This window comes from Gopherus flavomarginatus, chromosome 2 (assembly GCF_025201925.1).
Source record: "Gopherus flavomarginatus isolate rGopFla2 chromosome 2, rGopFla2.mat.asm, whole genome shotgun sequence".
Classification (NCBI taxonomy): domain Eukaryota; kingdom Metazoa; phylum Chordata; order Testudines; family Testudinidae; genus Gopherus; species Gopherus flavomarginatus.
Window position 1 is genome coordinate 92,214,629 of NC_066618.1, and position 72,089 is coordinate 92,286,717.

The following is a 72,089-nucleotide window of genomic DNA, read 5'->3' on the forward strand; positions in this document are numbered from 1 at the left end:
ACCAAAAGTGTATTTGAATTACTTCATGCAAATGGTGCAGTGGATTTCTTGCTGTTCTTCTCATTTAAATTCTTGGACAAAAACCTTTATTAATGTAGTGTTCAGGTTGCCTGGTAGTGCCTCACATCCTTCCAGAATGCTGAGTTCACCTACACTCAAGCCTCTGAAAACTAGAAAATGAAAAGTTTATGTACACACCATCCCTTGCTGCAACCTTAACACTGCCCTCTTACATGATGCCCTACCATTCCAACATGACACATATCAGCACTCTGTCTGTGCAGCTGCTCCAGAACACTTGGGGAACAGAGCTGAACACTGTACAACTAACACCTTCTCTTTTGTAAAGCAAAACTGGTATAAGTGAGGTGTAGCAAACAGCATCAACCTACCTACACCTGGCCTACACTCAAAAACTGACTCTACACAAAGCACCCCAGACTTGCTAAATGTTCACCTTCATCTTTGCCCTGAGGATTCCTGCTGAGTCATTTTCTTCATTGACTCCTTACTAAGCCCTGGAGATTACTGCCATATATGTCATGAGAGTCCTGACAATCCCCATGGTAAGAAGATCCCTGTGCACAGCTATGGACAAAACCTATATAACTCAGTGCTAAAATGAGTCAGTGTGTGCATGCACATGTGCTGGATCCCTCATAGCACATGTGCATGCACACACCCCTCCTCTTATCACAGTAATAGTTCTGCCAGGCTGCTCCAACTAATCCTACCACCGTTCAATAGAGTTACACTGAACGGAGAACATGGCTGAAGTCCATGCAGGTAAGTGCTGGGATCCAAATCTGTGGAGTACAACACAAACAATGGCCTGTTCTCTTAGCTGCTGTTCATGTACTTATGCCACCTCTTTTACTGAACTATTCCCAGGACTATTGTCAGCTCCAGGGGGCAGAGGTAAGGTTGCATTGTGGGAGTGTCTCTTAACTTTATATTGTCTGGTTTCCAGAAGTTTACATTTGTGTTACTATAACTCTTCATTTCCTGGTTTTTAGAGAGGAGTGTAGCTGAACTCAATGTTCTAGAAGGACATGAGGCATGATTTGGTAATCTGAACTCTAATGATTTTCCCCCCCATAAATATGGCCTTATAGACTCATAGACTTTAAGGTCAGAAAGGACCATTATGATCATTTAGTCTGACCTCCTGCACAATGCAGGCCACAGAATCTCACCCACCCACTCCTGAACAGTGATATATATTGGAACCTTGAGAAAAGAACTGTGCTACTCAAGCCAAATTTTAAAAAAAATGATGTTACACATATGGATTAGGCAATAATAAAGTAATTAAAGACCCTTCCAAAGGCTACTCAAGCCAAATGTCTCCCCCTAAAAAAAATTTAAAATCCCTTTCCTGCAGATGGAGAGTAGCACCATGCCTGGTAGTGACTCTGAGCTATTTGCTCATGGATGGAATTGAATTCACAGACAATGAAGAGAGCTGTGATTCAGTGACTACAGCGTGTTGCCCTTACCTACTCTATGACTGACATTACATATGCTTCTACATGCTTTTCTCCATCCCAACTAACCATAACTGACTCTTTGATGCATCAGTTTAGCTCATTTTTAATCTAATGCCTGGGGGAAAGCCAACATATGCAAAGGAGCACATGGTTAAGATGGAGATGCCCCTTAGGGATGAATGTATTTATTAAAGGGGGAATGCTACACCCTAATAAAGAGGATGGGGAAAAAAATTGGTAAAATACAGGTAGGAGCTAGTGAGAAAAAGTTAAACCAAACAGAGTCCTATTTAAATATAACCTGTGAAGGCAAGCAACTGAATATTGTCAAAATGTACAAGTAACAAGTGCTTATGTTACACATGCCAAAAGTTTAACTACTAAGATGGGCAAACTAGAGTGCCTGGCATTAAATGAGGATATTGGTTAATATGCATCATGGAAACTTGGTAGAATGAGGATAATCAATGGGGCATGGTAATACCAGGGTTTAAAACATATAGGGGTGACAACGTAGGTTGTGCTGGTGGCATTATATGTTGAAGAAAGCACAGAGTCAAATAAGGTAAAAATCTTACATGAAAGAAGCTATCATTGAATCTTTATGAAATTCCATGCTTGAATAAAAAAGAATATAGCAGTAGGAATATACTATCAACCTCCTGACCAGGATGGTGATGGGTCAGGGAGATTAGAGAGGCTATAAAAGCAGAAAACACAATTATAATGGGTGATTTCAACTATCCTCATATAGACTGGGTAAATGTCGCCTCAGGGTGTAATGCGGAGAGGAAATTTCTAGGCACCACAAATGACTGCCTCTGGGAGCACCTTGTCCTGGAACCCACAAAGGGAAAGGCAATTCTTGATCTAGCTCTAAGTGGAGCACAGGACCTGGTCCAAGAGGTGAATATAGCTGAACTGCTCAGTAATAGCAACCATTACATCCTTGTAGAGGGGATAATGCCCAACACCCCCCCGCCCCGTGGGAACATGTAACTTTAAAAGTGGGAACTGCTTGAGAATGAATGTGCTTGTTATGCGCATGGGGTCTATTTCAAAATACCATAATAAAGGCTCAGACTAAATGTATACCCCAAATCAGAAAAGACAGTGAGAGGACCAAAAAAATGCCACCATGACTAAACCGTAGAGTAACAGAGACCATTAGAGGCAAAAAAAAAGGTATGTTTTAAAATTTGGAAGTTAAATCCTAGAGAGGATAATAGAAAGGCACACACACTCAGGAAGTTTAAGTGGAAGGCAGGCCAAGAAATAATTGTAGGAGCAACTTGTTAAAGATAAAAAAAAAAAAAAAAAAAAAGGTTACTGTTAGCATTTGTAAGTATACCAGAAGCAGGGAACCTGTCAAACAGGAAACAATAGACAACCAAGGAGTTAAAGGAGCACTCAAGCCAGAGAAGGCCATTGCAAAGAAGTTAAATGAATTCTGTGCATTGGTCTTCAGTGCAGAAGACGTGGTGGAGATACCCAAAAAGAATAGTTCTGATGTGGGTGACAAATCTGAAGTACTGTCCCACACTGATGTGTCAATAGAAGAAGTTTTAGAACAAAGTGAAAATTAAACAGTAATAAGTCACCAGGACCAGATGGTATTCACCCAAGAGTTCCAAATGAATTTCAATATGAAATTGCAGAACTACTAACAGTAATATGTAACCTATTGCTGAAACAAGCCTCTGCACTAATCTGTAATGTTGATTTTTAAAAACAGCTCCAGAGGTGATCCTGGCAATTACAGGCAGGTGAGCCTAACTTCAGTACTGGGAGCATTAGTTGAAACTATAGTAAAGAATAGAATTATCCGACACATAGATGAACATGATTTGTTGCAGAACAGTCAACACAGTTTTTGCCAAGGGAAATCATGCCTCACCAATCTATTAGAATTCTTTGAGGAAGTGAACAAGCATATGGATAAGGGTGATCCACTTGAGATAGTGTACTTGGATTTTCAGAAATCTTTTGACAAGATCCCCCAAAGGCTTTTAAATCATGGGATAAGAGGGAAGATTCTTTTATGGATTAGGAACTGGTTAAAAATAGGAAACAAAGGGTATGAATAAGTGGTCTTTCACAGTGGACAGTGGTAAACAGCAGGCTCCCCCCAAGGATCTGTCCTGGGACCTGTGCTGTTCAACATATTCATAAATGATCTGGATAAGAGGAGCGAACAGTGAAGTGGCAAAGTTTGCAGATATCTTCCTTTTTGTACAGCTTCACAGTTAACTAGTTCCACTGATACAGTCACCACTGTCACAAAGTTGCAAAAAATCTTTTACAAAGTATGTCATGTCAGGTATCAATGGAAACGTTACTGTTAAGTATCATCATCCTGTTTATATGCATGTACCATTTTTGTATCTCAAGTTATGAATATTGGTTATGTATTTGTGTCTAAAACATGTGTTGTGTTCCTCCGTGACACATCCCCCCTGCCCAGATCTGCAACAACCCTAGCCAGCCTGCTTGATGGCCCATTAAGAACAGTCAAGTATTCTAGGGAGCCTCCTGAAAACTCCTCAAGAAGCATGTACTCAGTGAATGCCTCATGACTCAACAAGATGTGATAAGGAAATATGATCCTAGACTCCATCTTTTACTAGTGACTTTCCATGCTCGTGTGACCCTGGATCCCATATTGGCCAGTAACTTTCCATTGCACTTAGGCTCAGCTATAAATTGCAAGCTATGACATCACTGCTTTGTCTTCATTCCTGCTTTTTCATCTCTGGACTGTGATTTTCTAAGAAAGCTTTGAACAAAGGACTGAATGACCCCCAATCTGCTTGGGTGATTTATTACAAGCTAGCAGATTTAACATCACTGTTATTATCCTGACCTGCAAACTCTGAAATCAAGTGTAATGTATATGACTTTTAACCATTTAATAACTTTTCTTTTTATATTAATAAACCTTTTGTTTTTAGTTACTAAAGGAATTGGCAACAGTGTGATATTTGGTAAGATCTAAAATATACATATTGACCTGGGGGAGTGGTTGGTCCTTTGGGATTAGAAGAACTTTATGTATGATTAATCTGGTTTTCAGTAACTTATCATAAAGACCAGATGTCTGGGTGGTGATAGGGGATGCATTGCTTAAGGAGACTGTATTTTTAGCTTCTTTTTAATCAGTGTAGTGATACAGGAGCTCACTTGTTACTGGCTTGGTGAATTCACCAATTCTGGGGTGTACCTACCCTGGTTTTTATCAGTTTGTCCTGAATTTGGCATTCTCAACTGTGACCCACACTAGGAATGGTCTACAATAACTATCTTGAATATTTTTGTAAATCTAAAGCTGACTACAGAGAGTTACAGGGGCATCTCACCAAACTTGGAGACTGGGCAACAAAATGGCAGATGAAAATCAACTTTGATAGTGCAAAGTGATGCATATTGGAAAAAATAATCCCAGCTACACATATATAATGATGGATTCTTAATTAGTGTTACCACTCAAGAAAGATTTTGGAGTCTCTGTGGATAATTCTCTAAAAACTTCAGTTCAATGCATAGCAGCAGTCAAAAAGGCAAACATAAGGTTAGGAACTATTAGGAAAAAGGATAGAAAATATCATAATATTACATAAATCCATGGTGTGTCCACACCTTGAATACTGCATGCTGTTCCTGTTGCTCCATCTCAAAAAGGATATAGTGGAACTAGAAAAGTTTTAGAGAAGGGCAACCAAGATGATCAAGGATATAGAATGGCTTCCATATGAGGAGGGACTAAAAAGATTAGGATTGTTCCATTTAAAACAGATGACTAAGGGGGATACGATAAAGGTCTGTAAAATCATGAATGGTGTGGGGGAAAGTGTTATTTACCCTTTCCTCACAATACAAAAACAAGGGGTCACCCAATTAAATTAGTAGGCAGCAGATTTAATACAAGAGGAAATATTTTTTCATACAACACACAATTAAACTGTGGCACTCATTGTCATGTGATGATGGCCAAAAGTGAAACCAGGTTCAAAAATGAACTAGGTAAGTTCATGGCAGATAGGTCCAGCAATGGCTATTAGCAAAGATGGTCAGGGTTGCAAACCCATGTTTGAGGCAATCTTACACCTCTGACTGCCAGATGGGGAAGACTGGAGTGGATCACTAACTGTCCTGTTCTGCACACTCCTCCTGAAGCTCTGCTAGTAGCCACTGTCAGAGACAGGATACTAGGCTAGATAGAGTACCCGTCTGACCCAACGTGGCACTTCTTTGCCAACCTGGAATAGTCAGCTTGATCCTCAATAACTTTTCCAGTGTTGCTTCCCCCAAGGGCCAACAGGTGGTGTGCACTAGCTGAGAAATCCCAAGTGGCTGATATCAGTTTGGGGAGGATCAGAACCATAGTCTGAGCCACAGGTGTGTGCACAAAGACATTAGAAAGATTAGATGATTGTCACAAGGCTTTCAAAGGGGGTTTTAATCTAGGGAACCCCTTGCTCAAACAATCCCAAATATCAGCTAACCTGCCCTATCCTGGGCCCTTATGAGGCACAGCAATTTTCGAGACAGTCTAAGTAAGCAGGTGGATTTCAGACACTAACGACTTTTCTATTAAACAGTAGTCACGTCTCAACTACACTTAACTAAAGCAGCGTTACCACTCTCCTATGATGATTGTGGCTTCAATATGAAATTAGGCTACCTTTCACGCACCAGCAGTCATGCCTGAATTTTGCATGCCATCACAAAAGTGCATCAGTGATTAACTGGAGACCACCAGAAGGAGGAAGCTTTGTATAAATAAGGATTATATCAAAACACCCAATATTTTAATGAAAGAAAATGGATATCCACACATTTGCACTTATGTACAATTTTGTGATATATATATATATATAATTTTAAGCTGTTTACAAACAACATTTAATGCTTCAAATATTACATAATGTTGATATTATATTTCTAGCAGAAATAAATATATTGCACTTAAAAAGAAACTTTTCATTAGATGTTGCTTCATAGTTTGTTATGTTCATAACTTTTTTCCATAAAAAGATTTCCCCTCCATCACCCCCTCCCCACCCTCTCTCCCCAAACACACACTTTCATTACATGGTGAATGTGCTCACTCAAGGCATTATAAACAAATTAAACACAGCAAACAGCAGGTCTGTGGTACATTCTGTTAAAGAGGCTACACATCCAGTTTTTACCTTCCCTGTTTTTAAGAAGAAATCTTTACCCATTTCTGAAGGTACAATAAGAAAATAAGAGACTATTTAAAATGTGCCAGAAGTAAAATACAGCAAATTGTATTTCTTGTCCATATACTAAGTTAAACACTCTGAAGTCATTTCTTATTTGGATCACTGCTCCATTTATTTCAAAAGGGAAAATAATGCAATAAAAATGTGTACGTAGTGTTGTTATAGCCATGTCTCTAATATCCTGGGACTGACAAGGTGAGTGAGGTAATATCTTTGACTGGAGCAACTTCTGTTGGTGAGAGCGACAAGCTTTACATAGAGCTCTTCTTCAGGTCTGGGAAATATATTCAGTGTGTCAGAGCTAAATACAAGGCAGAAGAGATTGTTTAGCAAAAGTAGTTACTAGGCCACTTCACCCTGAATGGTCCCTTGAAATGTGTTAACGATATTAAACCAGTATTTAGCTGTGACACTCTGAATATGTTTCCCACACCTGAAGAAAAGCTCTGTGTAAGCTTGAAAGATTGTCTCTCATTTTACAGACTGGAACCCACATTCTATGACCGTTTACCAGAGAGTCCAAAATGCCACCTCACTGCAGGACAGAAGTTGTAAGTAGCGAAACCACATTTTCTGCTGCAGAAAGGGACAGTAAGGAGTGGTAAGAATTAGGCCTCACCAAACGAGCATACATTTCAATGAGTAAAATTCACCCTGTTCAGAGAAACAACAGAATGGCTTTTGCCACAGCGCCTTTTCAAATAATGAGACATGTGGTGCTTAGGCTTGAATGCTGACTCTCTACACAGGGGTGAATTTCACCCAACTGGTATAAATTTTCAGTTTAGGACACTTCCCAAAAGATTTTTAAAACATTTTTCATTAATACTTCTGATCTCCCACAATACACACAAAGATCAGATCTCGTGGGATCTAAACAAGTCATCAAATCACCTTTGTTTTTAAAAACAAGTTGATTTTTAAAAGTCTAATATTTGCTGAATCTTGGGATGTTGTCCTCCCCCTCATGGTCCATTGCAGTACAGGAAGAGTTAGTGCCTGAATGAATGGCCAGACTTTTAGAAGCACTTGGCACCTACTACTGGCGCCACCAAAGATGTAAGAGCTAGTGCAGACTATGCACAGGCCATGACACCAGTGACAACCTGTAGTATGTCTCCACTAGACCTTAACCATAGACGGGACTGCACTTGTGCTGAAAAATGGCTACAACATTTCCCATAGTAGAGAAGACTTAACGTTTTCCTTGGACCAAGCAAGGGCCATTTTTATCTGAAATGAAAGAAATCTCTCCTTAGTTTTGGAATTTAACTCATTTTGTCTATACTGCTTAAGTCAATTCATATGTTCTGTATCTCCACCACAATCAATGGCTCTGAATTTCTACCCAGCACTATCCTGCAGAGTAGGCAACAGACCAACTAGGGCACTTCTGAAAACTAAACAGCTAAATTTAAGATGTGTTTTATGTCTTACTTCTTTCAGGTTTCCAGAAATAAAAAGGAAATTGGATAAAGGCATCTAAGTCATTTGCCTTAGTCTGGGATTCCTTTGATTGATACAAGATGTGAATATTTCTGGGTAACAGAGTAATTAAAAAAACCCATCCAAATCTATTCATAACACTGAGCCAGGCAATAGAACAATAGACTGAAGATAATCTTACCATTCTGTTTGAAAAGCAAATTTGGGCATGTTCATCCAGCCCTTCTTAAAAGAGAAGATCACCCATTCTGCTTAGCCAAGAAAGCTCGGAAAAATGAGGAGTGTTCTATATCAGGCATGAAATGTGAAATACATAGAAATAAAACAGTTTAAATTATATTTGGCATTGCTAAGCCATTTACCAGTGGCAGACATTTTTCCTCAAAGTGGTATCATTGGGATATTGGCAATTCAGGAAGAGATTACTGCAAGAGATTACTGAGCCAGCATCAAAGCAGGACAGGGATTTTTTTTTAAGCAATCATAAAAAATTCAATGTTTAAGCAGTTAAAATCTGGATTACATTTCTAAATGTTTTATCTACTTATTCAAATCAATGTAAAGCAGCTTGAAAACTGGTTACTAGTCTCCTCTGATGAGTTCCTACACTGGCATTGTCACTAATGTCACTGTCCAGCTAGCGAAACGCCATTAGTGACATTGGAAAAGCCTGGTGAAATCTTGTTCCCATTAAAGTCAGTTACAGCTTTGCTACTGACTTTAGTGGGGCAAGAATTTCACCCCCTAAGAACAGTCAGAATTTACACTCAGATACTGCCTTCTGCTGGAAGGCAAGGAAGGGAGCAAATCAATAATATAGGTCAGAAATTCCCCATACCTATGTCAATACTGGCGTGGGTGCTCCCATTCAGTAACATTGCTCTCCTCTACCACCAACTGAAACCCTTCTACAAGATCCATGAGACTGGAGACCCCTGGATTAATGCTGCTGGATTATTTATTTTCTTGACCTGCATTGATGGGGAATCCAATGGGTGCAGTGGTTCAAAAGGGATTATGTTGCTGTGGGGAGGAACTAGTCAGACAGCACAAAAAGAGGGGTTGACTACTCAGAGACCCTAAGGGATGTGGAATCAGCCTGTGGATCCTCAGTCACTGAGGTTCAAAAGCCTTGTCCCCTTCCTCACTGATAGGATGGCGAACTCCTCCCTGTTGTGGGGAGTAGTCCATGAGTTTTGGAGACAACGTCCCACTCCCATGCATGTTCTCTACATGAGGAGAGGGCTAGTGCCGTATTTTTCATAGACATTTCACATTTTATTCCTAGTGATGAAGCATTTGCCTTTCATTGGATATTTTAGCATCCATCTGTTACTACACTTGTACCCTAGGAAGAAATAGAACTTTCTTTGAAACTTTTTCATACTCCATTAGCATCATAGCAGAAATTTCACATGGAGAATACTGGCACTCTTAGGATGGACTCAGGAAAATGGCTAAAGAGGTCAAAGAATTTATTGCTTAGACTTCGCTTTATAGAGGAACAGCCTACCTGTTTCAAATTTACTTCTTGAGTCAACTGAAACAGAGAGCCACTGTACTCGCTTGAGCATTTTCTGGTACGTGCGCACACAAAAGAATTTTAAAGCAACTGGGCTGATTTCTTCACACAGTAACACTGCATGCAACACCAGATAAGTTACTGAAGTTGCACAGGATGTATACGAGGTCACAATTTTCCTCACAGATTTTGCCATTAGCTAGCATAGGATTAGCACCTGGTTAAAAATGAATGACACATTTATGCTATGTAAGCCAAACAATTGAAAGGGGAGGGAAAACTGTCAATTGTCCCAACAAATCTGCACTGAAAATATTTTTTTAAATTTGGCATTATCTATATATTTGAAGGGTTAACTGTAACTTTTGCAGCATATGTATCTGTTCCACCAATATTCTCAGATTTCCCCAAAAGTAGGGTTCTTCATATCAAAACAGGGCACGATTAGCCAAAAGTGGGACTTCAATACAAATACCTTGTGGCTAAGTCTGACAGCCAAGTGCAAACTCCAGTATATAGGTACAGCTAGTCAAATACAATATATTTTTACACCCATGCAAGCAGACAGAAGGCTTGGCCCAGTATACTGATTTCTGACATTCCCCAGAGGACCTCTAAGTCCAGAAATCATTAATGGAATACCACGTTCACTCATTCAAAAAAACACAGAACAAAAACTCAGTGACCTCAGATAATTTTACACCAGTTTTTGCAGCATTCCCTACGCAAAGTTGGGTGAAGGCAAAATAATACGGCAATTACTGAGGTAATGGTACCTATTTGTTCAAGGGGAAAATTGGCAAGATTTTAAAGGCAACCAACTATTCTTGATTTATCAGTACAGGTCTCATCTGTGAGACAAATATCCTTTGTTTTAATCAGCTGCAACGGAACATAGGGTAAGAATTAGGCAAAGTGTGAGATGGTATTACAGCATTTTGTGGCAGGACAGCAAAAGGCAAGTCAGTGGGCTACAGCCAAAAGACTTTCATGTGACATGCCTTTCCATTCACCGAGATGTGTGGCATATAACATAAAAAGCTGTGATCTCTACTGCATATAGTGTTGTAACACACATTGGTCAGGTATAGACCAGAATAATGCGATGAAGACTGGCCATCCACTCTAAGCCTTACTTCTGATCAGCCGCTACAGCCCCTTGTAAGTTCTCTTTACAGAACTCATGACTAGTGTGTAAGAACTGGGGTCAATAAGCACATGGTATTTCTTACCTATATACAGAAACTATACATTGGCTGAGCTGATTGGAACCTGCTCTTTCATCTGAACGTTGTTTATTCTTCACAGATGTTGAAATTCACCCCGTACAGAGAGCCAGCACAAGGCATCAACACCTCTTAAGACTTCAGTGGTGCACAGGCCTCAAGTTGGATCTCTGCAGAGGAGCAAATCTGACCCATTATTCTAATTACATTATTATATTACAGACAAAAAATAACTAGAAAATCTGGATTGAAGCCAGAATCAGACCTATTGTTTACAAAACCATGTTTAATTAGAAACCCATTAAAAGATAGATATGAGTAAAATATTGTGAGCCAAATTACATGCTGATTTATATCCCAGACCATTCCACTGATCAAACTGGGACATATACAAGCACAGAATTTGGCTCTGGTCTGCCTGGCAGGACAGCATAGCTGGCAACATTATCCATCACATGAAAATCAGAGGATAAGCTAGTAAATTCTTATGCACTGGTCATGCACCAGGATCCACTGACATTTGCAAGTTGGATGGGCAGACCTTTATAGTAAAATAATTTGGCTCTGTTCCTTTATCTCATACAAGTGCACATCTGGAGAGAGGGGTCCTTTAGTATCAGTGGCAGATAAATGATTCAGGGTGAAGATTTGAGATCTTTCATTTTCAGATTAAAAGTATCAGATCCTTCAGAATAAATATTTCCTTCCATCATTCCTGACAGATGCTTAAATTGCCCCCTTCTGGGATATGTGAGGAGCTCATTTTTAGACAAAGCACAGAATATAACATTTTTATATAGTTCTCAAACAGTCTTTTTTTTTCTGAACTGATAACTTTGTGAACTCAAAGAAAATAAAGAATTCAAGGCTTGTTTTGTGATCATATTTTCTTGGTATTTCCTCTTAGGAACTAAGAACCTGTTCTTATTGAAGATAAGCCAGTCTTTAAAAGAAGGACAATCTTTCCCCTTCCTTTTCTCCCAGCAAACTAATGCTGAGATAGCCTAAACATGCTCAAAGCTATAGCAATAAATCTTTCGATATTGGCTCTCATTCAGAAGGAAGGATGGAGTCAAGTAAGAGTATTGCCTCTTTCAGGATTCTTTTAGTACATGGAAAAAAAACTATACACAATTAATTTGTACATTGCTGCATAAACGCATCTTCTTACTTTGCTAGGCATAATGTGCCTTTGGATCAACCTGCACTTCGCTAAAAGTCCTGTGAACTTTGTGATCCATTTGGCTGTAGCACATAGATCCTTTTGCAACTCCAAGCTTCACTCTCTCTTGCTGTGACCCCTTGATGGAGGAATCTGTATCCATAATGCATTATGTTAGCCAGTCTGTTATAGTTCAGCTCTTTCTCCATAGGATTTTTGGGAAAGTCCCCTGTATTTTCATACCAAATTTGCACATTTAAAAATCTCGATTTCCCTTGTTTTATGTCAGTCATACAAATGGTGTCATCACTGTAGAGGAATGACGCAGTCCTTGAATAGCTGCATAAGGCCCCTGCTGAAAGTAATGGTGGTATCTGGGCATGTGGAATGATGGGAATGTTGGGCCACTACCTTGCATTGAGCTGGCTATGGCAGAAGGTGTAAGAGGCATTCCCAGGCGGCTGTATGGAGGCAGAGATCCTTGGATTGGATGAGGTATGGGTGTAGCTATGGATGCAGTGCTGGTACCAAGGGCAGTCAAGGACTGTGGGTGCTGAAATCCAGGAAAACTGGTTGAAGAGGATACCCAGGAGCTGAGGGATAAGTTATCGGATGTTGTAAAAGCTGATCCTGCAAAGAAAATAAATGGCTGAAGCCTAAGATAGCTAAAATAGCAAAAAGATATAAAAGGAAAGGGAATCTTTCACAGCAAAGTTGATATGGAAGACATTCCACAGATTGACTGTGCACTTCATTGCCAGGGGATGTTGTGAAGGCCAAAACTATAACTGGGTTAAAAAAATAATTAGAGAAGTTCATGGAAGATAGCAGGGGTGCTGGAACAATTTTTATAGGGGGGGTGCTAAGAGCCATTGAACCAAACTGTAAACCCTGCATATGATGGAAACCACTTCAAGCCAGAGGGTGCAGTAACACCCCCAGCATCTTTACCTCAGGCACTTATGGCGGATAGGTCCATCAATGGCTATAAGCCAAAATGGGCAGGGATGCAGCTCTGGGTGTCCCTCAGGCTCTGACTGCTAGATATTAAGACTGGCCCACAGGGGATGGATCATTTGATAATTGCCCTGTTCTGTTCATTCACTTTGAAGCACCTGGCATTGGCTGCTGTCAGAAGACAGAATATTAGACTGGACGGACCACTGATCTGACTCAGTATGGCCATTCTTATGTTGAGAGGATGCCATTGGAAATTAAATACTCTAAAAGAATTCCTTAACTTTTTAGATTATTCCAGGATTGCTCCCTTTTATACCTATACCTTAGGTTTCATTTTAAGAAACTGGTTGAAGTTGTTTGGAGAGCAAAATCAGCATTGCTCATTTATTTTACATAGCACCTCAAGGAATACACCACTTTAAAATAGAATTTTATTCTGCAGTTTGTCAGTCTGTAGATGGATATCAGAATGACACCCACTGTTAATACTGGTGCCAAAAACGGAAACATCTGGCTAGCAGAGGTAAAGTCTCATTTCAGTGCAGCACTGTGTTAAGAAACATGCTCCTAACATGTTATATCAGCTGGTCACCAGGGCTGGTTAAAATTTTCCAAAATTTGAGTTTGATAAAAATTTAATCAAAAATTGATTTTAAAAAGGATTTTTTTCCAGTGAAATTTTGTCAAAATTTGGGGGGCGGTGGTTGGGGTCAGGAAAGAAAATAAAACATTTGCAAAAAGATCCTATTTTTTTAATCAGTTTTCAGCGAGCTCTAGTGGTCAGATAGTAACCGTAAGTGGTAGGATCAACAGACTTGCCTGGCTACTGAAATATCTCCAAATATATTGGAATATTGGATGCATTGTGCATTGGATGCACAAAAATGTGCTCTAAGGCAGAATTTTCTAACCTAATCAGGGTTTATTTGTTAACTTCCAAAAATTGCTGTTTTCTGAAACCTCACACCCTATAGCATTTCTTTGCTATTCCTCTCCTTTGAGGATTTCAGAATTAGAAAAAAGACAGACTTGTTTAAATTACATATTAAAAAAATGTTTTAATTAGCCCACTTGACAGCAATCTTCTTAGCATGCCTGTGGATAATTTGCTTTGATAACTACACTAAGGCCATGTCTACACTACAGACACTATAGAAGGATAGCTACAAAGACATAGATATGCCTCTCTAACAATGTCATGCAGACGAGGACTACAAATACAGAAGAGGTTTTTCACTTTTGAAAGTCAATCATTCTCCAAGTTTGATGCAAACTGTGCACTCAGTCACTTTATTCATACACATCTGAGTGTCACCTGTCTGGGTTTTAGAGCTGCATAAACACTGCAAAAATATTAGTTTTTATTATTATTTCTTTGTTCATGTCCTTTTTGTGTTTGCTTTTTTGTCCAAATCCCGTCCTTTTGAAATCAGTGCTGAGACTCACATTGGCTTTAATGAGGCCAGAATTTCACCCATTTTAGGAAATAAGTTCACTGGCAAGAATGTTTGGCAATGCACAATCTTAAGCCAATATTGCAGAATATTCATGGGGAAAGAATTTATATTTACAATAGGTGGCATTTGCTTCAGAAATCTGACTGGAAGAGATATGCTTAGCCAGTCATGAAAGAGAAATAATATGAAAACGCCTATATGACAAAGAAAAAAACAGTTTGAATGTCAAATTCTGACTATTCAGAACAAACAGCTCATGAGCAACATGTAGGCAAACAATTTTTTGCAGAAGAACATCAAACGACAAATACGTTTTGTGACACTCTGCACCCCATGCTCATCACTGTCATACAATTATGATATGTTTTGTACAAAGCATGCCTTGTGAGGTATCATTCTAGAAGTCTTGTTCTGTTAAACATTTAATACCCTGTTGGATGGTATGTGCTATCATTGTATGTGGAGTTATGAAGCTTGGCTATGTATGTGCTACTGAAACATGTTGTGAAGCTGAGAATGCCCACAAGCAGCCTTTCAGGTACAACAGTAAAAAGGCCAAACAATGTTAAAGGCTTATTGAGGAAATGCACACAAGCACAAGGATTACCCTAGGAACTGTGTACAACAGAAACCTCTCAGAGATAGCACTACGCAATGGGAAATGTTTGACCCAGGTCACAGCAAAAGAGCTTCCCAGGAAGCTGGAAGAAGATATAAAGGGGGAAGTGACATGACTGGACCTCACTCCACACACAAGAGGAAAACCTGGAAAACCTGAGGAAAAAAAGACTGAACAGGGGAGAAGTGCTGGTCTCAGGCTAAAGAGATTCCTAGTCTGTATATGGAAACTTGGTGGACTGCTTGTATCCTCAGTCAAGGTGAGATATTGCTAATTCAAATCTTATCTATCTAGTATATTAGGCTCAGTTTGTGTTTTTGTTTATTTGCTAGGTAATCTGCTTTGATCTGTTTACTATTACTTCTAATCACTTAAAATCTTTCTGTAGTTAATAAACTTGTTTTATGTTTTATCTTAACCAGTGAATTTTTGAGTGAAGTGTTTGGGAATCCTAGCTCTGTAAACAAAGGCTATTGCATATCTTCCCCACATCAGGGAGGGGGACTGAATTAATTAATGAGCTTGCATTGTACAGATCCCTGTCCAATGCAAGACGGTATAATTCTGGGTTTATACTCCAATAGGGATGCAAGGCTGGGGGCCTCATGTTTGTCCATAAGAGGCTTAGGTAAAGCACTGAGGTAAATCAGCTGGGTGTGGCACCACTTGCTGTCATGTTGGGTGGTAACAGGACCTGGAGAGACTAGCTGAGTCACCAGCAAAGCAGTGTGAGAGAGGCCAGGCCAGCTGAATTGTTAGGGGGCACAGCAGTTCCAACAGCTCCCAGACTGAACCCTGGGGGTCACAACCGCTCACACATTTGAAAATAAATAAATAAATAAATAAAGATCAGTCTGATCACGGACAAATCCTCAAAGCAGAAAAACAGCAAAATTCATTGGATAAATTATTCATGATAAATGCTTCCCCTGTATAACTAGACAGGAAAAACAGTCCAGTAAAAGTGAATTGCTCTAGAATTAAAGTTATGTCAAATCCATAACAGAGGTGGTCTTGAACCAAATTCTAAACCAAATCCGAACATCCCTGAACATGGGGGATATTTGGATCTAGACCCAAACTGCAAAGATAGCTTCTCTGTACTATAGACCAAAACAAAATCTTGTATAAACCCTGAATCTGAATATCTCTGAGTTGTGTGTATCCAAACCTGGATTAGAATCTGAATTTTACACTTGGCCCTATCTCTAGTAGTAACCCTGAGCTATGTCATGTATGAGTTTGTGTGTATGTGTAGGTTGGAGATTAGGAAAAACTTTTTCACTAGGAGGGTGGAGCACTGGCATGGGTTACCTAGGGAGGTGGTGGAATCTCCTTCCTTAGAGGTTTTTAAGGTCAGGCTTGACAAAGCCCTGGCTGGGATGATTTAGTTGGGAATTGGTCCTGCTTTGAGCAGGGGGTTGGACTAGATGACCTCCTGAGGTCCCTTCCAACCCTGATATTCTATGATTCTATGTATATATACACCCATAGGTACACATACAGTACATTTTTAACTGTAGAGGGTTATTTTTTGTGTACAGATACATATCTCCTCTTTGTTAATAGCTTTAGTAACCAGACTTCATGTTACTTTGAACTTGACATTTTGTGTTCTAGAAACAGTGACAGCTTCTCTGGGATTCTCAGAGACACTAGCATAAACTACTAGCCTGTGTGATCATATTTTCAGATTTGATTGTTGTATTATATGGGATATACCTATCTCATAGAACTGGAAGGGACCCTGAAAGGTCATTGAGTCCTGTCCAGTCCCCTTCCTTCTCAGCAGGACCAAGTACTGTCCCAGACAGATTTATTTTTGCCCTAAATGCCCGCCTCAAGGATTGAACTCACCACTCTGGGTTTAACAGGCCAAACCACTGAGCTATCCCTCCCCACAAGACTGCCTAAACAGAATGATCAAACAAATGAGGAGAGGACCCTTGCAAACCATTGCCTGTTGCAAGAATTAAACCCAAAATAAAGTTTTGGAGATCCTGAAATAGTTTGCAGATGAAGCAGGTCATGAAGTCACCAGGCAGGGAATAACACTTTAAGGACAGTAAGGGATACCCATAGCACTACAAGTCCATTTTAACTAGCATAGTGACTGCACATGTAACTTGTCCAGCAAGCATCCATTTGGAAGGCAACTCAGGGTAGCAATTGGTTTTGCAATTGGTAAAACAAGCAAAACTAAGTCATTTGGGAGTGAAATGACAGGAAAGATTGGGGCTTCAGTCAGCCAAGTTGTTACAAGTTCAAGGCCAATTTTCCAGCCTGCATGTTCCTTGGCACTTGTCAGGCAATGCAGCATAGCCATATTCTGGCTAGAGATGGCCAGCAGAGAGTTCTTCTTGGGTAAAGGAACGTTCACTGGCATCAAGTGGGGAAAGCAGAATAGCTCTGTCCTGCACCAACCACCTCCTAACTCACCACCAGCATACAAAGCATGCCAAATACAGCTGGGGGCTAAACTCCACTGGTGTAGGATCAGTTTTGGGCCTTATCTCTGTGGCATAAGTTAAAGCAACTCTGCAGAGCTGGGCAGCAGTGGTTGTGGGCCCCCCCGGCACTGCGAAGAGTTGAGATGCAGTGGAGAACTTAGCCCTTAGTGTGTGCTCTTCAATGTATTTTCCTACCTCTGCTTTGTGTTGCCTGGCTCTCATCTCCCAGAACATCATCTTCTCCTCCATAGGTTCTGATGGGGGAGCGTGCATAGGAGTGCTTTTGAATAAGGCTTTCCACACTCTCTCTATGGAAGAAAGCAATATTGTGCATCAGTAGCATCCTGAGCATTACCTCCTCTTTTAGCATATAAACCCCGTAACCCATTGCATGCTGTAACTAAGCCAGATGTGTCTGATGCATATGGATGACATCAGCTCAGACACTATAGCTGAATGAATAATTAAATTAGGGGGGAAAATGATGAACAGATTGTCTCTGCTCATGAAGTGTGCACCAACAGATCATATTTTCTCAAATTCTCAAAATTATTAAAACAAGATGTTTCATGCATTGCAGTTATTCTGTGGCTTGTGTTAAAAATCCCAACTGCAATCAATATTGTTTACTCATTGTTGGCCACATCTTACATTGTATTGTGTCTGGTCCTGGAATGAATGAGAGCAAATTTACTACCAAGTTTCTAGTGTGTGTTTTCACAAACAGTCAATATAAAACCAGCCTAGGCAAGTATTTGAAGATGCAAGCTTAAAATTCACATTCTGTGAACGTTTGAGCTAGTAAAACTAGGTCTGGGTCAGGAGTGATGGTCACAATTCAATTCACAATGAACAAGTGTCCACTTCACAAATACTACCATCACAACTGGCACTCCCTCATTCTTGCAGGGACTATCAGCAAAATCAGGGCATAGGCATGGACACAGCCGGGGCCGGCTTTAGGCCTATTCCACCAATTCCCCCGAATCAGGACCCACGCCTAAGAGGGCCCCGAGCCCAGTGAGAATCCCTGCCCTGGCTAGAGGTGCCTTTTTAATTTTTACTCCCCTGGCGGCGCTCCGGGTCCTCGGTGGCACTTTGACGGCATGTCCTTCAGTGCTGCCGAAGACCTGGAGTGAGTGAAGGACCCGCTGCTGAAGACTCGGAGCACTGCCCGTTGAGTACAAGCCCCACGTGTTTTGGGGTTTCTTTTAGTCATCCTTGCCAGGGCCCCATCGAAACTGTTCGAATTTGGCCCCGCACTTCCTAAAGCCAGCTCTGGACACAGCTCACCTACAAGGACAGTCCCCCACAGTCAGGTTGTAGGCATATTAACAATACAGTACGGGAAATCTGCTGTGCTCCTTCTCATCTGGTACATATTCTGTGGACTAGCAGAGGTCTGGTAGGACTAGACCTCTCAGCCTGGCACCTTGAACAAGCACTGAATTCACACAAATAGGAGAAAATCATAGCTACATGATTAGTAAGCCAATTTATGGAGAGGACCAAATTAATCCCTGGTATATTTCCATTTAAATCAGAGGCATTACACCAAGACTGAATCAAATACATCTCCAGTGTGGCTTTATATTCCTGTTCTCATCCAGGAAATCCAGTCTATAAAGGATTGGGGCCTATCTTACAGCACTTTCCTCCTACCAAACCAGGTATTGCTCTTGCTGAGCCAGCTCACTCCCTGGGGTAATTTTGGCTGAGCTCTCTTACGGAATCCAAGCAAGCACTTCCCAGCAACTGTAGATGTTTTTAGTTTAAGGTTTCTTAACAAAAACAAATCCAAACCTCACAGACTCCTCCCTCAAAGCCAGTGCAGGCCAAGTAGTCCCTTCCCCAACTCTGCCTCTCACATCAGCAACTTCAGCAACACAAAAATTCCTGGCTCTTACCTCAGAAATAAAGGACTTCACACAATCTTATTTCAGTCCATTTTGATTTCTGGAGCAATTCCTCTCTGCAGTAGCTCCAGCAGTAGTTCATTGGGAGCTCAGCCCCTGACCCCTCAACCTTCTGATGGGTGTTACAGTCTCCCCTCTCCATTTCCTGTTGCTCTCTTTTATACGGATCAGCCATTAAGGTCCAGCTCTTTTCTCAGGTACAGAGGGCAGGGCTCATTAGCTGGCCAGCCAGCTGCAGGCCTCTGACCCCAGAGGCATGGTATCCCTTATACCTTCAATACATCTGTTTGGCGCAGGTTTCTTTCAGCCTTACCATTTGATAATTTTGCTACATGTATTTTATTATGGCAATTCAGCTGTTGCAAAAATTCCAAGGAAAAACATTTTCCAAATAGCACAATAAATCACGGTGCCACATGTTTTCCTTTTCTACAAAAAGGCTATTATAGTCATTTTGTCCTTGGTCTATTGCTGGTATCATTACTTATGCTAGTCCTCTGGAAAAAAAATAAAAAGGGGATCTTATCTAAGTGATTTACTTGTGTCAGGATTGGAAGTGGACTGAAAGCAATGGCAGTTCCTACACAGAGGATGATATAATTGAATTATTGCCTTTTAAGTGATTGAAAACAGTGGGCATATCAGGCCTATCTCCAAGAAGATTTTACAAAGAAAAAGACAGACAGCATTGTTTATGTTATGTATTTAATGCTTCTAAGTCTTTTCTTTCTCAAACAGACTGGAAAATGTTACTTACCAAGAAATAAATAAATAAACATGGAGAATAGGAGACCAACATAGAATAATGAATTGGGATTGCCCTGGCAAAGTGGGGTAGATACCAGGCAGCACGCACTTTCACATTTGAAGGCCAGATATACAGCAACTAACCTTAAAAGCTCTGAAAAAAATAAATCACTTTCAGGTGATATGTCTGTATTGACTTTATTAGTAGTAAATGTCTGCTTGTAATGATATACTCTGATGTACGGTATGTAATAATGTTGTGAAACGGCAGAAACAATGCAGGCTCCAGTTCTAGTTCAATGGGCCAAATTCATCTGTAACCTTATGAGGTTCAATGGAGGTACATTACAGATAAATTTGGCCCAATAAATTTACCTTTGAATTTCCCTATGGGAATTTAAAACTAAATCAAATACCCACAATTATTGCAGACTAAATTCTTTCCAGATGGGTCACTTTGCTAGACAGAGAACTGTATTATCTTATGTGGTTGTCTTTTTTCAAAGGGAAAAGAGGTCTGACTTTTAAGTGAACCCTGAATGTGAAAAGTTTGAAAGTGGGGCACAGTATGTTAGATTTTTTAAAAAATTATTATTACTGTTATTTCGCAGATATTGTGCCACAAATCATCAGATTCATTGTGAAAAGAAAAAGTATTTTAAAAACAGGAAAAAATTCAGAATGAGGAAACTGAGATTAGAAAAAGCAGCTCATGATACAAAAGTGTTAGTTCTGAGCTACAACCTTGGGCCAGGTCTACACAAAATTTTCTGCCTGTACTGTAATGTCGCTTAGGGCTGTGATTTTTTTTTTATGACATTTTTATACCAGCAAAAACCCTAGTGTAGATACTGTTATACTAGCAAAAAAAAGTTCCTTTGCTGGTATTGTTTATTTCATTGGGGAAATGGAATGAGTTGTACGGACAAAAGAACTCTTTTGCTGGTGTAAGCCGCATCTGTACTAGGACAATTTGCGGTTAGAGTTGTAATGGCAAACCCTTTCTAGTGCAGACAAGGCCTTGCTCTCTGCAGCTGAGGTTTAACATTCAAAATCTTACATAAGCTAATCTAGTATGACTGCATTGCTGGTTTGTGGTTTTATTACAAAACAACTAATGATTTTTAATTTTAAAGGTCTAGATTTTGAGTCACACAATGTGTCTGTGTGGTGGAGTAAAAGAGTAAGACCTGCAACCAAGAACCGCCTACACAGATTACCTGGAATTTTGGATTAGACAAAAGTGCACTATCTATATATATGGAGATTGGGGGTAGGGGAGAGAAATACTCAAAAAAAACCCCACCCCAAACATAGAAATGAGCTTAATGGGAACAATGCTCATTTATTTAAAACTTATAGTTTTATATTTATGTGTGCAAAAGGTCTTAAGCAAATAAAAGGGATTAATAACTTGGCTGATCATGTCACAACATTTCTCAAAAGATATATGCAGATAATTTTATAAATCACTGAAAGAGACATCAATATTTGCCATATTATGATTCTGTTCAATAAAAATACTTAATAAATGAAAACTGTAGACTGAAAATCAGATTGTTGGTGTTTTTAGATGCATTCCTTGAACATGTTCAGAGCTGATCTATAATCAGGTGACCATCTTGTGAAAAATGAAGTAATTTCAGTTTAATCCAAGAAAAGCTTTTGGACTTCAGTTTGCAGAAAGTTATTGCCTAATGCTTAACTCAGCTGATTTTTACTTTATGCAGTTACTTAGATTTCTACAGCACCTTGATTTACCAGTAAATTTAGGTAATGGAATATTGGGGGGTTTAGAGCTGTAAGAGAAGTAGAGGTGAAGATGCTATCTTATTGCCAATGTCATGCTCTCCCAACATTTTTTCACCCTTCAAGCTCCACTTTTAAACTTAGTTCTGTTGTAAAAATGAATGAAATACACACATTGGTACTGTAAAATATTATGATCAAATTGTGCTAAGTGTACAACTGTACAGTAATAGTATGGAATGGGCTGAAGACTAGGAAGAGGTCATAGAAGATAGAAGCTGAAGCTGTCTGAACAGGGGAGTAACTGTGTAGCAGAAGGAGACTGATGGCAAGAAGAAAATGAGTTGCTGCTGGTCAGCAAGGAACAGGAGGACATGCTGATGACAGGAGGCAGAATGAAGAGGATAAATGGTAGTATGAGAAGGAAATTACGAGGATTTCAAAGAACTGTACAGTGACAGAAGCACATGGTGAGACAAGACTGGTCAATCAACCTTCGTTTATATTGAATAAAGTCCCTCTCTTCTCCACATCAGAAAGAAGCCATTTTGGTTTTGAACCATGAAATCAATAATGTGAACAGGTCAGCATTTCTGTGATGCATGGGTGACTGCAGAACCCTTTACATGCTGCATATCAAGGATAGTAACACCTAACGATGGCTGGTGGAGAATATTTTTTCTTTCAGAGGATCATCAGAGCTTCTACACCTTGGCTGCAACATTAAGCCACCAATTCTAGTGTTGTATTAACCTGTGGGTTGGATGGCTCAGTCTTACCTCCTATGGCAACTCATTCCAAAGCTGAGGTCTCTTGACTGACAATGGTTCACCTCCAGTTTTCACAAGCACAATCTTAGGCCTTGTTAGTGGCACTGTCCTGGAACAGCAGAGCTATCTCACAGGACCATGAATTGACAGGCAGTCTCTGATGTAGCTGGGATCTGATCCACTAGCAGATTCAGACCAAGGATTTAAATTGCCACTGCCAGTGACCTGGGAGCCAGGAAAAAATACAAAGCTCTCTTAAGTGTTCTTTGCAACTGAGGAGCAGGGCAATATCTTGCATAAGCTGGAACATCTGTTTCCTTCCATCAGCAAACCCAAGTGAATTATAGAAATTCACTCTGGAGATGATAAAGGCAAGGATCACTATGGCCAGATCCTCAATCAAGATGAAAGGGGCTATGCTTCCTTGTAGGCAAAAGAAGGCATTCCTTTGATGACTTTTCATCAAATCTCTCATTTGCTGTTTGTGGTGCTCTCACTACATCCCACAGTATAGTGTGTTCTGATCACCTGGGCTTTGCTGCTGCAATGTATTATGCATGGGCACATCCCATTCCCATGGAGTCACCATCAAGTCCATGGGGCCTATCTGTGCACAATACAGTGTATGGTCAGGACCATGGACATTAAGTCCACTGTATTCTTGCATATACTTGAAGTTATGTCTTTTTCTGCAGTTGGTATCAGTGCTAGAGAGCGAGTGTACATGGGATGGGAACAGGCTTTGGATGAAGCAGGCTTTAGACAACATTTTTTGCCTTAGCCCAAGGCAACAGACAAAGCTAATACATAACTGGACCATCCTGGCAGTGCTAGGTGCAGGTTAGGAACCATCTTAGACGCATACAAAAATCAGGGATTCCTACATACTGCTCATCCAGCCATTCCACTATGGGCCTGGTCCGAAGTCTATCGAAGTCAAAGTGCAGAGAGAAATTCCACTATGTCACCACCTTTTGCTTCAGGTGGCGACAGAGAAGAGCCCTCTGCACCTGTAGTTCCTTGAGGAGATGCTGTCAGTCAGGAAGACCTAAAATAGCTATAGACATTATGAGTCACGCTGACCAACCTGTCCATGTTTTCTCCATTTTACAGGAGCTCCCTCACTGTCAATCTGGGCGATAAGCAAAACAATAAGGATCCCACCCTAATCCACTCCCCATGCCCCACTGTCTTTTGATGCTTTCCTTTTTTAAGAAAATGCAACGTACAATAGATTAATAGGAGGAAAATAATAAAGCTGACAACTGTGTTTTGCTTGGCCATTCACTGCAACACAAAGAAAAATACCGAACAGGATACAGAGTGTATGAATTATCAGTTTACAGCTTGAATAACTTCTTTAGCTCTGGATTTCAAAGGTTTCCCTTTTTTGTAGCTGCCGGTTAGTACATTTGGAAGAGAGCCCAGATAACAGAAGACATCAGAAGTGAGGTGATGTGAAGACAGACAGAATAAATGAGCTTGGAAGGAAAAAAAAATAAACTTGCTGGAAGTCTCACTGTAGTAGAACTTTTTTTTTAAAGGAAAAGATGACTAATTTGTCCAAGACTCAGGTGGTGAAAAGGAGTCCTTTAAAGAAAGGTGCAGGGGGAGGAACAAGTGCCCTTTCACTGAAGGGGGAACAGAGTGAAGTGAATAACAAACAATTATCTGAAACCCTGCTAAGAAATCGTTCAGCCACGATGCTTACTGTATACCCACAACACATAATCAACAATATATACAGCACTTCAAACAAATTATGCTGATACCCTGATATTGTACGCTGGCTTTATGACCATAATCCAGCTCTTAGTTAGACCCATCAAGCCAAATCCTCATCTGGTGTAAATTGACAGTTTGGCAGAGTTAGGCCAGTTGACACTAGCTGAGGTTTTGGCTCAATTAATTAAACGGTGTTGAATGGGTTAAAGTGAAAATAGAATCTAGCCAAAGGTGTGCTAGGGAGCCAAAATTAGCCAAAGAAAATCAAAGCTAACATGCTAGGACTGGATAAATACAACACACAAAAAGCAAAGAGTCACAACTTTTAAAAGAAGACAAATCAAAGTAAAATCTGTGCTGGTATTTGGAAAAACCTGGGTTTGGAAGACAGTGGGGTACAGGCAGGGTGTATCTCAGAAATGACACTTCCTGAGATGATGGCATCATCACAATGCACATACCAGCCATTAGTTTTAGCTTTGGAAGACCAGTGATAAGCCTTGTACTTTGCATAAGGTAAAGTAGCAAGATTTAGACCACCATATGGAAAAACAGTAGAAAGCATGAGGATATTAAATATCCCTTCCCCCTTCCACCTCGTATACACCAGCCCACACCTCCCAAAAGAGGAAAATAGTGATATGCAGCAAATCAGAAAAGTAAAATGTTTCCTTTATATTCCTCTCTCCTGATTTGCCAAACTGCAAACTCATATGAAATTTCACTAGAGGTATTTACATGATTTGTTTCTTAAACTAATGACATATGAGGTCACGCTCATCCATGGTATTACTCCACTGGGTCAGATTTAACCCCAGGGATGCAGAGAGCTCTATTTTTGAAGGTCAGGAAAGTGGGATGACAGCAGTGTCAGTCCTGGAGGTGACTAATGCTTCCTCTCATGCAGGATAAGAGAAATCCACATGGAGAATCTCCTTGGCAGTGGAAATGACGTGCTTGATTCTATATTACTCTGCCCCTTGTGTAGTCCTTCACACCAGTGCACCATGAGTGGAAAAGTGAAAAAGATGCTACCAAATCAGAATGTTACTGTTTTGCACCCACTTTCCACTGGTGTAAATGACTACACATGGGGCAGGGCAACAGCAAATCAGGCCCAATAGGAGACTAATCTGGGTTCCAGGTGTTTACAATATTGGGAAGTGGACAGATTCCAAGGTTTCAGCTGGGCTGTTGACCGTGCTGGGCTGGAAAGAAAGAAAGCTTGGCTCCTGACCACCAAGAGGCAGGGTTGGGTAGGAAAGCTTGGAAGAAACTAGACTGGGGGCTCCCCTATGCCCAGCACCCTTGTTCAGCCCCCAACCTGTGCTTCTGATAAGACCTGTCTTTTCCCAGTGCTGTTTCCTGACAACTCCTCCAGAGGAGAAACAAGCAGGGGAAGTGAGTCTTTGATCCATATTGGAGAAGAATTAGCACAGAGTTGTAAATTGCTTTGGAAATGGGGGTGGAGCCAGCACAAGTGCCAATTTTCCAAAGTGCCGTGGGGTGCTGGACCCCCAGCTCTGCCCCAGGCCCTACCTCCATTCCACCCCTTCCCCCAAGGCCCCACCCGCACCTGCCTCTCCCTGCCCCCACTCCACCTCTTCCTGCCCAGTTCCACCCCCTCCTCCGAGCGCGCCGCATCCTCGCTCCTCCCACCTTCCCCCTGAGCCTCCTGCATGCCGCAAAACAGCTGATCGCAGTGGGTGGGAAGTGCAGAGAGGGAGGGAGAGGTGCTGATTTGTGGGGCCTGCAGGCAGGTGGGAGGCACTGGGGGAGGGGAGCTGATAAGGGGGCTGCCAGTGAGTGCTCAGCACCCACCATTTTTCCCCCACGGGTGCTCCAGCCCCATAGCACCCACAGAGTTGGTGCCTATGGGGGCCAGTGGCACTATCAAGCAGCATATGCCTCTCTGCCAGTTTAGAGGGCATGCATGCTTTCTGGCCCCTGGAGGGGGCTAAAAGGGGATAGGAAGGATAGATGTTAGGTAAGAGGAAGGGGTCCGGCATTGGGTTGGAGAGCAAGAAAGGTACCGACCCCAGTCAAGTTTACCACCGATATCACCTAACTAACCACAAAGTTTGATTGCAATGTAGATGGGGCTATGCTCATATTTGAGTGTTGAAGCACATTTCACATTCGGTTTATGCCTTTATACAATATATTTCTGTACTTTAGGCATGAACTGCCTGATGTAGGAAAATGTTGACCCTGATTACCAAGAAAACCAATATGAAATGTTGAGTTGGGGCTTCCCCACACGTCTACTTTCCTCTCGCTCTCTCTCTCTGATGCTAAGTATTCTTTTGGTGTTCAGGCCACACTTCTGCATTAAGAGTGTTTATTGGAGGTATGCAAGTGAGGACACCCCCTCAATTATCTTTAATACAGTCAACAGTCCATTCCCGAGCTCATGCACTAAAACAAAAAAAAATGTTCAGAATAAGAGTATGATCCATCGATCACACTCTGAACATTAGTTTATGGTTCTGTGGTTCTGTTGACTCCCATACTTTAAACTGATTGAATTTCTTGCTGGCTGGCGTGCATGACATTATTACCAAGGCTAATTCTTCACCACAAGCCCAAAGGATGCCTTCAGATGCATAGCAAAAAGTGAACCTACTGACCTTGCAATTTGACAGTTCCTATAGACTTGGGGCTCTTGTTCAGCAGAAGTATAAAAAGGCTCACTTAATACATGTTGTCAATAATGTTTTCTTATTCTCAAGCTATTTTATGGCCTTCTTAATGATAGTTATTTAAAAAAATCAGCATTCTCCAGAGGTGAAAATAAGCTGGTCTGGTCTGGCATACCAGTAAGAAAGCCGGTACACAGCTGACTGTACCGGGAAGGCCGCTGATGGGGGGAGCAAAAGGGGCAGATGTTCTATGGCCCGGTGATTTAAAAGGGCCTGGAGCTCCTGTCAGCAGCCAAAGCCCCTGACAGGAGGAGCTCCCGGACGCCGACGCCCCTACTGCTACTGCACCAGAACCCTGGAACCTTTAATTTGCTGCTGAAGTCCCAGGGCTCCAAGCTGCTGCTGCTATCCTGGGGCTCCAGTGGTGATTGAAAGGGCTCAGGGCTCCGACGGTGATTTAAAGGGCCTGAGACACCCAGCCACTGCTACTGCTACCGCATCAGCCGACGGAGCCCAGGGCCCTTTAAATTGCTGCCACAGCCCTGGGCAGCACAAGCTAGGCAGTGCTGAAGGGGTGTCTGGGGGAATCAAGGCCTCCCCCAAGGCCCCACCCCTTCCAGGCACCGAGAGCGTCCCCCCCGCCACATACACCTTGCCTAGGACACTGGCCGCCCTGCAAAATGGTAAGTCTGTTAAGTTACTTTCACCCCTGGCATGCAGCAACAGTGACCCTGCCACAGTGTCTGATATATTATGTGGGACCATGGTACATCATATGCCACAGTGTGATAATTGTTGTTAAATTTAATGTTTTTAAGGCACCTGCTGTAGGAGCCAACCTACAACAGAGTGAATGTACAGAAGACAAAAAAAATAAATAAAAAAGGCCACTCTCAGTGGGTGAGTCAGTGACTTTTCGAAGGCACAGTGCCTCTGGGTAAATTCTGCCCACAGAAAGCATAAATAGATTGCCACAAAAAGTAGCTTGTGGAAGGAGAACAGAGTCTCTATCTTCACTTCTAATGATTACAAAGGAAGCACACATCCTAATGTAAATTTGAAATATACCCCCAGCCACTTCATATTTTTAATAGATAAAAGTTGCGAATGGAAAGCTATCAGGAGAAGAAGACTATGCTCAGGTATTTGAATAGAAATGAAAGCAAGTATACTAACTCCAATAGTTAGAGGCGCTCAAAGTCTATTTCATTTTGCACACTCCATTGTCCTTATTTATACTGTTGTCACTTCAATATGTACAATGCACACAGATTCAATCCTAAAGGCATTTTCAGTTTGGATTTCCTACATAGCAATCGTAAATCTGGAACAGGAAACTTCAAATCGTTAAAGTCACATATTTATAAAATCATATTCAATTAGGTTAGAAAAGTGCAATTTCTGTCATCATGTCATAAAAAGATGTGTTTTTCTCTCAGATCTACTATAAAGAAAAGCTCCCAATATTGTTATAGATAGGGGCTGTTTTCAATCACTAACAAGGAACAATCCAATTACAAGATGGTTTAGTGCAGTAACTGACTCCAGACTAATTTAATTTCTTTAGGTCTCTAAAGATCAATTGATCTGATTTGTTTCCCTCCCCACAGGCTGTTTAGGAAAAAGCAGACTTAAATACCTGGAAATGAATCCAAAGCTTTGTCCAATTTCACACTACTTAGGTCATCCTGAAAACTTGCAGCTGATGATGAATGAGTGGTCTCTTGGCCCTTACATCATGGGATGCTTCACAGATTGGAGATAATTAAGATCACTGTGCAACATTTCAAATTATTCATGCATGCACTGTATGCATATCTGCTTTGGGAAGCCCATGCATTGAATGGAAAATCTACTTGCAACATCTAGTCAAATTTTCAACTAGAAAGAGATGTATGAATGTGTATTTGCCTTGCATATTCTTCTCTAGGACATGGATATAGAATAACAATATTGTTTATTTCAAGTGGTGGTCGTGTTGAAGCTATTTATTATTATAGCCAGATAAAACTCAAATTGCATCATTCAATATATTACCTAAAATATGGTAATGCATGACTTTTAATGAGTGTCAAATATGAAAATATTTATACTGCCTTATTATCCATTGCATAGGATCACTAGATCTTATTTTTCCTATTTCTTTTTATTTTTTTTTCTGTCTGCCTTATTTAGCTGTCACCTTAGGTCTGGGGTAGACAATAGGCATGCCAAATCCAGACCGCCAGGTGCTTTTGAACAGACCCCAAAATCTTTTTATTTGCTTAGTATTTTTTTATTATTATTTTCCCTGGAGTCTGGACATTGACTATACATTGACCAAGAAAGTTGGACCTTGACAAAAAATAGATTACCCGTGCCTTGGGTGGTGCTATCATTGGCTATTATAAAAACATACTCTACTATGATAGCAGATGTGCAGCTTACAGAAGTAACACTTATAGACATTACATTTCCTATTTTAACAAGCTTGTATATTTTAATGTCTATGAACAGAAAAAACCCTTTACAGTTCTGATCCATTAGACTAAGGATAGGGAATAAATAAAAATCTTCAGCCAGTCTCTTATCAACACTCTTGTGTGTCACACTTTTACTACCTTGCTACTTGATGTGTTGTGTAACAGTGTAATTTTTAAAATGCAGTAGGCCACTAATAAGAGGGAATCTTTCCCATTTAATTGAAAATAGATGTGAGCCAGCCATGGACTAAAGGAAAATCAGGAATCTCCTGTGGCTTCATGGTTTTCACATTCCATTTCTTGTATTCAAGGTATTACACTTGGATACCTTATCTTTGATGGCAGCATTCATACCTGATAAGGATAGGCCGTCTCAGGCTCTGTTTGCATACTTCTAAATAATCAAAATGGCACTGTGGATTATGCTTCACTTCTCTGACTTCATGCCATGTGCTGTTATTTTTGGATGTCCTTTGTGAAAACTCCATTCACAGCCAGCAGTTTCATTTCTGTAGTCCCAACCACTTTATATGCTTGGAGGTGCTTAAGCGTTTTCTATTGGCTGCCTATTCAGAATTACTCTCTCATGCTCTTGCTGAGTCCTTTTGTGTTCCCTATTTAAGATGATCACATTTAGTGTTGGAAAGAGATCATATGGTAGTCCTCTTCTCTTCCTACTTTCACTTTTCAAACAAATCTGGTCACTCAATTTGTTTACCTTAGTGCGCTGTTTTTATGACATGGTATGCTTTTTTAATTAGATGCACTTCAGTTTTTTCACTGCTTACTAAGACTTTCATTTGGGAAGCAGTTTTCACTAGCCCTGCAAATATTTCCTGTGTTATGCAAGCACCAATTACCACAGTAACTATTCTTTGCCCTAATTATCCATTATACCACCTGTAATTCAGCCTCTGATTCATCTGTCTAACTGTTTAAAGTTACATGACTTATGTTACATACTTATGTAATAAAGCTAATAGTCAATGGTCTTGCCTGACAGCCAGTTTCTTACGCAAAAAAATGTGCCTTTCCCTAAGTAATATTCTTGCTGGGAACAAAGCATTCCCGACATTTTGTAATGATTTCATATAGCAGTTTGCAATCCTCTTCATTGTCACACAGGGATGAACTATAGATCAATGTTTCTCTACCTTTTTGATATCAGGGACCAGCTTGCTGACTTCCTAAACTGTGTCAGGAAGATCTTAGGGACTGACGCCGGTCCATGGACCGGTCATTGAGAAACACTGCTGTAGATCATCATGCTTTTGGGACAGCCGCACATAGGTGTGTAGACACTAGAGGGTTTTATTTTCTCAGTTAATTTTCCAGTATCACTTGCTTCTAGGAAATTTTGAAAATGCGGTAACCATCTCCTTCCATTCTCAGTAAGATCCTCTTCCAGACTGAAGGAGTCTGGTGGCTTTATTTGATCCATTTCTGCCAAAATGTTAGTCTGTATATGTCTCTAGCTAATAAAGGCATGACCTAAAGGAGCACTGGTAAGAAACTGATCTTTATTTCCTAATCCTTCGCACCCAACATGGGTCTGGGTTAGTGCCTTCATCACATGACAGGGCTAAGTATCCAGTGAGGACAGAGGCAACTCAAAGACACAAACTTCATAGCAGTCTCCAGACACATTCTCCCCCCGAATGAAGCTTGCAGTACTGTCTCAATTAAACAAAAGTGGTATCTCTGCCATCAAAGTAGGGGTTATGGATTTGTACTGACAGCAGCACTTGCTGACTTCCGTATCTGGGACTTTTAAAACAGGCCACATGCAAGGCAGACAAAGTGCTAGGACCAAAGGGGCAGAACTGTTAATGCAGTTTTAACAGTATATTTTGGGAAGCGCTTGTTTTCTTTTTCCTTTTGGGGAACAATGGATAATACAAGGGCTTTTTAAAAAAAAAAAACAGTACCATAGATCACATTTCCCAGAGGCCCAGCTCATCACCTTCAATAGGACTGAATGGCATGATAAGAAGGACACTTTACATTCTGCAGCTTAAGAAAAATGGAAGCCATAAAAATGACCCCTTCAAGAAGCAGCATCAGAGAGAGGAATAGATCAGGCTCAACTGGAGCAGCTGTCAAGGCTCAGAACAGCTCTGTCTTCATAAGGTTTATAAGTATTTTTAAAGGAGGTGGAGGAGACTTACTATATGCAACAAGATAACGTTAAAATGCACAGCTTCTCAGGAGTTGAAAGGATGCTTTTTCCTACAAACTCTCTCTTCCCTTTATCTTATCTGCATGGAAAGTAAACAGAAAGTCCCCATTACCTCTCGATATCAGTGAGTCTGGAAGAGTCCCGAAATCCTTTAGCAAAAGGGTTGCTGTCAATTTTCAGCTTGGTTATCTGGAAACACAGAAAAGAGCAACACAACATAACTGTGGCACGAAGGTTTTGCAGTGTACAAAGTGTTAACCAATCCATCCTCATGACCTTACAGCTAAGTGTATCCACATTCCCCTTTCTTTTATGACTACTCTCTGGGCTGGATCGAGCAAATTTGAGAGCTTCTGTGAAGCCACTGAATTGGCACCATCAGCATCAAAGCTCAGGATTCAAAGTTTGATTCTTCTCTCATACCAGGATAAATAAGGAGTCGCTCCACTGAAGTCAATGGAATTACACTGGTGTAAAACTGATGGAAGTGAGAGGATAAATCAGGCTTCCTTTCTGGCATCTGTCCCAAAGTCCTGTGTCATGGGGACTCAGGCAGGGCCAGTTCATGGGTCCAAAGGGTTGTGTGTGTTAACGGAGGGAATTAGGGGAATAGTAGATTTAAACAGGAGCACGGGGAGCCTGTGAGGTGTCCCATATGTGGCTATAGTAAAGAAGGAAATATTTTGATTCTACCAGAGTCTCACGCTATTGTCTCCAAAACAATCTCCATCAGCACAAAGCAGGTCATACATGAGCAGTAAACACCATATTAGCATTGCCTCGTACTTTTGGGGGGAGGGTCCCACAACCTGCTGGGCCTGCTGATTTTAAAGCATTGTCTCAAGCAGCTCCGACAATTTTGACTTTACTACAACTGGTCCAAGCCGAGCCTAATAAACCACACACAGAGACACTGGCACTGTTTTGTACAGAGAAGGGGGAAAATGTCACAGTTAAAACCCGATCTGGAAGGGTTGAGTTAAAAGAGTGACCCTACTAAAACAATTACTATCTTAAGGGATCGGACATCTTACAACCAAAAACTCTCTCCCCTTCTTCAAATTCAACTACTGGTTTAAACAGTGACAGCCTCTCATTTTCAAAAGGAATGTGCAAGAAAGCTTCCTTTGAGAACCCCAACCTTCCTGGCTTAATCCTCAGAGCTGCTGAATGTCTTCCACACCTCTCAGGATCGGACCCTGTATATGTATAGAACATAAACACCCCTATGGTCCTTACAGGCATTGTTAGAGAAGACAGAGAAAACAGAAAATGCAAAGAACAGAAGATAATAGGGAAGCAACTGTGGGGAAAAGAAGTAGAATTTGTTGCCATTTAATGTGATTAAAACTTGTCTAGGAGCTCTTTAAATATGTTTTGCTCTTATAGCAAAATGATGTTATGCAGGCAGATGCAGATGCTATTTTCTGCCGACAATGATTCATGAAAATCCATGTATATTTATATAGTCATGTAAAATATGGGTGTAAGAGTGTGGTAAGGGGTAGGAACAGGTTAAGGAGAGATGCTCTTTTGGCCAAGGTATCCCCAGCTCTTCAAGACTTTAAAGGAAAATCTGCAGTCATCCTGAGAAACCAACAGAGTTTCTTTGGCTTACCCCAGGGATGGATTTGCCTTCAAGTATAACTATTTGAGTTATACTGTCCAGTAAATTTTGTCCCTCGCTGTCGTACTGCCTGCTGAGTCATTGTAAAGAATTCTTTGTGTACCATCTACCCAAAATTGCCATTGTTGGTTTCAACTGGTTTTGTGATAAAACTGATCAAACCTGTATTTTTGTTTTCAATAGGCTGATTTAGTGCTTAAAATTTGGAAGGATGCAACAAAATTCAGATTTGCCAAATATACTTTGTCCTGGTGGAATTAAAAGCTACTGGAAGTAATGATTTGAAGCCTGATCCTGGGAAATGTTGAGCATCTCTCACAAAGCTATGAGTGCCATCAGCTCGAGTTGAAGCTGATGAGAGTCCAGGGCACACAGAATCTCCTATGAAAACAGAGATTAGCACCACTGCAGAATCATCACCAATTTCATCCTGGCCTCCATCGTAAAAGGCCTGTGGTATACTGGTCATCATTTTGCTTATAAAAATGGGCCTTGAAAGTTCAGAAATTAAAACAAGCAATTCCAACTCCCTGAATGTTCACATGCTTTCACAGAGCAAGGATATTTTAGTGCTGGGTGACTCATCTAAAACCAGAGAAGATTACAGCCAAATATGACTCTCCATTCTGAGAGACCACTCTTCTGGGCAGAAAGTCAGAAGAATGGGAGGGAAGGCTTATGAAAACTAGGGGAAGCAAAGGAGGACTGATTTTTTTTCAGGTTGCTATCTACATTATACAAATGCAAGGTGTGGTCTAGTCAGGGGTGGCTCTAGGTATTTTGCCGCCCCAAGCACAGCAGGCAGGCTGCCTTCAGCGGCTTGCCTGCGGGAGGTCCCCGGTCCCTCGGATTTGGTGGCACGCCTGCGGGAGGTCCGCCGAAGCCGCGGGACCAGCAGACCCTCCACAGGTAAGCTGCCGAAGGCAACCTGCCTGCTGCCCTTGTGGCGACCGGCAGAGCGCCCCCCGTGGCTTGCCGCCCCAGGGACGCGCTTGGCATGCTGGTGCCTGGAGCCGCCACTGAGTTTAGTGGTCTGACTACAGCAAGTCTGGGAACTAGGAATATAAATATATAGGCAGCCTAGTCTAGTAGATGCACCAAACTGCAGTCAGGAGACCTGAGGTGAAATCCTGGCTCCATGGATGGCAATGGCAAAAGTCCCATTGACATCAGCATGGTCTGGATTTTGCCTTCTGTCACTCACCTGATGTGTGACCTTGAGCAAGTCACTTCACCTCTCTGTGCTGTTGTTTCCTCTGTTACTCCTTGCCTTGTCTATTTAGAGTTCAAGCTTTTGGGGGCAGAGGCTGACTATGTGTATTTATGAGGACAAAGAGTTACAGTGTGTTAGTATGGGTTATTCAAGCACAATGGGGCCCAATCCCAGTTGGTGCCATTAGGCATTCTCATAATGCAAATAAATTATAATAACTCTCGCTGATTGGGAATGTGCTGATTAAACTTTTTTTCCCCCCTTTGGAAATTGCTGATTTTTAAACCGAAACCGTGCATAGAAAAGGGTTGATCTTGATAAAATCTCCCAATTCAAAAGAGGTTTGCAATAAAGTTCAAATTTGTCAAAATGTCCTGGTTTGACATTTCTGAGATGAAAAGTTTCATAATTGAGTTCAAAGCTACCTTTTGTTTGGAAATTTTAGAGGGAAGGTCATATTTTTTTTTAAAAGGTCAAAATCAAAACAAAATGTTTTAATTAACCCAAACCAGGCTCATGAAAATTTTTGAGATTTAGATTTTTCATCCCGATTTGGGACAGGACCCTTCCTTAAATGCTAGTTCTTACACTGAGACATGGTGTAGGTTTGGGCAAATCAAGTCAACCAGAGGAACAACTTCCTCAGGATCACGGTGGCTTCTCCAAGATTGCATGTTTTTCTAAAAGATCTGCTCAAGGTAGTATCTGGGGGAAGTTCTATGGCCTGTGTTCTACAGAAGGGAAGATTGATCATCACAGTGGTCCCTTCTGGCTTTGGAATCTATGAATCCAGGAATCTTGAGGGAAACCTACTTAAACCTATTATTGTGCCAATCAAATTGCCATTTCTCTAATACTAATGACTTGGTACGAGATCCCCTGAGTGAAACTTGTCCTATCTACCCATTCCGCATGAGACTCACAACCATTTCCGATCTCACAGACACAGAGACTGTCTCACAAACAATCAAAAAAACTTCCGCTAGACAGCATTTAAAAATGAAATTTGACCTACAATTCAACTCTGTAGCAGTGGTTTGACTGTTAAACAAATGGATGCCCTTTAAATCTTAAAATATGAGATAGTTTGTTGAAAGTGTAATGTATTTAGCTTTTATCTAATAACCTGCAGAAATTTAATCAACCCCTCTTAAAATAGCAAGGAAAGAAATGGCAGAAATGAAAAAATTTTCCATTTTCATTAATCATTAACAGAATGACAGCATCAATCTCTAGGGGTTCCAAAGATGTTCCATTGAGAAATTTGCAGTATTCGTTGTATGTACTTAGGGAAGTTTTATTTAAAAATGGCCATAATCTAAATGTCAGCAATAAGCACCAATCTATTGTACAGAAGTAAATTCCAGTTTTAAATTGGATTTTTAAAATTTGGCTGATTTCTGCAGAAAGTCAACGGAATGCCCTTTTCTAAACAAATTTCTTACTGGTGTACCATCAAGATTACTGCATGACTAATTTTTTTTTGCATTCAGTTATAAACCTGAGTTCATTGGATCATTGGTAGTTGGAACAGCCCCAAGGTGAACTGAAATGGTTAATTTGAAAAGTGCTAAAGAATAATGGACCACAGCTTTATACACATAGAAATAAAGATAACTAAAAGGCTTGTTTCTATAACCTTTACTTGTGAATAATCCTTATTGTTCTATAAGTTGCTGTTGTTCTATGAATCCATTGACATTATTAGCAGGGGCGCTGGACCAGTTTGTATAGCGGGGGTGCTGAGAGCCATTGAAGCAAACTGTAAACCCTGGATATAGTGGAAACCACTTCAAGCCAGGGGGTGCTGCAGTACCTCCCACACCCCAAGTTACAGCAACTATGGTTACTAGAACTACACATGTATATACAGCTTACTCTTGAATGGAAAGCGAGCAGGATCAGGCACAAAGAAAGGAAAAAAGTCCTTGAGAGCTCTCCTACGTGAGAGAGACTTCTATGCTGAATTAAAACGGGGAATTTATTAGCACAGAGAACTTTAGACAAGTTAATGAGAGTTCTAAAAATGATCTAGCATCTCACTCACCAACTGATTCTGGTAGGCAGTGACTGCTGTAAAAACTGTCTCTGGAAAGATAAACGTCCTGAACTCTTCAGATTTCAGATTTAGCAAGGAGGCAGTGTGGTCTTTCTTCTTAATGATGTGCACCCTGGGCTGGTACTTGTGCATGGAGTTCAAAATGATCTAAAGCAAAGAGTTACAAAAAGTTGTCCTGAGTTTAAGATTAAGGCAAATTGAACAGAACATGACCGTAAAAAGACAGTGCACATTAAAGTTGCAGGACTACACCATGGCAGTGGAAATGTAGATATGTAGGGGCTGATTATCAGAGGTGCTGCGCAGCCCTCGCTTCTTTTGACTTCAGTGAGTGTTCACTTCTGATAACCAGGCCATTAGAGTGTAAATTTCAGAAAATGGCCTCCCTTTATGCATGTACAAAACTCCTGAGCACACTCTCTCCAAGAATCAACTCTCATTCATCCAGGAGCTAGGTTTGACACGTGCACATTCTACCACTTATGTGCAAGGGTGTTTGAAGTTATTAACTGCCTGTGCAGGTCTGAGTGTGCGCACAGGAATAGGCAACTGCTAAGTTGTGCGCACACAAAATGATGCCAGGCTGTGGCCCCTTTGGAAAAATAAATGAGGTCCTTATGGTGCAATCCTGGCTTTTAACACAGCTTATCCTATATACTCAAATCTGACTGCTAAACTAACAGAAATGAAAAAGCAGAGAAGGACCATGAGTAATGCATCGAAAGCAATATTTGTTGCAAATTTTGCCATTTTTCTTCATTAATATTTCCTTGTGGGAAAAAAAGCCATTCTTGTCTAACCTCCAACTAACTGATGTCAGTGCCCACTGAAACCATAGGAAAGACACCCATTCACTTCAGTTGGCACCGGACTGAGTTCCATTTGCCCAGCACTAATCACAAAACTAGAATATAAAAATGAAATGGAGAATTAGGTTTGCACCATTTTTCGTTCTAGATAAAATCACAGTTTTGAGACTAAACTGGCAGTGGGATTGGGTAGTTCCGTTTCACAGGGCTGCAAGGAGGTCACAGGAAATTCCATACATCATCTGGAATAGCTAATCTATATTCAAAGACAAATGTTAAACTGAAAGTCAACAGGAGAAATGCAGTCTTTCTTGATAACTCGGTAAATAATGCAGGTTACATATTGCATTACAGCAGTACATATTGCATCAGCTTTGTTACATCAGTAGATTCCTATTGTACCGTTTTCTTCTCCCATTGGGCCAAGTACTGCTCTGACTTATACTCTAATTTCTGTGGGGTTGCACATGTACAATGGAGAGCAGAATTTAGTGCATTACAATCATCACGAGTATGAGACATCATTTTAGTGCTCGGTATAGTATGCAAACGTTGACCATTTCAATATTCTTCCTGACTCACCTTATTGGCTTGCACTCTATTTCTGCACTGATTTCAAGCTCCTTGCTCTCACCTTCAAGACACTGCACAATACATTACCTCATCTACTTCTCTGCCCTGCTCTCACCTTCCCTTCCATCCCCTATGCTGCTCCAAAGTTTCTCACCTCACTGCTCTTTTGTCTTCTTTGTCCACTCCCAACTGTGTGTCACTCTTAGCCCTCGAGTGAGTGCACTTCAGTGCCCTTCTCTCTTCTTGCATACAAAACTTTCATAATCAACCTGGTTCATGAAGTGTATCAGCCATAAAGAAACACTGTACTCTGTGCCCAGTTCAAAAGAGATGTGAATGATAGTGTAAGTCAGTACTTCTCAAATGTATTTGATAGCATCCCCCCTTTTTTGGGTCTGTAGTTGTTTGCACCTCCCTCCCCCCCACTGCCACCACCACACAAGTACATATACCTTAGGCACACATGTATACTACTCTGTGTATGCCAGACAGAGACAAGTCAACTCATGTATGTACTAGTTGAACAGTCAATGTGGCAAGGCTTGTAGATATTAGAGCTGGGGGCATACTGCAAGTAAGTGTCCACTACTATTTATTCACAATTATAGGTTGAGATTTTCAAAGTAGCTTCAGTGAGTTAGGCACCCATTGTCCACTGAAGAGAGTTAGTGTCTAACTCCCATAGGCTACTTTAATCATTACAGCTGGGATTTTCACTGTTAAGCCACATTGACACCCTGTGTGTGCATTTTCTGTGAACATGCAGGCAATCAACTTTTATATCTAAAAACCTGAAATATTAAGGCATTTTAAGGCCATTAAGACTCCCTTATGAGCCAACATGGCTTGTCAAATGCAATGAACATTTTAAAAGGCCAAATAAGAGAACCAGCCAGAGAAAATGAGCTTTTTAAATCCAAAGGTGCCATTTCAGAAGGCTTAAAAATCAAACCTGCTAACTCCAAAATATCATTGCCATAATTCAAAGAGCCATCTGTTTCAAAGGCTTCATAGAATGAATTTGTTTCATAGGTCTATACCAGGGATGGGCAAACTATGGCTCATGGACCACATCCGGCAGCTGGGATCCTCCTGCCCGGCCCCTGAGCTCCTTGCCTGGGAGGCTAGTCCCCAGCGTCTCAGTTCACTCGCTCCACCACTGGTGAAATATTTTGGGGGGTGGGGCTGTGAGCTCCCGGGATAGCGCAGCTGCAGAGCCAAGCCTGACCCGGTCTCTGTGTTGTGTGGTGGTGGCAGCAGCAGTGTGGCCCGGCTCCAGTCAGGCGGCATAGCTGTAGTGCCACCAGCCACCAGTGCTCCAGGCAGTGTGGTAAGAGGGTAGGGGTCAGGGAGCAGGGTGGGTTGGATAGAGGGCAGGGGTGTTTGGGGTGGTGGTTGGGGAGGGGCTATGGATGGTGGTCGAAGGGGTTGAATGGGGACAGGGGTCCCAAGGGACAGTCAGAAAGGAGGAAGGGTTGGATGGGATGGCAGGGGGCAGCCAGGGGAAGGGGTTCCAGGGGTGGTTGGATGGGGCAGGGGTCCTGGGGGGGGGCATCAGGAATTAGAGGAGGGGTTGGATGAGGCAGCAGAGGTCCAGGGACAGTCAGGGGACAGGGAGTGGGCGGGGGATGGGGCAGGGGTTCCAGAGGGGCTGTCAGGGAACAGGGGAGATTGGATGGGGCAGGAGTCCCAGGGGGGAAAGATAGGAGGTGGGGGCCAGGCCATCACCACCTCCCCTAACTGGCCTTCCGTACAATTAACAAAATCCAATGCGGCCCTCAGGCCAAAAAGTTTGCCCTCTCCTGGTCTATACAGTATCTGGTGATGGTATTCACATATTGACAATTACTCTAATATGAAAGGACACAAAAATTAAATGGAGAGTGTTCTAAAATAAATACATAAACTGGACAATTCAGACAGCGACTTGCTTTATGTTCTTCCCACAACATTTGGACCTGGTACTACAGTCTTTGTGTGGCATTGGATGTAAACAGGAGTATTGCATGCAACAGGAATGCATTGTCAGGTCCTTTGTCTTTGGTCAGATCTTCCTTTATGGGAATGCCATCATCTTGTGATACATTGGTGCCTAGCAGATTTAGGATCACACTTTAGTGGTTCCCTGCACAGATGAGTAAGAAAGGAGGAAAGTTCTCTGCCTTGTTTCTCTGATTACCCACTTGTGCAGGGGGTAGCCATGATCCCAGTGATTGTATTCCTTGATGCAAGATTTGAAGGAGTCCTAGTACTGGCCATGTTACTATACACTGCAAAAAAGGTATGCATGGGTGAGGGTGCGGACAGGATCATCCCGCTGCATGCTCTAGTTAACCAAATGAGAGGGAGAGCACAGACTGTACCTTCAAAAAGGAGGCAGAGATGCCGCCTCCAGCACCACCAGAGGCATTCTCACTGCCTCACTCTTGTCAGGTAGCGTGGCTGCAGCCACTTCCACTACAGACCTTACAGCAGCACAGCTGTACTGCTGTAAAGTCTCCCATATAGCTTCTCTATGCCAATGGGAGAGAGCTCTCCTGGTGGCATTATTAAACCACCCTCAACAAGCGGCAGTAGTGAAACTTCTGTCAGTCAGTGGTGTGGGGTTTTTCTCACACACCTGACCGACAAAAGTTTTACCAACAAAAGTGCTAGTGGAGACAAAGCCAAATTCAGGGCACATGCACGCCCCTCCCAAACATGTTGCTGTTGCTTTGAAAGTCACAATCTGGCTCTTAATTTCACAAGGTGAAGACATTAACAGCTCTCACAGATATTCTATCAGATTATTTGCTATATCAGTGTGCACTCTTTGTGCAGGATTGTCCCCTTGTCTGGTATTCACAGAAGTGGGTTTCACTATAAGGTGATCATTTGCAGCATTAGCTCAGGAAAGTGATTTTTTTTTAATGAACTGCCTTGTATTTACAAAAAATATATTTGTTACAGCACGTAGATTGTCAGATTTTAGATAGAGAGAGAGAGAGAGAGAGAGAGAGATCATTTAAGAAAATAAATGCCTCACTCTTACAATGAATTCCACACATGGGCATTCCTTCACCCTCCTGGAGCCTCACTGATGTCAGTGCTCTATGCTTGCACAACATTGAGCCCCACTGATCTCGTTGCAGGATCAAGACTTTAGGGCATGATCCTACACTCGTTGAAGTCAATGGCAAAACAAAAACAAAAAAAGTCTTTGCTTCTAGAGATCTCTTGTGGAACATGAGCAAAAAACAAAACAAAAACATGTTAGCCAGAAAATGGGGCAGGGGGGAGGATTAAAGAAAAATATACCTACAGCTCTTTAGAAAAGAATAGTGTGTTGGCATCCGTTCTTTTCTTTTTTTGTTGTCAGGAGGTATTTCCCATGAAAATGCTTTGACTCAAGCCTGCTGTCCTTAAAACTCTCATTCATATTGGAAATATTCCTACTGGACAATTCAGACAGCGACCTGCTTTATCAAACACTGTGCAAAAGCAGTAAATAACCCACTGTAGGAAGAGGGGGTTTCCAATGCCTGGTATCCCCGTGCCTCAGTTTCCTTAGTCCATCGCTCACATGTCCCCTCCCTCCATGTTTTAATGTTCAAAACCAGCTCTCCTTTCCTGAGGTCTCACTTATTAACACTAATTTACATAGTCTAATTCTTGTACAGGAAACCCTCCCATTCTGAGCCTACTCTTCAGGCTTGGGTTCCCTCAGGACTTCTTCCCACCAAGTTAGACAATTCACAAAGTCTTAAGCCTTCCCATGAAAAGGCTCCCCACCAGAGAGTCACTGCTGATCCTCCCACAGCCAGGTCAGGCTCCCAGCCACCTGCTGTCAGCCACATGCTTTCACTTTTCCAGGCCCCTTAACTTAGGAGGAAAACCTGGCACAGGTCAGAGTTGGGACTTAATCCCCTTAAAGTCCCAGATTCACCCTGTGACGTTCTGTGTTTAATTTATGTAAAGGTTGAGTGCATCCAACACAATTGACTTTGGAGCAATTTTGTCTTTTTTAATGTTACATCCTTTGTTTCAGTGTTGGATTAACCCTTCCTGGAGTGTCAGGACTACAGTACTGACACCAAGACCAGTCCACTTTGGGTCACCAAGTAAAAGACATGCTCCTGTTGAACCCCTCCCATGTAGATTGCTTAGGGTACTGACAACAAATTCAGCAGAGCGGGATTTGCAAGTATACATGACAAGGCACTGGGTAGCATCTAAGAGATCAGAGCACTATCCAGTGGGGCAAGTCAAAGCAAGTGGTTTGAGCATTGGCCTGCTAAACCCAAGGTTGTGAATGCAGTCCTTGAGGGGACCACTTAGGGTTTGGGGGGCAAAATCAGTACTTGGTCCTGCTCGTGAAGTCAGGGGGCTGGACTCAATGACCTTTCAGGGTCCCTTCTAGCTCTATGAGATAGGTATATCTCCATATTAAAAGAGAGATGGAAGCATATTAGGCAAAACCATGTGTGTCCCTTTTCTCTTCTCTTTGACACTGGACATTTGCCCCTCATTTAAGTCTGGATTCTGCCCTTTGATAGCAGTAGAAGCGGGATCAGAACACTATGATGATCTGGGCATTACTCCATCCATCCCGTTGATAAATTAATATACAAATGATAAATCATGGAAGCTAAAGATAAGTTCTTTTTTTTACCGGCTGTCTATGGCCTTCAACTGCAATGGGTAATGCCACATATTTCCCACACAAGGTAAATGTGACACTGATGAAAGATGTTGAATTCACAAGCCAGGGAGTCTGAAGTCATCTCATTATCTACAGAAGAGGGTAAACCAATGAGTACAAACTTTCCCACAAGCCTCTGCCATTGCACTGCCACTGACATGAAGGGACCACCTGTAAAGGTGGAAGGGTAGGTCAGTCTCAAAGCCCATTTGCACTTTTGCCATTAGGATCAGAGTGCCAAGACATGTGACAATTAATGTCATACCATAACAGACTCATAGCTAATTTGTGTTGTCTTTTTACTCCTTACCACAGAGTAGGCTACTCACATGCCCATGTTGATCCAGTTCATTGTTCGTCAGTTTCACTTTTTCAAAGGACACCATCTGCTTTAATAATTGTTCTCCTGTAAATGGAGAATCAGGGTGCACATACAACCTAAACAAACAAACAAACACAGAAGTCTTGCAATCAGATTTGTGTAAATGGTACTGACTTTATAAACATGTATCCACACAAAATTAAAATAAATCTTACGCCTTCACGATATCCAATGGCCTCACCAAGAGGTATTTTCTCAAATCTTAGGACCATACTGATCTACTAGCAAAGCAAGAGTTATAGGATTCCCTTAAGCGGCATCCATGAAATACCATAACTACTAATGAAAAGTTATAGAAGACATAACTGAGTTTTTCACCCACTGGAATATAATGAAGAATTCATCTTTTTTAAGACTTTATCATTCGTTAAGCATATTATTCTTTTATAAGCATAACTAATTATATCTAAGCAGCGGATAAAAATAATCTAAAATGGAGACATTATTTCACTGTTATGTCTTTTTTCCAAATGAAAAATTGATCAGGTCTTCCAGCAGCTGTACTAATAAGCGCTTAAAATAACAATGACTCCAGTTCAAAGAAAAAGACATACTGCAGTTAGAGAATTAGCCAGGGAACCCAGATAAGTTGTATTTTTTCTTAGTATTAACATTAACCTCGGTAATTATTTTCACCTGCACTGGATCATATTAGTTGTGATGACTTTAATAAAAAGATAAAGGCTGCAGTCAGATACAGTGGTTTGACATGGAAAAAGAAATCATTGTCTCTATGTAGTTAACAAGTTGCTACTTGGGAAAGCTGGCAGGATGAAAGGAAGCACAGAGGATGTGTGAGAGGCTTATGTTGTGACCATAACAATTACAAGTGCTGGGCTCTTTAAATGCAGCTAGCATATATAACTTGCATATAACTGAGAATGATTTAATGCTATTATTTGTTTGTGACTTTTAATTAAAGGAAGTTGTCCCAGATCTTCAGCTGGTATAAATTGGAGTGATTCCATTTAAGTCAATGTCGACTAACACCATCTGAGGATCTGGCCCATTCTCTTCAATTGACTTATTTGGCACAATCTTGGAATGCTCCCATTACGCCTGTGGGCCAGGTCTGAGACCCAGGATAAAAATTACAGCTTATCTCTTTCAATGCATGATTGCTTCTCTAGATGGTTCTTTGCCCCCAAAAGAGTGCTGGTTGTACACCACTGAGTGGTAGGTCCCTGGTATCTGAAAGTGGTTGTGAGATGGCAAAAACCATGCACCATACTCAGTGTTGTTGACTCTTGTGATTTTATCATGAGACTTGTGATAAATGGTGTTTATCTTAAAGCCCCAGCTTTTGGAGTCATGTTATTTCATGAGAATCTCAGCTTTCATTTTAAAAAATCATAGTTGTAGAGAAGTGATAAAAAAATGTGAATCCTACTGGCTCAAAAGCCAGAAGGTAAATAAAAAGGAACCCAAAATGTATAGTTTTAAATTTCATGATTTGTAAGCCAGTCTTGTAATTTTTGGGAGCCTGACTCATGATTCTGAATGGTTGGGTTTGGCAATACTGCAAACCATTATCACAGAGAATCAGTCTTATCAAGATATGACTGACTAGGACCAAAGACCCAAACTGTTTCAGATGTATGTTTGGAGAGTGAATAGAGATCATTCTGTGTTTATCTGCTAGGCACAGTTACCTTAAACCAAACGCACACAGTTAACTCTTGCCACAGATATGGGGGCTATACATTGGTTGTATACTAACAGTCACCCTGATGGGAAAGTCACAGAGTGAGATCATCCTCCGTGTCCAACCCATGGTTGCTTGCACATATCAATGTGCACTGCTGGCCATGGGGATTTTTTGTCAGAGATTTTGCCTGTGGCACCATAGATCTCAGACACTTTTTTGTATTTTAACTCACTGGTAATTTTCTCTTTACACATTTGCATGTGCCTTGCATCGCACAGAAATTTATGGCCCTACTGTACCGATCTACAGACTTCTCCCATAACCAGATCTGGTACACCAGACACAGGATGATTCAAAATTAGATATAGTGGCCTACTGGTGCACAGAGAACTGATGATAACGTGCATACACATGAACAAATAGATTAGAGAAATAAACACAGACATTCCATTGGAATACACAGTACTCCCACTGAAGTTAGTGAGCACTTTGTTATGAGAGGTTGTTCAGTTCCATTTACAAAGATTTTAGGAACCACGTTTTGATATAAATTTACGATTTATTGTAAGTTATTTTATATTGCCTGCAACAGAAGTCAAAGTTTAAGATGACTACTGTAGGTTCCTTATAGTATATTGAGCTTTCATTACATTTTCCTTTTGTTCCGTTTGTTAATATTGGGCCTGATCCTGGAAGCCCTCCAGCCATGTGACTTTTAACTAACTTAATTTGTACTTTGTACAGACAGAAAGTTGGCAGAATCGGGCTCAAATTGCAAGTTTGAAAATGTAATAAAAAAAGTTTCTTTGTTACTGTCTGCTACAGATGCATAAATATTACACATTCAATCCCCAGACCATTATGGGTTTGTTAGGCTAGCCACGTCACCAAAGTCAAAACATTTTTCAATGAAAAAAAAGGAGAGGAAAGAGGGAGGGTACAGTGTAAAGGTACATAAAGGAATTTTTAGGACTGGTATTTCTTTCAAATGTTCTCTGTAGCTTGTAAAACAGAAAGAAAAAGAAATCTATCCCTGGAAGCACTTTAAAAGCTTTACAAGGATTTTCTGAAAAGTGTTTTTATTCAAGCCACATAACTTGATTTAAATGTTGACAGCAGGAAGAAAAGGATATAAATGTTATTTGTAGTGAAGATCCATGAAAGGATAATCTTCCCAGTGGCATCATATAGTACTTATTAATTTCAAGTACAGTTGTTGATCTAGTGTTGAAAGTTATTTTTATAGTAAAATAAAGAAAAGCCTTAAGGCCCTAATCCTGAAGCAATTTACACACGTGCATAACTGTATTCCCGTGAATAATCTCATTGACGTCACTGAGACTATTCATGTTGGTAGAGTTATGTGTGTATGTATGTCTTTGAGGGATCAGCATCTTAATGCCATAGGTTCTGTCTTATCCTGCAAACATTTAAGCACATAGAGTAGCCCCAATTATATGTCTCATGTTACTAAAGTTAAAGCCCAGGTGTATTTGCTGGCTTAGGATCTTAGAAATCATTTAGGTGAAAATGTAATCACTGACTCCAGATAGTGGGAGCAGAACTGAACTCCAATTTAAGTCAATAGAAGTTTAACCTTTAATTTCAATTTGAGCAGGATCAGGCCCTAAAACTTTATTAGGTGTCAATACAGTATAAAAATCTGATTTTAAAAATAATTTCATATCATGTGCGCCAGGCACAAAAATATAAAAAAGAAAGGTCATTTGTTACCTCTTGTCAGCAGCTGAGCTTTATGACAAACTTATGTAAATTGTGGGAATTCCCACTACACAGCTACAAAGCATTGTGTAAAGTTTGTATACAGTTATCTAGAAACCCCATAATATCCCATAAGACCCCATAGCATCTCAGAAAGTACCCGAGGGATTCAGCAGTTTTAAGCTCACAATACTGCAGTTAGATTATTCAGATTTAAGAGAGCAAAGAGAAGGCTGCAAGAAATCAAAAAAAGATATAGATGGGTAAACACCACTTAAAAAAACAATAATTATCAATTACTTACTTGCAGCAATAAATTTAAACAGACCTTATTTGATAAAACGTTAGCATTGAGACTCCAAATCTAGCAACAGAGCAGCGTAACACAAATACACCAGAGCTCCCCAAATCCTGCCCTACTTTACAGATATTATGTTCCCTCTCCCACAAGGAAAGATGATATTTTTCAATATCAAATCAAACTGTGGGTAAGCAGCAAATTATTATGTTAACAGAACGGATAAAAGAACAACCTATAGCCATGGTAAAATGCATGTGTTAATCTTACATGTGAAGTTATATATTCCCTCTGTATAATGTTACTAGAGAATGTTTAAGACAAAGACAGTCTAGCCTAAGTAAAGGTGACAAACGGGTTTGTCCTAGAAGGAACATTGGTTTACCTCAATTTACATAATAACCATAAACAAAGCTATCAAGCTAAACCAGTGGGGTTGTCTTGAGCCTGAACTCAAGAGACAGAGAACTGACATGACTCCTACCCCTAGGCAGACACAGGAGACTGAATCCCCAAAAGGCCTTCCTGACTTTGAGAACAAAGACAATTCTTTGGGAATGTAAGGGAAAGAGAGAGACTCCATCTTTATCTTTCACCTAAAAAGACAAGAGAAATCAGCATCTCATATTTCTGAGAAAGGTCCTGACAGAGAGACAGTCAGCCATGCATAACAACAAATAATTGGTGAGAGAAACCATCTTAAACAAAGATTGTACCTTGCTAGATTAAGTTTTAGACTTTTAGATGCGTTTTCACTTTTATTTGCTTGCACCATCTCTACCTTTACTTCTTTTACTTGGGATCACTTAACCTATGTCAAGTTGTTAATAAACTTGTTTTATTTTAATCTAAACTAACCAAGTACTGTGTTTGAAGTGAAGTAGCTGCTTAATCCAATTAATGTGGCAAGCTGCTGGATATTGACTCTTTAAGGGAGCAAACAAACCTTATTATGTCTCTGAGTGGAACAGGAGAGGGCTGGACATTTCAGGGCAGATGGTTTGGGGGAAATTCGGGACTGGAGTTATGTTGGGGTCACTTGGCTTAGAGGTAACCAAAACTGGTGGAGACCAGAGTGTGGCTGTGGTGTAACAAGCAGGCTGCTGGAGTTAGAGTTGTTGAACTAGGGCTTATCACACAAATACTCAGTGCATGCTTGTATGCTGGGGGAGAACATCCAGACAGGAAACTACAGCTGCAGCTCCTTTTAAGACACTCAGGGTTACAGGACAAGCAATAACACAACCTCTCACTGGCCTGGGTTGCAGCCCAAAATGCAACAGATGCCTAATGCTCCAATTCATAAAATCACCAAGGCATCTGCTTAAGTCTTATTTAAGTTGATGGGGCTTAAGTATGTCCTTAACTCCAACCCTATTCAGCACAGACTTAAGGACATGCTTAAATGTTTTGATAAATTGAGACCTAAGTGTTGAAGCCCAGCTAGTTCTGTATTAAAGCTGTGGCAACCTGCCTGCATACATGTTCCACAATGAATTCATAACCATGTTGTATCACTTGCTGTGAGGCAATCGTTTTGTTCATTGTGAAAAAGAGGTTAACTTGTTTAACTTTATTTATTATTCCAAAGTTTCAGAAATCCTAACTTTCCTGAAAAAATGACCCATGTGTGTATGATTTTATATTGGATACATGCACACCAGATGACATCAGAGATGAGTATAGTATAATAGTAAACTCATTAATTAGAAAACATTGGTCAATGGTTAGAAAATAATCTGGCATTTCTACTTGGTATCAAAGCTATAATTTAATATTTCTACTGGCATTGAACTGAAGGCACCTGGATTGCTTTAAAAAGGAGGCCCTGAGGAAAAAAGTCATAACGAGGAAAATAAACATCTTTTTAAAAGTTTCCTTCTCCTTCGATGGCCAGAACCATTTTCTGTAACTGATCCTCAGGCCAAATCCTGCTTGCCTTTGGAACCTCTAGCATAAGTCAAATATTTGGCTCATGTATGGATACAGGACCTGACAGTGCACCACTGAAATTAATGGGAGTGTTGCCATCAGCTCCAGTGGGCACAGACTCAGGCTCTTAGAGCACTGTTTGCAAAGGTACTTTTTCAGCATTTTTTTTTTTTAAAAAGAGATCACCTTTGAAATGAACAAACCTTGCAGGAAGCGGAGGATCAGCTTTTCCAGCTACCAACCAGGAAGATCTGTGGTAAGCGTATCTATATCTCTTATTGTCCACTGGAACTATATCCATTAGCACTATGTACCTGGCCTCAGGATCCACTCCCGAAAAGGAAACTCTAATAGTAGGAAACATTCTCCTGAAATAGAAAGAAATTAGAAAATAAATATGAAGAGGCAGCAGAAAAAGGAGCTTTTGAAATGTTGCTCCAAATTTTAAAAAAAAATTGCATTCAAATCACTAAGAAAGAAAAATGTCAAAATATTTATATTTCAGTTTGATTGGGCATTTAAATCATCTGTACCCCTATAAAATACACATAGAACTGATACTCTGAAATTAGAGTATTTTTTTGAGATGAGAGGAAATATAAATTTCTATATGATATATATTTTCTGCCTGGGAGTTAAAGTATAATTATTCTAATTTCAGAGTATCATTCCTATAGACACAGTGTGATTTTTTTTCTAAATATATATATATATATATATATATATATATATATATATATATATTGGAGCTGGGAAAATACTACTAAAACTATTTTCATTAGTATTTCTGCAAATGTTGAACTTATTTTCTTTTACTATGTTAATGTTTTCCAGAAGTATTCTAGAAAATGAGCTTTACTTATAAGAACCCTGGTGAAAAATGAATTTTAAGACTAAATGCTCCAATATTTACCAAAAATGGCATATTAAATTGCTTAAGCAATAAAAACGGACACTTCAAATTGGAAATGTTACACCTGACGATGCAACACAAAACAGGCATTGCTATTTGATACTTACAAAAATCATATAATCAGAGAATTAAACCACTACCAAGTGACTTACACTGCTACCAAACATAACACAAATTGTGAATTTTCAAAACTGTTTTTGACTGACCTAAAAACCAATTACTGGAGAAATGTATGAGTAACTCAAAAAAAGTATAGGGGAGTTGCACTTGATTTGTGAATCTAAAAAGGAGACATTTGTCAAATTTATATTATGATTTATTTCTCCAGGACTCTGTGAGTGTGTGTGCACAAATATGCATAAACAAAAGTTATAACACAAAGTAACAATTTTTAAAAACTATATAACATCACAACACTACATGCGCAAAGATTACCTGTCTAATGTTGCTCTGGCTTACAACTAATTAAGGGCCCAATTCTGCTTCCACTGAAGTCTATGGCCATTATGGCTTATCTCTTGTTATTTCAGCATCTTTTGCACCAGATCCTGCCCAACTGTCAACAAAGGGCTGAACTTACTCATTGAATCATTGGGAAGTCATGCAATTAATTTCAGTGGGATCAGGATCAGCATGACCACGGAACAGACTCTATGATGTGCATAGGCTACAGGCACGTTCCCAAGCAGAGACATGTCCCCTAAATCAGTAGGGCCCCAAATCCAAAACCCAATGAAATCACTAGAAGCCTTTGATGGGGCTATAGGGAGTTGCATCTTAAACTATAAAGGAAAGGAGACAAAGCAAAGTGGAAATCTGCAAAAGGGACATTGGAAGCTCAGGCTTTTAAGGTCTCCACAATAATCCATCTGAAGTTCCTTCCTGCATTTACAAGTAGCCTACTAAGAACTAATTCATTATACCTCTCTCAGTGCTTTTGAGCCTGTCTATCTGGGCCAATGTTTGGGAGCAATCTCTACTCAAAGGATCAGAACCAACAAGTGCTCAATGCTAATGGCTTGGGGAACATGCCTCTCCAAAGCAAAAGGTGGGAATCTCAGGTACAAGAATTAAGGGGATCAGTGGGTGGGAGGAACTGAATGATGCACCCTTCCCAACAGCTACCTGTCTTCCCAGTAGCTCTGGGTAGGATACTTGCAGCACCCATTCCCCAGCACAACCTGGTGACACCAACCTGGTGACCAGCTGTTGATCGGTCAGCTGATTGTACCAGGAGCCTTCCCCTCCAGGAAGCTCCATGGTGCCTGTGTGACAAAGAACCACCAGGCCCTGTCTCTCTCTCTCTCTGAGCATGAGAGGGATAGTGTTGTCATAGGGCCTGCAGGGGGCGCTAAGGGACACTATAGTAAATCCAGGGCAAACAATTGTAAAATAAATGGGATTTAGAAAAAATACTTGTTTCGTTTAGGAGTTCGGGGTCAAACTTGTCATTCTAAAAACAATAATATTTTAGACAATGTGGCGGGTTGGGAGAGGGAAATGCATGCAATAGTTTAGCACTGGATGCAGACAGTGCAAATTGGGGGGATGACCCCGGGTGCGAGCATTGCTCAGAGGCCCGGGGGAGCGACCCACCCCGCGGGCTGGGGTCCTCTCTTCCCAGCTCAGACGCACACCAGGACAAGAATAAGTTTGTGCTTTGCAAACACAGTTTCCCCCCTCCCTCCTTAACACAGGACGCTGCCTGGTAGCCCCAGCGAGTCCCAGGGCTCTTGAGCGCGTGCGAGCTGCTCCCAATCGCCTGGCCCGGGGAGCCCGGCCAACCTGCCGCTCACTGATGAGCCAGCGCTGGAGGCTACTCTGCCTCCGCTCCACCTTGCTGGGTGTAGGGCGAGTCCCTCCCAGCCCTACAGCAGCTGGCCGCATTGGGGGGGGGGGTAATTCCCTGGGGGTTTTCTTTACAAGTCCCTTTACAAGCCGGCAGCACAGAAAACGGGGCGAGTAAACCAGCCCCCCATTCGTCCCCTATGCTGCTTTCCAGCCTTACCTGCCAGACTTGGTGATGATCATCTCAGTGCCCAGCTCGTGGAACTTGTCCCACAGTTCTTTGGTCTCCAGGCTGCAGGAGATCTTGGCCATTTCCTCACTGGGAATGATGGGGGTGGTGGGGATGAGGGGCTCGGTGCAGAGGGCGGAAGGGCTGGCGCTGAACTCCCCGTGGGGATCCAGGCTGGACAAGTCACTCAGCGGCTGAGCGCAGGAGGATTTCTCAACAAATTGTTCTGAGAGAGAGAGAGAGGAAGAGAGATGATAATGAGGAGAAACGACCAGTGCTTTAAAATACAAGACATTTAGGTTCTGAGCCGGGTAGACAAGGACTCCATCAGGAGCCAGTAATGCAATGGGCTCCTGTCTAAATCTAAAGGGCGGAATGGGGCCAGGTCTCTTCAAAGTCACTAAAGACTTTTGGGTATGTAATTTGAGACGCCTTAAAATGGACCTGATTCTCAGAGTCTCTCTTAAAGGGAAGGCTATTCAGGTGTCACCCGGACACTGAATCCCTTAAACTAGCTTTGCGGGGAGGGGATCTTGGTCCCTGGCAATACTACCTACTGGAGACACTGAACATGAACTTCTTTCTGGGGTAGTATTTCCAATGGACGAAACAAATGCAGCCCATTCAGTATCATGGACATTCTCGCATCCCAAATGACAGAGTTCGCAAAAATAAGAAGCTGGGTAAGTCATAGCTCCCAAGAGGGAGAGAAATTTCTTTCTCAGTCTAAGGACCGGAAGAAAGAAACCTCGTGTTTCCCTACATCTGGATCTCAAGAATGTCGATCATTTATGTACAGTGAGCCCAGAACCTCCCGAGCCCAGAAAGCATTTCCAGAACTGAGTGATCAGAGAAGAAAGTAAGAACTGCCACACAGGGTCAGACCAATGGTCCATTTAGCCCAGTATCCTGTCTTGGTGCCTGGTGCTTCCGAGGGAATCAGCAGAAATTGATTAAGTTAAAAGTTTCAAAAGAAAATAATAAACAGGTGAAGCGACTTGACTATTTGCACTGGTTTTCTACCCTCGTGCGACCAGAGATCCTTGCGCGGAGGGCACCTCAAACACACAGGAAAGCTGATTGTCCAATATCTCCTGCTAATAGGGGATTTCAGTGGAAAGGTCACTTTGCCACTGGCCACAAGATGACTAATTCTCATTAAAACAGGAGCATTCGGCTCCAGTTTTGATAAGGGCAGACTGCGCGAGTCAGTGTGATTGAATGCAGAAGGGTTTTCTAATTGTTCCTATTATCATAACCCTTAAAAAAGAAACTACTTGAGTGTGATGCAGGAGACATTTGGGGGATAGAAAGTGTTTTGTGGGCGGCGTGGATATAAATATAAAACCGAAGCCAACATAGTAAGAGGAGATTTTGAAGTCTTTACAGAGATTCATTCTTGTTCTTCCCCCCTCCCCTTTGTTATAATTACAGCTTTGCAGGTATCCTAACAAGGTTGACCAAACACTTCGCCTTAAATAATTTAAACGACTGCGCTTACAGTAAAGAAAAGAGAAGAAAAATACAGCTAACACAGTCTGAAACCAGTCAGTACGTTTGCCAGAATACATGATTATTAAACAAACGCTGCACATGTGTTGTTTGGAAACTGGCGTCCTCAAAAGAGGTTTTAAAAATCATCTATATCTGGCGTTGGGATATTTTGCCCATCAGTAAATTATGATGTTTTGTCTAGGATAAATGTATGTACAAACAATTCAAACTATTATTTTCTACTAAAAACGTACACGTTTTGTAAAGTACATTTAATAGTGTAACTTAATTGTCATCTGAAAGGAAACCAATTCTAACAATAATCTCTCCCATGTTATGTTAGGAGTTTAACGAACGCCACTGTCCTGGTTTCATTTTATATGATCTTGGATCAAAAATACAGCAATATGCTTTTCATACTATTTGAATCTCCAGACTCAAACGAACTTTACTTGAATAAATACGCCATTAAAATCACAAAGCAGCGATTTCTCCCCCAAATCCTCAAAATACAAATATTGGATGAGGATATTTGGTGTACTAGATGATTTTTTTAATCTGTTTTGGAACATGAATAGAAATCGAATATGACTTGATGAAGTGTTTCCAGTAGATATAGACAAAGCAGTGAATTATCCAAGACGAAGTTAAATGTGGGATTCTGTGTCAAGCATCAGAGGGGTAGCCGTGTTAGTCTGGATCTGTAAAAGCAGCAAAGAGTCCTGTGGCACCTTATAGACTAACAGACGTTTTGGAGCATGAGCTTTCGTGGGTGAATACCCACTTCCCACATGCATCTGACGAAGTGGGTATTCACCCACGAAAGCTCATGCTCCAAAACGTCTGTTAGTCTATAAGGTGCCACAGGATTCTTTGCTGTGTCAAGCACACATTTTATAACGTATCCGGCCTGCATCACACCATAAACCAAAAATCAGAAAACAAAAAGTATACTTAAAACACATGAAAGATTTGTAGATCAGACAGCGTATAATTTTATTAGATGTAGCAGATATCAAGCGATCTGGCAATGCTGAATCCCTCCAGTTTTTGATTTAATACTATTCCTGTAGACCCTACATTTCTGGAGAAAGTCTTTTTTTTTTCTTTTCTTTTTTTTTAAATTTCCTGCGAGTTTCTGGGTATAGCCATAAAAAAGTCTGGACGTTCAACTCGGTCGTCTTGAATCAGATTCACTAAAGGGTTTAAATAATTTTAAGTGAATTCATTTACTGAAACTCACAATGACCTACTATTCAAAATGATTATGTACTAAAAATAAATAATCTAATTTTTGTTTCTTACAAGGTGCATAGGCTAAATAATCAAAGGATAACAAACAAAAACTTTCAGAACTGTGTACATAATTTTTATTATTATAGTGTAATAATTGTTTTCTGGTTTTGTTTGTTGTACTTTTTAAAGTACAAGTAATGTATATAATTTAAAGTAATCTCTCTTGCATCATTCACGTGAGTGAAGAGAAACGTATCTGCCTTCTGCCTTACAGTCTGATGTTTTCTATAAATGGTAACGGTTGTTAAATAAACAGTGTAACTAAAAGTGGAGGAATTTAGAAAATGGTTACTGGTTAATGTTCTAAACTACCTCAACTGAAAATGACGGCAGTAATAAAAAAAAGATGGCTTTGTGATAAGGTTTTAGCTTCTGTAAGGAAAATAAATATTAGAACTTAAAACAGAAGAAACAAACGTTATTCTTTGATTTGTGCAGCAGTCTAAAGAATTTCGCAGTTATACAGCAATATAAATACCTCTTGCTAGTTATTTATTAAAATTACTCATGTTCTCCAATTAAATGCAAGTATGCAAATAAAAATATGAAAGTGTATATCATGCAATCTAGTTTTATAATTTGCTGAAACTGGATCCCAGATTGGTTAACTTGCCCTTTTAGGTATAAGCTTTGCAACTATTGCTGCCTCCAAAGCTCAGTTTTCAGCGATATCCGTACTGGTTGCACTGGGTTTAGTGTTATTCTGAGGGAAAGCCTCACCTTAAAAAAGTAATCAATGCCACAAGGAACCAATTTAAAATATAGGAAAATGGACAGACAATACTGAAATGCGTTGGTATTTCTTTGACCAGACTAAAAAGCACACACAAGGAAAACCAGAACATGGACCAGACTCAGCCTGGATTCTTCACACATCTGCAGCGAACAATTTAAACAATTTCCTTTACTTTTTCTTTGCTCCGTATCTGTTTGCTTCGCGACACTGTATTCTGATTTTCAAAGAATTAAGTGACACGCAACGCCCCTCCCTCCCTATAGATATTTGATTTCATTCCTCTCTAGCTACCTGCTTCCTGTAGCGGATCAGAGATCCATTTGGGCAGGAACGACACAGGATCCTGTCCTGCCGCTGAGAAAGGAACAGCCCAAGATTACAACTTACCCAGAGGTTTGATGGTGTTCTCTGCGCTTTCCTTTTCTTTCGAGCTTCCACTTGACATGAGAGCAGCAATGGAGAACGCGTTGGCTCTGGAAGAGAGCTGAGGTTTGGGGGATGCTGTGTACTCCATGATCACAGAGTAAATCCTACACAAACCAAGCAAGAAGGTCCTAAATTGATCCCCAGCTTCCAGCCAAAAAAATAAAATCCTACAAAACTAAGCAGCTGAGCCAAGCAAGAGAACACGGGGCCAGCTACTCGGCCAGGGAACCAAACTTAGGAGATCTTGGGGGACCGGGAGAGACAAGGAGACACTGCGGGGGCCCAACACTTGGTGTGTATGGAGAATACCTAGGATTTCACAATGCCCGCGGGGTCGGATCTAAGGCTCCGGCCAGGATTAGGTTAAACTGTCACCATCATCTCCCGGGCGCTGTATTAGATGGCTTGCTGAGTGCGAGAGGAGCGAGTTGGCTCAGACTGCGGCGACTGCTCTCTGCGGGTGGGAGCCGGAGCCCGGAGTGGCTCAGAGGGCAGACGGGTGGACACTGCGATCAGTCGCACACTTTCCTCCGCCTTAATTTGCTGGCCGCAGAGATCCTATCGGCTGCTGGCCAATCGGCTCCGGGCCACGTCAAGGGCTTTCAGATCCTCTTGATAGGACGTGGGAGGAGGGAGCCCTGAGCTCTTTAAACTCCACTCCCTGCCTTCCTATGTCTCCAGCCAAGAGGAAAGGAAGGAGCGGAGCAGGAAGAGCCGACCGACTGCAGCGGGTCACACACGAGCTATTCAGAGCAATCGCTGCTCGGAAGGACTACCAAGGAGGCTGGATTTTAGGGGACTGCTGAGTGGTCCAGCCCAGGCTTTGCTCATGGGCAGAGATGCATTTTCCACAGCTGGGATGGTCGCTCACTAGTGTGTGGAAGACTGTATGTTACAGAAGCACGAATCTGCCCCTGCATATGTTGTAGTGGCCTTCTGGCCCGGTTTTACTTTCGTTACGTTGCACTCTCCAGCCGAAAACACAAGAAAGGCGTTCTTATACCCGGATGGGATTTATTAATTACTGGGGAATCTGGTTCCAGCCCGAAACTTGTCAAGTCCAATTTCAATGCAATACACACTTTTCTGTACCAGATACAAAAAGACAAGGAGCTTGGCTGTTGCAAAATAATAGATACAATACACAACCATCTCCAAAGGCTGACAAATCCACCTACCTGAAAACTAATTCATTAATTTGGAGAGGACCTAATCCATACCAATTTCTTTTTCATTTTGGAAATAAAGGTGGTAAAAATAAAGGTTGCTCTTCTAACTCAACATTTACTTTTCATAAGATTCTTATTTATTAGATATTTTCCATATAGTGTTATGATACAGAGATTAAATATATGTTTTACATGGCAGATCATAAGAGAACAAAAATGAGTGCCAGGCTACTGTAAATGCACTGCAGTGTGTGCGCGCACATATTTACTCCATTGAAAAGTTTCGAAAGAGCCTTTTTGATTTAGTGCACATGTACAATATTTTTAAACATTTCCTAAATACCATGAAAAATGGTTCCCTAGATGTCTTGGTTTGTAATGCGTTTTAAATGGGTATTTAAAGACTGGAATAGTGGTTTCCATAAATACTACATGTTTCACAAATTGGTACATTCTTTTGCTTTATTTCTTTCCCTAACAACTGGAAGTCCTTGTAAGAAATTAAATACTCTAAGAATTGATCAGATAATGTTACATTTATGACCTACGTTTACAAAAGCAGAGAAAATCAGTGTTCGCCTGACATCCATCCTGAGCTCTGTGGTGTCTTCTCTCCAGCTAGGGACGGAATGAGTGACAATCTTTACAATGGATTTCCTGAACTGACACTACCCTTTAGCTCTTTGTTTTTATATCTATAGCTATATGGAAACACACATGGCTTGAGTTTGATGTGCCATTTAGATAGGTATTTCATGAGTGGTGCAGCTGCGAGTTATCACACATAAACCCTCGTGTACGTTGCATTATATAGAATATTTTCTTATTTCTGTATTCTTTTTATTACCCACGCCCCAATAAACCCCAGTGAACAGAATATTTGTGGGAGTAAAGCGAGCAGGATTTTGGTCCATTCTCATTTTAACTGCATGGAGCAGCTGCTTTGTCATTTTGTCCTCTTTGTTGATTGTTTATATGTTCGGATGGGATTGGTTAGTTCAGTTCAGGCATGCTATTGGTCCCGGTCTTTCAACACTAGTCCCAAGATATTATTTGATTGGAGGATATCAGAATCAGGTGTACTCACTTCCATGAGGCCCAGAGAGCAGGGACCATAGTCCCTTCCTGCTGTATTTCTGACTCAGACAAACTCCGATTGAAGTCATTGCCCCAATAAGAATGACAGAATCATGCCTACATTCATTTCAACTAGCCTGGATTAATTAACTCCACTAAAACAAGTTGATGCTCATCAGATGAATCAAGCAGAGAACATCTGCTGGGTTTTATTATCGTCTTGATGATCTAACCACAGACTTTTGTAAGAGACATTGTTTAAATATAGGTAACTAAAGCTGTTAAATATTAGTCTTTTAACTATGATCTATCCCCATACGTATCTGTACACTAAGAAACACAGAGAGTTATAGCTAAATGGGTAAATGTGCCTAATTTCTACATAAAAAGTGAATATACAGGGGCTATGCAATAGCGTAATTAGAGAGATGATGCTGGTGGGATTATCCATTAATATTTCTTGGGTCCCATCACAATTATGCACCATCTCGTCACTGTTGAAACAATCGTAGTATCATTTATAATGCGATAAAACTATCAAAAACTAGTGCCTTGTTGCTTTGCAATTAGCGAGAGCTGTTCGTGTCATCATTTCTTTCTTCCTGTCATCATTTCAGTTACATTCACCTAAAACAGTCGTCTAAGATTAAATGCCCTTTTAATTAATTAATTTTAATAGGCCCCTCATAAAGTTTAGTAATCTTTACTATGGATTTTAGTGTGGTTAATCAACAATTTGGGATCCAGTCTTGTCCAATGGGAGTTTAGCCTAAGCCAGGCGTGCAAGATCTATCCATTAATTAGTATTTTTCTTTCAGTACGTACACAATGAGCTAAGCAAATCTTACAGTATGAATTGTATAAAATTCCTGTCTGAGCTTCCTGCTTTGCAACTCTTCGGTTTTCCTTTGGCATATCTCTCGTTGCTACGGTTTGGCTTTACATGTCTTCCTTCGGTGACAGAAGGAAAGCAATAAATTGTGTTTAAATGCCTCTTACCTTTACTAGACCACACTATAACTAAAATATTAACGGGGGACGAGCCTTTTCCCACTGAAATCAGTGCCTGAACTCACCCTGACTTCAGTGGAAACAGAACCGGGCCTTTGTTGAGCAACGAAGACATTTTCAGGGTGGACCACTACATAAATTGCAGTGCTTGTAAAATTTTGCATTTAAACATATATATTCTGACATTTAAAATCTGGACTATTTAAAAGACACAGGCGGATAAAGACAACCTGTACAATAATTAGCCTCACACCCTAAATGTCTTGCTCTTTGTTGTTGTTTTTTATTTCTTAACAGAAACCACTGGTAGAAGTAACGTCGAAGCGCTTTAAAAATCAACATGTTTCCATCGACTAGCATGCAGCTGGCAGGTCGGTAACAAACCTGCCCTGGTAGCCTGAAATTCACTCGGGCTGTGGTGGGGTGACAAGCCAGCCTCACTCAGCAGTGGTGTTGCTGGATTCGCTCTGAGTCCAGCCAGTCTCGGGAACTGGGAGGAAGTGGTCGGACTTTGGGGTGGGGTCAGCTACTCCCTGCTTTGGACAGGACTTAGTGGCTATCACAGTCTGTAAGGGGGGTTCGTTCGGGGTATCCAGTCCAGGACATATACAGTACTTTAATCTAAGTAACACTCTTGAACTAGATTTGGGGGACGTTCATTGCAGGCGGCTCGGATGGGTGGACAGAGACGACTGACAGCGGGTATTATTTTGGTCAATGTGTCTTTTCGAAGAATCCGGATCGTGCGGCAGCTTTCCCTCAGTCCACTTGAAACAGATGATTTCAACGCACGCTGTTGCATCTCTCAAACCTTTCCTCGCTTTCTACTTTAACTGTCAATTGCTAAAGTTTTGCTTCGATTTAGTACTACTCCGGTAAAACTGGGGTTCCCAAAATGAAACTCTATAGAGGTGGGAATTTTTACTTCAGTCCTCTTCTTTACAGGGGAAAAAAACTAATCAGGAATTGCTGGGAATGTTGTGAGCTATCTCCAGACTAGGGGAGGCTGGCGGGGCTGTTCTGTATGCGCCTTCTGCTTTGAATGGAGAAAGAGAGTTCGGATTACCGGGAGATACAACCAAGCATATTTTCGGAGGTGACGAAGAGATGTTAATTGCATTTCCCTTCTTCAACAGTGCTAGGTGTTAGCTTCTAAGCTTTAAAAAGAAAAGTGACTTTATTCCACAGGGCACGTAGTTCGTGTGCCTAATTGTGACTGTGTTTCCAAGCAGACTAGAGTGGCCCCCTCACACCATAAATTGTTGTACAGTTACTTTGGAGGCTATTGAAACTATGGCCAAGCTACCAACCGGCCTTGTAAAGAGCTGGACACAAAAATGGGACTCAACATCTAAATCAGGCTGGAAATGAAGCAGGGGGAATTCAAGGGCCAAATTAAAGAAAGAGCTGCACACACGCGAGATAAACCGACGCTTGTTTGCTCTATTAAATCAGCTGCGCTTTCGTTTTATCACACCAGAATATTTATTTTTCTTAGTTTTTCAGCTCGCTTCACCTCCGATAAGGAAATGAGTCTTGTCTAGACACCTCGAGCACCCCTCTCCCCACCCCCAGTCTTGTGCCTTGTGTAATTAATGAGTTTCGGCTCGAGCGGCCAATTTCTAGCTTTGACTTCCTTCGGCGAGCTCCCAGACACAGGCAGGGTCCAGGAGACACACGATTCGGGGAACCCAACTGCCAAGGGGGGCAGCAAAGGAAGAGAGCGGAGCTGAAATTGATCAGGCTTCGGTCCCTTCTCAGCCGAGCCTCCAGCAGAACACAGGGGTTGGGCCCGCTGTCCGTCTGAACTGGCGGGGTAAACTCTACCGTGTGCTCTGAAAAGCGTTTAAACGGTTGCCTTATCCTCGTCTCGATCCGATCGTTTATCTCCTATCCCTTGGGGGAATCCATCTCTCAAAGCCAACCCCGATTTCCCCGAACATCGGTCTTCCCCAAAAGGAAGAGCCAGAGCCAGGAAACCACCATCAGGCCAATTCTTGCTGCAGTCCTCACTCAGGCACGAGGCCCACTGAAGCCAGTGCCGGGCTTTTGCCGGAGTAAGGACTCCAGGACTTGACCCATAGTATTCATACATTACGGGTTTGCACCCCTGGAGTGGAATTTGCAAGGAAGCTTATCCGTGACCTTAGCGCGCGCGCTTCATTGAATTGCTAATGTGAACCAGGGAGAATCTGCCGCCGCTTTGGTGGAAGCTTCTCCCAGGGTGGATCACGAGAAGAAAGAATCCACCTTCCCCCTCGCCCCCCCTCAAGCCATCACTACAGAGCTGGTCACTTTGCAGACAGACAAATCATTGGAAACCCTGGGCACTGCACTGCTCCTTCGTGCTTTCTCTGCTATTTCTTATATAAAATACCTCCCCCTCCCAACACACACACCCTAACCGCCGCCAATCTGGGACTAGTGCAGAATGAAAACCCAACGTCCCTCTCTCCAATGGACACGTTAGAACCGTGCTGGCCGAGGGCAGGAGCGTGTCCTTTTTATTACCCGGCTTAATCAAATCCTTCATCTGCTGCCCTGCGCCCTGCACACAGAATGTGCATTTCCCAGCAATCTGCGCAGGGGTGAGGGGGAGGGATTCGGAGTGGAAAGTTCCCCCCGGCCTCGATCTCAATTTGCCCCCCAAGCTTTCCTGGCTATCCAAGCACATGCAGACGTTTGTTACTAACGACTGTTTTAGGACTGACATTTTAGTCAGATCGGTGCCCAATGCCGCTGTCCGGCGCTTTCTCTGACTACCATACAGCTTCATTTTCTCCTCTGCAATTACAAGACCAAGGTGTCTTTTGCGATTGCAAAAGCGAAGTTGCAATATGGTGCATACTCCATGTACCTGTTCGCTTAGCCTGCATTAATTCAGGGACCAGTTTTCCCTGCGCTATTTAAAATCAGAAGCCTTTGCTCCCAATGGTAAATTCTCTCATCAGGGAAAACTGGGGGTGAAATCCTGGTCTCATTTCTGTTAGTGGCAAAACTCCTTCTGACTTCAATGAAGCCTGGATTCCACCCTCTGACTCTGAATAATTTATATTCTTACTTTATTTAGTGTATCGCAATACTTTTCTACACTAGTTATAATCCCAGTGGGGAAAATATTAATGATCTCCTAACCTGCGAATGTTAGAACATTTAAATGGGCTCTGCAGTACGATGAAATCTAGGAAGAAAATTGGAATTCTGCAATACAACAAGGCTACTTCTTAAAAGGGTTAGTTTTGCTTTTCTTAGATTTAGGGCCCGATCCTACAAACGTTGATGTGAGTAGTCGTCTGGGTTTGTAGGATCGGGCCCTTAGTTGATGACTTCTCAGCTGCACGCTAGGGACACTTGCCATTTAAACAACTGTTTTATTATTTTAAAATATAAAACAGAGTCAAAATATTTTCTTCTTCTTACGTTTAAAAGTAATGCTGCCACTGTCAGTTACACAGAGGCAAATCTGTCCTTACTCGGGCCATGAGTTTCAGAAGGAGTTTCCAGCACGACATATGTCGAAACAAGCAACATCCGTCATTTCCCTTGAAATCATACAGTTGTGCTAACAAGATATTCTCCCTCAACCTACCCCCGAGATAACTTGGGATTTGCGTCTGATTCCATCCCCCCGCCCCGCTTTGCTTATGTTTTCTAATCGCCTTTAAGCGATTCGCATGTGCCTACAGACAGAATAATCACCCGTTAATGTGATACACTATAGCCTGCCTGCCGAAACTACTGCTGCAGAATTCGGGTGCCATTGACTTGTGAAGTCTTGTCTGTTAAACTTTCTGGTCATAATCGCAAGTCCCAAAATCTTCCCATGAGCTGGAATTACACTTTTCCGGTTCTCAGGTCCAGTCTATATTATCAGCTGCAAGGTATCCAGTGCCTGCTGCTTTTTTTGTGAGGTGTTTATATGCAGAGAGGGGAGACAAGCATATTTGTCAAGATCAAAATAATGTATCCTTTAATGGGGTATAACAGAAACCTTGCTTTTGATGTGTACTGACACGGACACAATAGAGCACGTTCATGTCTTCTACATGCATTGCCACTTTAGAATAAAAATGTCACCAGAAAACAGCACAAACAGCTACAACTCTATTCTTCTGTATCTGGAGTAATCTAATCTCGTCAGCTAGAGCTCGATTCAAGCCTCATCTTTTTCCCCTCGATGTACATAATTCCATATACAGCTGTGTCCTCCGGATTTATTATCCCACTAGATTGTTTGGTTTCGAAACAAAACCAAGCAGAAATCTATTTCTGAAATTGATACAGCATTTCAAGTCCACCGATCACACATCGGGCTGCGCCAGCTCATCAAAAACCCAGCTAACCTATATCCAAATTCACAACAAAAACACCTCAATGTCACCTACACCGAGAAGGTGTCTTATTGGAGCAAAATGCCAGGCGTTTAAACCCATTAGGTATCTCCCAGATGCAAATCCAATGGTGGAAAGAGAAAGGCTCTATTAAGACCCGAGGGTTGACAATTAGATTATAGTCCAATTGCCAGTGGATAATGTGCTAAAAGCTTTCCCACTTAGTGTAACTCCTTACTGAAAATTATTCACACTTTGCAGGCTACTGCACTCCTACACAGGAGACGGCTTTGTCTATAGAGACAGTGGACAGGCAACCATCATAGTTTCTCTCTCTTTCTTTCTCTCTCTCACACACATTCACAATTCATTAAACACATATGCAAAAAGCAATAAAGCAAATGTTTATATGGTGAATGCATACGCTGTGCATGTACTGATAATTATTTGTATCTATACACCTACACATATATAAATACGTACATGCGTATGTGTGCCCAAACACGTACAGTATATGTGTACAAACATGGAGATAGAATGGGTGATGTACGGTTTAATGATCCTTGTGTAGCTCCATTGTTTGTACATTTTATACAAAGTTTACATCTAACATTGAAGTGATGACATTTTTATAAAGCTATTTAAATTCAATCCAGCTTTTGCCACTATAAAATCGGCAATGTTTTGAAACAGTCACTGCAGATGATCTAATATATATCAAAGCCGTGTACTTGGATTTCTCTGTTTCACTATTTAATTAAACGTTCTAAGATTTTGAGTGAAAGTTTAATGTAAATATTAGGATTTTTGTTTTGGTTTAAGAGTAATTATTTGAAAGGCTGCGAGGGACCTATAAAATATGATCTTGCTAAGTACAGACTATAGGTACAGTTTTTTACCTAGAGGAAGTTGTTTTCCCTTTCTATCAAGACAGATTTTTAATCAGTTGAAATGTTTTTTTGAAAGAATTGTGTCAGTTCTGCAAAATGTAAACTGTACGATCGCCAGTGATATGTGTTTTATATAATGCAATCAATGAATACACACTATACAACCTAAATAGCATTAGAATTACAGTGTTGCTGTCTGTAAGGGCTATGTTAGATAGCACTAGCAATAAAGAAAAATCCAAGAATTAATCACAGATACTAAGAATTAAAACCTTTGGAGATTTGCTGGTTAAAAAAACCAATTCAAATAATAACTGATCATACCGTAATATACCTTTTTACATCTTAGTTAAAATATCGTCACATCCACCCCGTTAGTACTTATTTCAGCTAGAGGACGGTATTGCTGACTGATAAGACAAATTCATTAACATAATTTAAACTTCAAATATGAGTTTTGCTAACTTGGTTTGGTAGGAACCGCATGTTCAAAAAAGGCATCTGAAATTCATCGTGAAATGTCCCGTTAACTACAGAATGTTCTTAATTAAGTCATAAAGCATTTTTCCTAAGATTAATGAATTTGTCAGGAACAAATGCGAGACCTTGAATAGAGTACATTTTACTCTAGAGTACTTCAAGGGGAGATTCCCCTGAACAAGGACTGTAGGATAAGGTGCCTAAAAATAGTGTGAGCTTCAAAGGAATATGACCATGAATTAATATTAACTGTTTGAAGTATAGAGAGTTTTAAGACTTTTTCATAATACACATTTAAATCAAAATCTTTCTTCATTTTAGATACTTTGGACTTCGTAATATTGTATGATTGATAATCATGTTTTTAAGTTAGTTAACGGTGAGACTTGTGTATCTTTGTGTCCATTTTGTGGTAAAACTAGGTTTGACGGGTGTTTAATAATCTGTCTGTTCATCTACCAATTTAGGATATCACCCATCAGTCAACTCGCTCATAATGAAAGGCAGGTTACGTGCCACGTTTTAAAATCCCCACCAGCAGCTTACCTTTCGGTCAAAAAGTCACAGCACTAAACCCATTGCTTTTATATGTGCTACAAAGTGGTGGGAAAGAAAGTGTGTCTACGGTGTGTCCATTAGACTCGTAAAAAAACGCATTACCAAAATGCAGTACCAAGTCTGTTTTTATTGTCTAACGTTGACTTTCCCCTGCCTAACTCTTTATATATTGAGGATACAGCAGAAAGAAAGCTACAAGCGAAGAAACAAAGCCACCCAAATTGGTTTGACATGGGCTGTAGTTTGAATTCCCTGCTCTCCTTGTAATTTACAACCTCCAGGAAACCCCGGACTTATTAACCAGGGTCTACGAGCACGTAAACAGAGCTGGGTAAGATTTCAGGAGGACAGAGGATGATAATACAAGGCCCCATACCGCAGGGGTTTTTTGTTTTTGTTTTTCACCCCAGCAACATTCCCATTGACTTCCCGGGGAGTTTTGCCAGGCTGAGGGCACACGGATCGGGCCTGCTACATTGTAGCACAGATGGGATGTCACCAGGAGGTAGCCCCCGTTGGAGGATCCTAATTCCCCTGGTTACAACTAAGCGTCCCTGGCGCGCTGCCAGGGGGAGGAGCGCCGCCTCGTCCCCAGGCAAACCCGGCCCGGGATTAGCAAATCCGTGCCAGGACCCACCGGCCCCTCCCCAGCCGCCCGTTTCGCCTTCGGCCCAGGGATGTGCCATGAACCGGCCTTGGCTTCCCGCTCTGCAGCCGAGCCGCTGCGGCGACCACCCGGCTTGCGCGAGGGAAGACGCTGCCGCAGCTCCTGCTCCCAGCCCCGCCGCCTTTGATGTGCCCAGCGGCGGGTCCCCTCCACCCCCGGCCGCCGGCTGCCCTTGCAGCAGGAAAGCGGCAGCAGGCACCTCCCCTCCCAGCCCCGTTAGCCGAGCCCGAGGGCGGAGGACGAACCCAGCCGCAGGCCGCCAAGCAGCGGGGAGCCACCGCTCGCCCCCTGCTGCCCGAGCAGGTTGGGAGCGCTGCGGAGGTGTCCTGTGCCCTGCCTGCTGGCCTGGCAGGACAACCCCGCACTGCACGCGGGGGCAATGAGCCAGGGCGCCGGGAGCTGTGGGGTTTCTGTGGCACATGGGCCTCTCCCACGAGCGGAGGATCCAGGGGGCGCTGGAGATCAAGACTGGACTGTTCCTAACACTGTTTCTCGAAGTGGGGGTCCCAACCCAAAAGGGGGGCACAGGACTATTATAGGGGGGTCTCCAGAGCGGTGGCTGTTAGCTGGGCACCCAGCTACCAGCAGCAGCACAGAAATAAGGGTGGTGCGGTGTGAGGTTGATTTGTCACTTTTGAGGGGGATGAGGGGTCATTGCAGCCTGAAATATTTTAAAAGGGGGTCCCAGCAAAAAAAGTTTGAGAACCCCTGGCCTAGGCCAAAGGATGCCTCTTGTGGATCAAGGACCTGACATCTGGGAGTTATTAAAGATCCCCTGGCATTTTTTGTAATTGGTGGCATGCTAGTTAGGGGCCTGGTCAAATTCCCAGTTAGGTAACCACTAGAATTGGTTGAAAATTGTGCAACAGAGAAAAATGGGGAGAAAAAATAAAAGCTGTATTTTTCACTAATATTTTGTCAAGTAATCCCAGTTTGGAAAACTGAACCAGTTCTCACCATTTTTTACATTTTACCCCCACACCCACGCACACCTTCAGTCAGGCAGAGGGCTGGTTGTCAGACAAATGGTTCCTGGAGCCCTTCCTCCTGGGGTGCAGAACAAAAACATTTAAAGGACTGTTCAGGAAGGGGCTAGCATTTAGGTGGAATAGATAGGTCTGGATGTTATGTCCCTTTCCAAGTTCCTTACAAAAATAGCGGGATACAGTATTCTTCACTCTCTGTCCCAAACTCTTGAATACTGTTGAACAGCTAGAAGGGGTTACATTTCAGTGATGGGTAAAGTGATCCCTATGTAATCTTTATATAGCAGTTTACAAGGCACATTGGGATCCTCCTGGATGAAAAATGGTATACAATCATATACTACTGTGTAGGTGAGAGAATAATTCAACTTCAAATGTGTATGTACCCAGCTAGAAACGGACCTCAGTATTGTCACATCTATTTTATATCTTTAGATTTATAAAAACATGGACAGAATTATTAAAACCAAAGGGCCAAATTGTAAATGTTTTGTCCCTTTCTTAAGATATTTTCTTTTTCCTTTTTTTTCCCCTCCAGTCTAGATTGCAGCTCTACCAAATCTCATTCCTTTGAGAAAAGGATACATATTTATGTTTGGATAAATTTTAAAGTACCTGTCTCCCGTGCAGAAGCTGTTTGCTGGAGTATTTCAATGAGACTTAAAAATCTCATCTTATTTATGAGTTTTGGAGGGCTTAGGCTGTCATGTCTGGGCAGGAGTGTGTGTGTGCCTCTTCTCACCATGCTTTTCAGGATTGGACTCCCAATTGTGTTTTAACACATTAAGTCAGAAAAGCAGATCCTTTTTTGCAGGATTATGTTTTTTCCTTCTCCGATCAGATGCCTGGGCATTTCTGGGAGTTTGTTTAAGCAGTTGCCAGATGAGCTGCCTCAGGGACTATCGGGTGGACTATCTGCTACTGGGTCATGCGATTGCACAGCAGGGCTGGTTAGAAAATGTGTAAACAATTTTGGAATGATTTTCATATTTTTTAATTAGAAATGTTTGATTTTTTTGTGTGGATTTGTTTTAGTTGCATTTTCCCCTCAAGGTTTCTTGAAATTCACTTATTTATTTTTCATCATTTTCCATTTTCAAAGTACAGTTTTGTTAGTTTGGTCACATGACAGGATTTTTAAAAAGTATTTCAAAATTTAAAAAATGATGTTTGCAATTCTTTATATAAAAATAAGTGACAAATCACAAATTGAGAAATTTTTCAAAGTTATGTTTAGAAAACCTTTTAAAAAATCAAGTGGTATTTTTGATGAAAAAGTTGTTCTTAAAGTTTCAGCTAGCACACTTGTGTAGGGTCTAAGCTTGTGCTCACTGAATTTTATGTCAGAGGTCTTCCTGTTGACTTTACCGGGCCTTGGAGCAAACCCAATAGAAGTTTGTGCTGACCCTGCAAAAAAGATACAATGAGGATTGATGAGGGTATTAGAAATAGGACCATCCCCAATGATTCAACCATCAGCCTTTTTAAAACAAGGGCCCGCAACTGCCAGAAAGCTAAAAAATAATCCCTGGACAGGCATTAAGACAGATGTTCAAAAGGGGCCTCTGATTTTGGGTGTCCAATTTAAGATGCCTCTGATTTTCAGTGGTGATAGAATGTTGGGTGCTCAGCACTTCTGAAAATCTGTCCCCAAATGTCTCAAACTGAACACCTAAAATTAGAGATTCCTTGAAAGTTCCAAAGTTACTTGGCCCGTATCTCCCTCCTCATGAGTACGATGCAGCAGGACAAGTCCCAAAGACAGTGCAGTTTATTTTGCTTTGAAGGCAGCTGTAGAAAGTATTACATAAAACAACCAGCCAGTTTCAAAGAGCTTCAGTGGCATCTAATCTTTTAATTTTTCCTAAGGGATTGAGGGAAAAGGTATTCCCCTGCTCTGTTTTCACACCTCTCTCCCCCACTCTCCTTTGCCTTCCACAATCTCTCCTGATAGAGGGAGGGGAAAATGATAGATTTCCAGGATGAACATATATTAATTAAAAACCATGGAACCATTATATGAACTCAGAATGAAGGAGGTCCTTGCCTAGAGACAATAGAGTGAAAAAAAGCAGCATGATTTACAACTTTCCCTGATCATACAGAACACTTTGTAATTAAGTATGTTATATGGTCTAGGAAAGCCACTGCTGCTGCTTCTGTCACCAAGAAACTACTCCAGCAGCCTTCCACTGTCTGAAGCGTTACAGTGACGAGCACAATACAGAGATGAGTTGGAGGACCAATCGGACATGGCATGGGGGAATCCCACACATCCCCAGCTTGTTCCCTCAGCATAGGCACTCAATAAGCAGCATTCCCACACCAGGGTACAATGAGAGGAATCAGCTTTTGCTTATTTTAACAGGATGAGGAAAAGGGTTGGCGATTACTGCCGTGAAGAGGATTTCCCCCCATATATGGCATTAAGGCTTAAAATTTTGAAAGTGTTCAGATTTAGGTCTATAGGAACATGTTTCAATACCAGTAATACAATGTACCGTTGACTTATCTGGCAAATTTCTAAGTACTTAAGGAGGAAACAAGGCTTATTTTAAATAGCTTGCTCATAAACAACATTTGGGATAAGGCAGATTGGCACTGAAACAGTGTTTTCATTTCAGTGGTGTGAAGGCAACTGTACATGCTGTGTACTTCCTGTTCACGCTCATTTCCAAAGGAACAAAACATATAATAAAAAGTCAGTTCTGATATTTATACATTGGGCAATGAAGCCAATTAAACAGATGATGTACCTATAAAGCTCAACCATTCCAAGGGCAAAAATATTTGCTCGTCAGAAGTATTTTTATGAGCCACAGGGATTAGTCCTTAGTAGGAGTTGGAAGTAGCCAGAGAGGGAATGAAATCCAGAGACAGAAAAATCACCCCAACTCTTCCATTTTGGGGCAGAATTTTTAAAGCAGCAGTTCCCAGGAGTTTCCCACCTAAAGGAAAGCAACTGTTCCATTTCATGAAACCTTTTGAGGTTTTGAAATATGTTTTTGTTCTGATGCGGAACCAAAATGACTCTTTGAAAGATTTTGCAACATGGGGAGTGGAGGTCTTCACTGGGAAAAACCAAACCCCAAACCCTAAATCCTGTTCTTAACTCGGGTTAAATCATAATGAAAACAAGGCAACTAGGGCTTTATGTCAGGTTACCAGCTCAGGTTCAACCCCAGGCTCCAACTCAAGCTGCTAACTTGTTACCTTGCTGTCATCTACAAGCATGCAGAGGATTTTTTTTTGCTCTGAAGACATACCCAAAGACTCTATAGCCTGTTGATTAGGGCACTTCCCTAGTATATGCCCAAATCAGGGCTTTCAAACAGGATCTTCTGCTTCCTAAGCTAGCACCCGAACCACTAGGCTACAGTCTACCTCTTAGTCTAGTTCAGGAACGCTTCCTGAGGAAATTGTTGCTGGGACTGCTATGTTTCGGCAAAACATTTTGGGTTAGACCAGAAACAGTTATTTCAAAAGTATTTTGACCAGCTGTATTCTTACTCCCAAGCGGCACCCCAGGACGTAACTGCCTTCAGGTGTTGTCCACCCCCAGGCAGAAGCAGTTTCTTCAGGGTGGCCAATTCTCACAATTTTATCATGAGTGTCATGCTATTTGGGGTTTTCCTTAAGCCTCCAGCTATTGGAATCATACTAGCTAATCTCAGCTTTTATTAAAAACAAAAACAAACCCACCCACCACCCCCCAAAAACCCCAACCTTTCTAGCCCTCATAGTTGCAGGAAAAAAGCTTGAAAAGTGTGACAACCCCCATCCACCCAGACACTCCAACACCAGGAAGCAAAGAAAAAGAACTTTATATTTATTATATTTAAAATCTGATGACTTTTAAGGCAAACTCATGATTTTTGAGGCATGGCTCATGATTCTTAAACACTCGGGATTGAGAATATTGTGTTTCACAAAAGACAACAGATCTCTGCAGAGACTCCTGGGGCCAGATCCAGATAGCTGCTCTCTCCTTTTGCTCTGCTGCAGAAGCACATTTTTTAAAACAGCCAGCTGCGGAATCCTGCTGGGCAAGACAAACTCCAGGTCTGTGCTACCTACTCCTGCCTTTTCCCCATCAGAGTGACAGGGACAGCCAGGAGTGTGCTCTGACAACCCTCGCACAAAGTAGATGGCAAGTCCTTCAGGGCAGGTATTGGCTCTTTTCTGTTTGTACAGCACCCAACACAATGGCACCCCATCATAACATAAACATTTACTCCTAGTAGCAAAAACAGCCCTAACTTATTCCAGCAATTGACTTGGCTGAAATCAATGTGGGATTCAATTGTGTTGAAATAATAGGAGTCTTGTTTAAAAATCCATGATACAGCATGACGCTTTATTACACATGGCCAAATCCTGCTCTTCTGACTTTCACTGGGACTCCTTTTGTGACTACAGAAAGCAAATTTTTACCCCACATCTTTTTTTTTTTAAGCCAACTGATGTATATCTGGGATATTTTTCTAATACTGAAGTTTTCTACAGACTATAATTAATGCTATAGTACTAGTGCTTTCCAAAATAACCTTTTACTCTAAAATATTGTGGGTGGGCATAAATAGTCCTATGGGAATTGACATTAGTCTGTATATTTCACCAAATACTAAATGTTCCCTATTATTAGCACCACTAACTTAAAAAGGCCCAGAGTAAATGAGAATTGAAAATGAAAATCCGTTTAGCCCTACTAGAATAAATTATGTGGATTTACTAAGGACGTAGTAAAAGTGAGGCTGGCACTTTAAAAGAAAGATAACAGTTTTAACCAGGCTTTAAGATGGGGAGGCATGGACTCAATTAGCGAGCATTTTACAGCAACTATTTTATAGCAAAAACAGAAACACACGGTTATTTTGAGCACAGAAACAGGCATATTTGACACTTTCCCCAATACTGGAAAGAAAATTGAGAACAAAAGCTGAACACTGAAGACAAAGGGACTGTAAGAAAGCCAGTAGGATTTGATGCTACATCTCAGCAATAGGACTGCATGTTAGCGGGGCAAAGTAGTTTCAGTGAAATGAAAAATTATAACTGTAATTACAGAATTGTCATTCCTTCTGGAGGAACCCCACATTTGCTTTGAGTCAGTAGGGTGTAGTGAATAGAACATTAGACTGGGACTCAGGAAAGCTGGATTCTATTCCTGCCTCTGGGTGACCTTGGGCAAAACATTTCACTCTCCAGTGCCTCAGTTTTCCTGTCTGTAAAATGGAACTAATGATATTGACCTCCTTTGTAAAGCACTTTGAAATCTATTGCTGATAAGAACCAGGCATTTATTATTATGATGACTTGCAAAACT

At 41.3% G+C, this 72,089-nt stretch overlaps 1 protein-coding gene across 1 annotated transcript; it reads right to left on the reverse strand.

Annotated features, from left to right (window-relative positions):
• Positions 1-12,381: 12,381 nt before the first annotated feature.
• Positions 12,382-55,682, reverse strand: TBX20 (T-box transcription factor 20). Its single transcript, XM_050938038.1, has 8 exons — positions 55,556-55,682; positions 51,634-51,868; positions 48,916-49,080; positions 43,060-43,168; positions 36,656-36,814; positions 31,881-31,957; positions 17,774-17,886; positions 12,382-12,722 (listed from the first exon to the last, which is right to left on the reverse strand). Exons 1-8 carry the CDS (start codon positions 55,680-55,682, stop codon positions 12,382-12,384), a joined length of 1,326 nt encoding a protein of 441 aa, XP_050793995.1.
• Between the last annotated feature and the right edge of the window lie 16,407 nt (positions 55,683-72,089).

Excerpts from the sequence above, each read along its gene's own strand:
- TBX20 (XM_050938038.1), bottom strand. The coding sequence starts at position 55,682 with ATGGAGTACACAGCATCCCCCAAACCTCAGCTCTCTTCCAGAGCCAAC. Across the intron at positions 49,081-51,633 it reads ATCATCACCAAGTCTGGCAG|GAGAATGTTTCCTACTATTA; the intron begins GTAAGGCTGGAA and ends TTTCTATTTCAG. Across the intron at positions 17,887-31,880 it reads AGACTCACTGATATCGAGAG|AGAGAGTGTGGAAAGCCTTA; the intron begins GTAATGGGGACT and ends TTTCTTCCATAG.